We start from the raw sequence: 60,948 nt of genomic DNA on the forward strand, positions 1-60,948 counted from the left end.
GCTTTACTGGCTCCTTCAGGGAATCTCCAAGTGTTGGAATGCCCAAGGCTATTTTAAAGCTGCTTCTTCGTCTATTCTCTCAGGGGGACTAATACTCCAGTCAGCCCCTTCTCTTCACAGGTAGACGAAAAGAGGACTCTGGTTCCATTCCCATCTCTACCCCCAAGTCTTCCTGACCAGGCAGCCCCAGCCACTCAGCACTCAAGTTGGAAATTTGGTAGCCATCCTACATCTCTCCATTTCTCTCACATCTTATAAGTCTGTTAGTGCATTTGTTATTAGGTCTCAAAATATTTCTCAAATATGTCTGAAAAGTGATACTTTCACAGTCGTGTCCGACTCTTTGCAACCCATGGACTGTAGCCCAACAGGCTCCTCTGTCCATGGGATTTCCTAGGGCAAGAATACAGGAGTGGGTAGCCATTCCCTTCTCTAGGGGATCTTCTCGACCCAAGGATTGAACCCAGGTCTCCTGCATCGCAGGCAGATTCTTCACTGTCTGAACCACCAGGGAAGCCCCTTCTCTTCATTTCCACTGTCATCAGTATCTCTCACCAGTATGACTGTAACAGTCTCCTAAACACCCGCAGTTCCTACTCTTACCCACTGTCCCACCCCAGCCCCTTCTCCTCATAGCAGCCAGAATGAATTTTAAAAATTAGATCAGGTTGCAGTTTTTTGAGCAACTTTTTTGAGGTATAGTTAACATACAATTACATGTACAATTGGATATGATTGGAATATCCAATTTGATAAGTTTTGACATATTGCATACACCTGTGAAATTATCAGTAATTTTTATAACCTTGAGTTGGGCAGAGTTCTCAGATATGTTACAAATAGTGCTAACAGTAAAAGACAAAACAACAAACTAGACGATTAAAATTTAACACTTTTGCTATCTAAAAGAAACCACTAGGAAAATGAAAAGATGGCCACCATTGGGAGAAAATATTTGTAAAATATATCCTACAGAGGACTTGTATCTAGAATATAGTTTTTAAAAACCTATTTATAATAGATCTAGAATACATTAAGAAAGAATAGACCCAGAATACATGAAGAATTTGTATCAGAATATATTTAAAAATACAAATGGATAAAGAAGTTGTGGTACCTATACACAATGGAATATTAACTCAGCTGTAAAAAGGAACGCATTTGAGTCAGTTCTGATGAGGTGGATGAACCTAGAACCTATTGTACAGAGTGAAGTGAGTCAGAAAGAGAAAGACAAATATCGTATGCTAGCACACACATACGGAATCTAGAAAAATGATTCTGAAGAATTTATTTACAGGACATCAGTGGAGAAACAGACATAGAGAATAGACTTATGGACATGGGGAGAGGGGAGGAGATGGTGAGATGTATGAAGAGAGTAACATGGAAACTTACATTACCATATATAAAATAGAGAGCCAATGGGAATTTGCTGTATGTCTCAGGAAACTCAAACAGGGGCTCTGTATCAACCTAGAGGGGTGGGATGGGGAGGGAAATGGTAGGGAGGTTCAAAAGGGAGAGGATATATGTATACCTATGGCTGATTCATGTTGAAGTTTGACAGAAAACAACAAAATTCTGTAATGCAATTATCCTTCAATAAAAAAATAAATTAAAAAAAAAACAGAAAGAAAAAAAATATACAGCTCAGTAAGAAGGCACACAAAAAAAATTTATTTTTAAATGAGAAAGAGTTTTAAACAGACACTTCTCCAGAGAAGATACACAAGCAGCAAATAAGAACATGAAAAGTGCTCCTTGGCTACTCAGTTCAGTTCAGTCGCTCAGTCGTGTCCGACTCTTTGCGACCCCATGAATCGCAGCACGCCAGGCCTCCGTGTCCATCACCAACTCCCGGAGTTCACTCAGACTCAGGTCTACCAAGTCAGTGATGCCATCCAGCCATCTCATCTGCTGTCGTCCCCTTCTCCTCCTGCCCCAATCCCTCCCAGCATCACTTTCCTCACACCTACCTAAATCCTTACTGTGGCTTACAAGGCCATGTCTGGTCTGCTTTGGCCGCCTCTCCAACCTTAGCTTCATGCCACCCTCTACTCACTCACCATGTTCCATCAAATCAGTCTTCTTATTATTCCAAGGTAACACCAAGCTCTTCCCTGCCTCAAGGCCTCAGCATTGCTTTTCACTCTATCTGGAAAGTTCTTCCACAGGCTCTCTGCATGTTTCCTTTTTTTTTTTTTTTTTCTCATTCTCATTCCCCAGTTCTCAGATTATGCATCTGGGAGGTCTTCCCTGACCATTATATCCAGGGTAGGGCCTGATGGCTACTCTCGCCTATAGAATCCTATGTATTTTCTTCATAAAATATATACATATATCACACCCTTGGGACTTCCCTAGCAGTCCAGTGGTTAAGACTCTGCACTTTCAATGTAGGGGGCGCAGGTTAAATCCCTGGTTGGGGAACTAAGACCTCACATGCTCCATGGTGTGGCCAAAGATTTCTTTTTAAAATTTTAAACACACACACACATATATCACTCCGTCATTGTTTTATTTACTGTCAGTTCCCTAAGAGCAGGAATCTTGTCTGTCTTGTTCACTACTATATCCCCTGCACCCAGCATAACAGTGGGCACCAGAAAGGTGCTCAATTACTATTTGTTGAATAAGTAGATTTATTGGTCAGTAAGGCTGCACATCAAGCAGGCAGTGAGTCTTCTGTGAGCTGGCCAGTCAGTCTGAGTTTCTCAGTCAGCCTGAGGTAAGTCAGGCTTTGAGTGGGCTGGTTGCTCTGTGGGGCAGGGCTGTGTGACTGATGAGTCCCCTGTAAGGTCAGCATTCTGGGGGACACAAAGAAATGAAAAGCTAAGGCTCACTGCCAAGAAGCTTCTGGCCACCTGTCTACTTGGAGGCTCACAGTTCCCCACCACCCAGCCGGGAGGGAAAGTGAGGATGGTACAGGGTGACCAGGGAGAAGGCTACAGAGCATGACCCAACCTCTGGCAGCTGCTCCTCAACAACTGCTGCAGGGCTTCCAAACGCCATAAAAGCCTTACCTGGCGACCGCCGTGCTTAGCAAGAGCCTGTTCAGGAGACACAGAGAGAGTTTTGTGGCTTCTTCCCCACTCCACCTCCCCTGAATTGGGCCCTCTGCTCATGGAAACTCCCCCAGTGGACCTGGCTGTCTGGCCCCAAGAGACAGGCAGTGGTGCGTGCCGCCAAAGCCCGCTGTCCACAGGGGCAGGACATGGGCCTGTGCTTCCAGAGGCCACTCCCTGCAACTGAACCCAACCTAAGTGCCTCTCTCCCCAGCTCTCTGGTTGAAGAAGGGGCCTTGCACGGAAGCAAGGGACTGCACAGTGAATCCCAAGTTTCCCAGGAACACCCCCAGCTGTGAGATCATGGATGTGGCTGGAGTCCCGTCACAGACTAGCATGTGTAGGAGGGTATCAGAACTGCCTGCATGAGAAGCAGCTGTTCGCAATAACTGGACAGCCGCGCTGAGACCGCTGGCGCTCACTGGGCCTCCAACCTACTCACTGACAAACTGCATGACCAGGAGTCCCTCCTCGGGTGACATCACCCTCCTCGCACACCGGTGAGGGAAATGAGCTCAGGGTGGCCATCAGAGGCGGTCTGTTTACTTACAGAGACCCTGGCCGTCAGCAGCTCTTTGACCAGACATTCCCTGTCCTAGCCAGCATGAAGCAGAAATTTCCTTAAACACATTATTTTGGGCTCAACCCACTTGCGCCCTTGTTTTCTTTCTTTTTTTTTTTTTTTTAAGAGGAAAATTTCCAGTTCTGGCTCCAAATAGAGCAGCAGCCCAGTGATGATGGGGGGATATCAAAATAACTCCCAGAGGGACTTTTGCAGTTTAAGCTGCTCCCACCTGTCCAGTCACCTCTGGAGCTAAGAGATCATCAAACCAGTTCTCCATCACCCGTGTGTGTGTGTGTGTGGAGAGGTGGGTCAGAGGGGTGCCCAGGATGGCCTCAAGGGCAGACCCTCTCCTTGAGGGCCTCCCTCAGCACGTCAGCTACCCTGAGCTCATACTCAGCGCATTTCTCAATTCAGAATCCCTGGCTAAGCCCTAGACCCCTCCCTCATTCCCTCCAGGTCAGGGATATTTCCGGAGAGTCCAAGAGCTGCCAGTTTTCACAAGCTCCAGGGGATTCCCAAGATGGTCACTCCCACCAGCCCTGGCTGAGAGACGCTGTCACCTGCCCTCTCCCAACCCCCTCCGTGTCATTCCTGCTGGAACTTAGCCATTCTGGAAGACTTGGGGGAACAGGCGCTATGGAGGTCTCCTCAGCCTCCTCAGTGCTCCAGGATCCTAAGGCCATGTGCGCAGGAGCAGAGTGCTGCCCTCCCAGGAGTATCAATCATGGAAGACAGGTGCCCTCCGCCTAGCTGGGGCTGCCCACTACTGGAGCTGGTGTCAGACAGGCCCAGGCATGTCGGGCAGCCTGAGGCCTTACCCGACCCAGCTCCTCCCTGTGGCCTGACCCTACTTAGCTCAGCGTCCCGGAGCACCAGAGATGGGCTCAGGGCAGGATTGGGTCAGAAAAGGGCGTTGGATCTGTGTTCCATAGTGCTTTTCATAAAACTAAAGAAAATGTCAAAGGTCCAAATCAGAGAATGGAGTGGAGGGACAGGCTCACACACATTTGAGTTGGCAGCTTCTCAGAAGGCATTTAAGGGCCAGACTGTCTCATCCAACTGTGCCCCCTCAAGCAACATAGCGCCTGAGCTCCCCAAACATGAGGTTCCAATTATCTCAATTAGACATGTCTACTAACCCAGAATTTATAAGGTAAGAAAGCTGGAAAGACCCTATATGAGGACAGAAGCTAATGTTTATTGAACATCTACTGTGAGCCTGGTATGACGCTCCACCCTTTATGCATGTTTATCTTATTCAATCACCATCACCACCCTGCGGGAGAGTAACCATACAGGAGGCACAGCACATATGGCAAAGCTGGCATTCAAACCTGGTTCTATATGAACCCAGGCAGTCTACAACTAAGCATTCCCAATTTGAACTTCTAGAAAGTAATTAACTCCGGAAATCAATCTCACTCCTTCCGTAAACCAAGTAAGGCTTGTAAATTAAAGACGTGGTAATCCAACGTCGACACTCCAACAGATGAGGAAACTGAGGCCAGATCACAGAGCAGGTCCAAGCTGAGCACAGGATAGTGACTCGGACTCAGGCCAGTGTTCCTCCCGCCACCCCAGCCTGTCTGACAGTCCTAAGTCCTCACTAAGTCAGGGGAGGGAAGAGTGGGAGAAAAGCTGTGGGTTCTGCCCTCTAGAAGACACAACAAAGATGAACAGGAAAACACATCCACGGCCATGCACACACAAGCACACAGGACTGTTCTATGAGAAAACAAGCAGGAAGGGTCCTTACTCCAGGTCTACCTTTTAGATGGCCACACTCTGGCTCTATTCTGACCCCTACCATCCCACACAGTGAGAAGTCCCTGGGGTCAAGAGGATGGGCCCACCAGGCACCCAAGCCCCACTCCTAGACTCAAACCAGGTATGTGAGACTGCATTAGTTCCGGTTCAGAGCCATATGGCAGACTTTGGCAGTGGTGTGGGCACCCCTAGGTGCAAAGGACATGGAGTCTGGACACATGGAGTCTGGACACATGTGAAGAATTACGCATGCATGTGAGCTACAGGATGAAGCCAGGCTGGGGAAGGAGAGGCTGGGGCCACTCGCTCTGTGTTGCTGAGTTTCAGCACAAAACTCAGGAGTTGGGAATTCCAAATCAAACCCAGCCCTCCAGTTATTAGGAGCCTTTTATTTAGCTGCTTGCTGTTTTGACTTAGAACACTGAAATATTTAGACATGAATGTAAGGCTTCATTTTTACACTTCCCCGGGGTCTTTCAAATGTTAGGACGTGAGCTAGACATCTCTCTAAATCCCCTGTGCCAGCATAGGGCCAGTCACAATGCAAGCACTTGGAAGATGTCTGTTAGTAAATGAGCAAATCACTTTATGAATGAAGACTGAGTGAATGAATGCTTCTGCACAAATGTAAACAGACAAGCATCTGCGCTTTCAGAGACTCACCAACATATCAGTGACAAATATATGCCCTTGCTCTCAAAGACACATATGCCTCAACTTAATACGTCAACAAAGACAAGCGCATGTTTTTACCAAACTAACCTAAATGCTAACATGTGTACTCCCACCAGTATAGACCTACTCATCTATGCAAAGACACAGAGGCCCACACTTTCCCTCGAAGATACCCCTACGCACGCGCTTACACAGAGATGTGGATGTATACACATGCACACAGACACAGAAGCACACAATTTCCCCGAGGAATCCAAGTCCAACTGGAAATGCAGCTGCCTACACACACAAACGTGGAACAGTCACATAGATCCACACTGATACAGGCAGCCAGACAAAGACAAAAGAATAGCCCAAGACAGACTGAAAGTTAGACAGCCGTCCACAGAGACCCCCGGGCTACCCTGGGCTCCCACACTGTCTGCGGCCAGAGGGGGCTCCTAGAGGAATTCTTTCTGCAGACAGGCTGAGGTATTCTCTCTCCTCCCCCGCAGTCCCAGGCCAGAGCCCTAGGGCAGAAAAGCAGATGGTGTGTCCTGGCTGGGGCAGCCCCTTCCCAAGTAATCTGCCCTCTGGCCCTGGCTGCCTCCTATACCCTGGCCAAGCCTCGACTGGGCACTGGATCCTGGACGTGGCAGAGCCCCACTCAGGTCCTGCTGCCCCAGCTCCACTCCCAACAGGATGATTTAGGAGGGGCGGGTGAATAGTGCTTTTCCAGAGACTGCTTCCTCAGGAAATGGCTCGGCCGCAAGCCTGATCTCCAAAACAGGCGTAGGATGAAAACACCTCTGCTCCTCTCCAAAAACATGGGCTGCCCCTCTCACCCAGAGCCCCTCACGTCATTCTAGCCACAACATCCCAAGGTAATGGACAGCAAAAAAAATAAAAAAACCCTGGGGTCTTGCCTTGCTTCTGCACTGACTCACGATGCCCGCACCTCTGTAAAACAAGCCTTAGGGGTGTGATGCCTTCAGATCTACCTAGAATGATGTAGGAGCTTCAAATTCCCCAGGCAGCTTTCTGGGCACGGGTGAAGGGGCTCCAAACCTAGGGACAGTGACCTTGTCTTGACCTTGTCTGAAGTCACAAGAGTCATTAGTACAAATAAAAAGCTTGTGCCAGGAGTGGCTGAGGTGCCTGGCAGGGGGGCGAAATGGGGACTCAGGCACAGGAATGTGCTGTGCAGTCTGAACACAGATGGTCACCTCCCCTCTCCCTTCCAGCTACTCACCAGGCCCCCCAGGCCTCTGCTGGAGGTGGACACCGGGCTGCAGCCCCACCCGGCCAAACAGGCTGGGAGACAGGAATGCTGTTCAGCACAGCTGCCTGGACAGGGGAGACTGTTTATTCTCTGAAGTCGGGAACATCTCAGACAATCAGGGGGATTTGGCCGCTGGCAGCCCCTGGATGCAAGGTTTAGAAGAAGTCAATTGAATCAGAGTAGGCTGATGGCCCAATCTCTGAGCAGGCAGTTGGGGTGGAAAGGAGAGGCCATCCCTCCGTGCCCCACATGCAGTGCCATGTGCCCCTCAGAGCTCACCTACTGGGTCTGCAATGACGGGGCTGGAAAGGTGAATGAAGCTGAGCCCAAAGCTCTCATTATAGTGTGGGTGTCAGGGGAGACTTCCCCTGTGCCTGTTTCCAGTATCCAGGTGCACTGTGCTTATGAGACATGGCAGAGCTAACAGTCTTTGCCTGGGAAGTGAGCTCCCTTGGCACACCTTGAGCCTGGTGCTGCCCACTCCAGCCTCCTACCCCATCAGCCCAGATCCCTTTTGCTCAGGCAGCTCCTCTAGCTGCAGCCTCACATTTACCTGTCTTATTATTTCAGCTCTAGAGTCAGCTTTGGCTCTGCCTCTTTCGGGCTTTTTCACCTTGGGCAGTCACCTCTCCAAGCCTCTTTCTTCTCCTGTAAAGGCAATAGTATCTGCCTTGAAAGGACATTGTGAAGATCAAATAATTCTTTTGATATGCCCATCATGCAGGAGGCACTTAATAAATGGTTGTGCCTTTCTCCCTCATTCCTTCTATCGCTACAGAGTCAACCTTTGGTTTTCTGGAGGGCCAAGATGCGCCAGTATAATTTATAACCCCGAGCCCTGGTCTCATCCCCCCTCCGCTGCTCGCAGACCTCAGAGTACTCTGGGGTTCCCTAGGCCAGAAGACTTTCTGGAAGAGTGCAAGGTGACCCAAGGAAACATCCTGATGCTAAGGCTGCAGAAAACCCCAGAATATGGTGTTTTGTGTGTGTGTGTTGCCCAATTCTCATTTTGCACTGGTTTGAGTGCCTTGTGGGTATAGTCCAGGGGTGAGGACCGTCAAAATTCAACAATTCAGACTCATATATCTGAAAATCACATCTTTCTATATTCAATAAAAGGTTTACACCAAAAATAACGGAGCACTGGAGATGACAATGGGTATAAGTTATGGACTCCGTCCTTGTATTCCCCACAAGGCCCAACTGAAACTCTGTTAAATAAAGAGGAATTCATTGGTCACTTGAGCTACCATGGCTTCCCTCCTAGCTCGGTTGGTAAAGAATCTGCCTGCAGTGCAGGAGACCCAGGTTTGATTCCTGGGTTGGGAAGATCCCCTGGAGAAGGAAATCGCCACCCACTCCAGTATTCTTGCCTGGAGAATCCCATGGAGAGAGGAGCGTGGTAGGCTACAGTCCACGGGGTCACAGAGTCAGACACGACTTAGGGACTAAACCACCACATTGGTCACTTGTGAAAAATCCAGCTCCAGGTATAACTGCATTCAGTACTCAAACAACAACACTGTGACCCTGTTCCTCTTCCCCTCTTGGCTTTGCTTTCCGGCTGTGTTGGCATCAGCCTGAAGCCTCCCAAGGCAGCAAGATGGCGGCAGAAGGACTACAAGCCTCTTTCCTAGCAGCTCGAGAAAAACAATCTCCTTGGGGCGTCTGATTGGGTCACATGCCCATGTCTGAACCAATCACTGACGCAGAGGTGCGGGGCTGAAACTCACTGACTGGCTTGGGCCTCAGCCACTGCTCCACCCCCTTGAGTGTGTGGATGGGAGGGGCCTTCAGCTTTACCAATATCCAGGGAGAGTGGAAATTGATTCCCTAGGGGGAAGCTGGGTTCGGTACCAGGAGAGTGATATGGACCTCAGGGGACAAGAACAAATATTAAACCAAAGAAATAAGTGGGTCAGAAACTAAGATGATAAATGCTTTTCAAGCATACGTAAACCCTCAAATTATTATTGATATAGTTTTAAATCCCTACAGACCTCTGATAGGCGATGTGTTACGGACCTCTTTGGGATAGCCTGGACATGCTTGAGAACAGTAAGAACTACACCTTTAAACGGTATGCAGTCTATACTTGCCAGAATTTGGACCAGCCTTGTCTCCTCCTGCCCCACCAGCAGGCAGTTTGACTGAAGTGACCAGTGTTGCCAGGGCAGAAGGGCCTGTCACCACCGCAGGCTGATTTCACTGGGCCAAAGGGGTTTAGGTTATCAAGTACGTCTGACTCCAGTGGCCTCAGCCCTCTCCTCCTACCCCTTCACATGGTCAAAACTCCACTCACCCTTGAACTTCCAGGGATTTCTCTCTCACCACTTCCCCACCCCTTCTAAACTCTTACTAAAACCTGTTCTTAGGAAAGGCTTCCTCTTCGGTCACTTACACTTGTGTATGAATAAACATCAAATCAATAATTTAATCTCTCTTAGGACCATTTGCATTTTGAGTCTGAGCCTTTAAAAATGAAACTTTTAAAAGACTCTGTCCTCCCCACCCCAATCTACTCCCAAAAGGTATTCTTGGTGACAAAGAATGAGACTCTGAAATCAACTGAAAAATGTCCATAAAATTTTCTGAAACCCTCATCCATCTGTACTGGCTTACCAATGAATTTTTTCTTGTCTGACCTCAGTCATCTTTGCTGACATTACCCTCTACTATGGCAAAGAAATTTCATACATCCTTTCATCCATTTATTCAATCAACAAGCTTTTCTTAAGCTTCCACAATATCTTAGATACTTGGATTTACACAGATGACCTGGGCCCTGCCCTCAAAGAGCTTGCAGTTAAATTTTAGTGCAGGAAACATCACTTTCACCACCAGATTTTTAATACAAGCAAAGCCTAGCCCAGTGGTTGGTATACAGTAGGCATTCAATAAATGCTTCTTCCCCTTCTCAGGGCTGTGCTATGTGGGCACTGCAGTGGAATACTGGAAATTTTCTAAAAACTCTTTCCAAGTGGATAAGAGTGCCAACAGGAGTGGGTGGAGTGGTGGTTTCTATCTTACTTCAGAATATTATGATTTATTTTGGATGTTCCAAATGTCAGGTTGGAGATTCATGCGAAGGAGAGGGGCTTATTCTAACCAGATCAGGGGTAGAGGCAGCCCAGGACACTGTCTCCATGGTGCACAGCCCCAGACAGTTTGAAAATAAACAAAAACCCATCCAGAGGTGAGAGACTGACAAAATCAAAAACAAACAAAGGCCAAGAGATGGAAAACTCTAGAGGTGGGGCAGGGTGGAGAGGAGGGGAGGGGAGGGCTGTGGAAGGGGATTAGGAAGAAGTTTGGTCCTGGTTTTTTCTAGGGAGCTGAACCCAGCCCCACCCCACCCACCCCCTACCAAGAATCACCATGGCAAATGGCAATGAGGAGGTTGAGTCGGGCTGATTCCAAGTCAGGACAAACTTCCAGGGCTTAGCAGCAGGAATGGGCTCAGACGGATAAGTTCTAAAGAAAAAGATCTGAATTGGGCTTTTAAAATCACAACCTCCCACCCACTACTGGTTTTGCTGGCAATCAGTGTTTAACGAAATAGAAAAAGGAATGGGCCACATCCCTCCTCCACATCTCTCATACATACACATGTACACTTATCCAAAAGCCCAGAGTAAAATCCTTCCTTTTGTGGTGGAAAGTGACAGCTCATGGGATCCTTGGCACTTCTCAGAAGCAGGGACCTAACCTGTGAAAAGTCTACTTGCCACCTCCCTTAACTGCCCCCTTCACCCCACCCTTGGCAGTGGCATTAGTGACAGAAGGCTGATGAGGTTGCTTTGACAAGACCAAGGCAGCTGGGCCTCTGATAAGAGGCAGCTCCAAATGAACCACCATCTGGTCTCATCTGCCATCAGCTGCCCAGTGGAGCTCTTGGCCGAGGGGCTTTGTTGGCAAGAAGACTGGTGCTTCCTCCTCTATGAAAGTGTCTGCAGCATGGGCACCCGAACTCTCAACGCCCAGAAGCCAATTTTGCCCTTTCCTAAGCTTGTTGGCCTACAGGGTCTGCCTTAGATGTGGAGTTGGTGCTAAACAGAATTGAGACTAGGGTTTGTTTCCTTCCTGCCTCTTTATCCCCAGGTACCCAGGGATCTCACACTATCCCCCAGGGCCCCACACTATCCCGTGACCCTCGTCCAGAGTTGGCTCATCCACTAGGCACAGTAGGCACCAGGCCTAGAATCCACATCACAAAAAGGATTCAATTCCTTTAAAAGCAGAAGAGGGACTTCCTTGATAGTCCAGTGGCTAAGACTCTGCATTCCCAATGCAGGGGTCCTGGGTTCAATCCCTGGTCAGGGAACTAGATCCCACATGCAGCAACTAAGACCCAGTACAGCCAAATTAAAGAAAAAGTAGAAGGGGGGAAAAATGAGCTTTTAAATGGAAGGAAACATTTTGGTACATAATAGTAATATATTCATCTTTATACCAACACAGTCCTAAAGTATAGTTTTAGATTTTTTTAGGTACAGGGGCCCATGAAGGCAAAAGTGCCCAGGGCTCATGAAAGTCATAAAGCAGCCCTGTCCTATCCTAGTCTTCCCTCATGTCCATTCCAACCCTCCAGGCTCCAGCGGTTTCCTTCCCTCATATAGAAACATCTCTGTCCCTGGAGCCCATTGGCTTGGAAGCTCCTGGAGGTCAGGACCATTCTTCAACCATCCTCCCCATCATAAGCCCAGTGCCTGTCCCACAGTCACATCAGGTATTGTACAACCTCTTTTTTTTTTTGGAAGGTGGGAAAGAACAGAAACCTCAGAAAAAGGGGGGCTGGTTTTTAAATAAATATTGTCTGATGACCCCTGGAAACTGCTCATGTCAGGTCTGTATAGTCGGGCTTTTCACATCCCCTGTGCTGCTATGCTATGCTATGCTATGCTAAGTCACTTCAGTCGTGTCCGACTCTGTGCGACCCCATGGACAGCAGCCCACCAGGCTCCCCTGTCCCTGGGATTCTCCAGGCAAGAACACTGGAGTGGGTTGCCATTTCCTTCTCCAGTGCATGAAAGTGAAAAGTGAAAGTGAAGTCGCTCAGTTGTGTCCAACTCCCAGCAACCCCATGGACTGCAGCCTACCAGGCTCCTCCGTCCATGGGATTTTCCAGGCAAGAGTACTGGAGTGGGGTGCCATTGCCCTCTCCGCCCCTGTGCTGCACTCTACTGAAACTGCTCTGGCCAAGTTCACCAATGATCTCCAACTCAGTAAATCCAATAAATACTTCTCAGGTATAATCCCAATTGTTTGGCAGCATTTGACACTGCTCACCAAGACTTCCTTTTCACTTCTGTGACACTTCAGTGTTCCAATGTCCCTGGACATTAGTGCTCTACTTTGCATGCTCCTCCTTATAATCTCCTCTGCTGGGCCACTGAAAACAAATAACAGTAATAATATCAGCTACTTGCTCTACTGTAACTGTTAAATTCTTTTAATCCTCAAAATAATCCTAAATCTATTCTCCAACTACCAGCTAAAGTAATTTTTCTGCAAACCAAATCTGATCATGTCATTTCCTTGCTTAAAATCTAATGGCTTTCCCCAGCCCACAGCTTTTAAGGTCTTTCATGATCTGGCCCCTGCCTATCTCTCCAGCCCCACTTCTCACCATAGCCTCTCCCTTTATGACCCTCTCCTGCTTTTAGCTTCTCCAGAAAAAACTCCATGTCTCTGTATGTGTTATTCACACTGCCTGAAACACTTTTCCTCCACCTCTTAGCCTAACACTGATGGCTCTTTCAGGATTCAGTGACCATCCCCTTTCCTGGGAGCCCAGGGGGGGTGTATAGCATGGCGTTTATGAGACTGACACTGAAGCCAGGTTCCACCCTCAGCTCTGCCACTTCCTAGCCATGTAACTTTGGGCAAGCTATTCAACATTCTGGGACTTTATGTTCTTGTCTGTTGTGAGGGTTAAAGAAATCAGTACACGAAAGGTACCTTGTAGGCTCAGGGTGACCCCAGACCATGTTAAGATACCTTGCCAACTGTTTTCCAGAACTTCTTTATAATATCCTATAATGCCAACTTCACTCCTGAGAATGTCTGTTGGTCCATCTACCTCGCTAGACTGTCAGTTCCGTAAGGGCAGGGGCAGTTGGACCTGATGCTGCTCCTATTTCTAGTGCCTGGTACACAGTAGGTGCTCACATTTGCTAAATCAATGACTATAAATGTAATGCCTATGGATATCCTAGAGATACATACTCTCCAGAAAATGGCCACCCCGAACATGGAAGCAAAGAGAGGATGGAATTTTTCACAATGAATACACAGCAGCCTCGCATTAAGGCTGAAAAGCAGGCACAAAGGCAACTTGGAAATTAGGAAAATATCTTTATTATTTCTGAAATGTTCCAATATTCAATGTAGAAACCATGATAGTGGCTTTTTCACAACTTCACAAATTATAGAAAAATGACTTTCCATCTTCTGTACAGAAATCTCCCCCCAAAATCAGGGCTCCATGATGGCTGACACTGGGCAGGAAGGAGGGGCAGAGAATATAGCAGGTAGAACCAGTGCTCTCAGAGCAGCCTGAGGCTTTTTCTGAGCATTTAAAGCTCAGGCTGAGTCCCAGAGACCTGTGGGCCCCGGGAGGGAGGGAGGCGTGGCACCACACACCTGTGGCACCCTGAGGCCAGCCACTGCTTCAAAGGCCGGCCACCCCCAGAGGGCCTGCAGTGCGGCACTTGTGGCTGATGGGCCACGGTCAAGGCAGCTTCGTGAGAACGAGGGCAGGAGGCAAGCCTGCAGCTCAGATCTTTTTTCTCTAAAGCACGGCCAGGAAAGGCCGTGGGCACTGGCCAAATGGTGCTCTAGGTTTAGAAATTTCCCCTCTTAACTCACAAAAACAAATTGTCAAATAGTTATTTTTAAAAAAAATCAGAAAACAAACATTTGGTTCCATTTAGGCTGTAATCAGCAATTGGTAATTTTTAGAAAAAGACGACTTGAGTTGCTCATCGTTTTTATCAGGTCTCTGACTCCTTCCTTTCTCATCCGAGGTTGGGTGGAGGGGTTACTGCTGTAGCAGAGGACTGTTTGTTGATGTGAGAAAACTGTGAAAAGTGTTTTGCACTCGCATACAAAGGCTGATGGAACTCAAAATGATCCCACTGAGTTTTATGAGAAACAGGACTGTTCCTCTTGGGTGTCTCAAGTCAAAACAAGGCAACTGCCTAGTGATTTATAGTCCCCACTACACACTTTCTGCCTTCCAAGAAGGCGTTAGAGAAGGGCCGATGTCCACCAGAAGCAGTTGTAAACACCCCACAGACAGCCTGGACACTTTGTTTTCAAATGCAGCAGGACTTTCTCCTTTGGCCCTGGCAAAAAAGCCAACTCCCTAAGACTGTTAGGAAGGAACAGATAGGAAATCTCCCCCAAAAGCTAAGAGGGGCCAGTGCCCTCTGTTGACCAGAGTGGCGGAGAACATCGTCAAAGGCAATTGATACATTTATGGCATATGAAAATTGTCCTGTGGTCCCCAAGTGGCCCCCAGGCTCGGCCTGGCTGGATGGGGGGCACAGGAGTTACAGAACGAGTTATCATAAGGCACGTGATCGAGGCGGCCCCCACACCAGGCCCAGAAAGATTATCTCTTCGCACGATTCCAAAAGTGTTGGAAAGCTGAGGAGTTGATGACACTCACTGTGAGCAGCAGCAGCAGATACAGGGTGATCATGACCATAAACCAATGGCTGGAGACCCAGGAGAGCTGGCTGGAAGCCCTGCTTCAGCAGCGAGGGTGGGGTGGGGGAATGTTGGAACAAAGAGAAAAATATTTTTTTAAGGGTATGCAACAACTTCTGGCTCAGAGAAGATGAAATGATGAATTTCGTCCTCTGAGTGAGCCATGAAATGAAGCTTCATGTGTGCTCCTTTGCTCAAAAAATCTGGAGCTGTTTGCCCTGGCACTGACATGCCTTTCACCAGAACAATTTCTAAATGTACAAAGACAGCTATGCAATGAGCTCATCCTGATCTCCTTTTATAGCTCCTCTTGTACCTTTTATAACCAGTCTTTTCTTAAGCAAGACTATGGTATCTAGATAGATGACCTCGCTAAGGCAGATGACCAGATGGCGGCAGGTGGCAGGGTATTTAGCACAAGGCTTTTCACTTTCAGACATGCACAGATATCACTCTGAGCAGGGGAAATCCTCTCTGACCCACTGGGAGATGATCTAAGCCATCCAAATGTGCAGTACAGAGACACTGCAGGAAGGAGTGGGAAAGGAATGGAATTTTCAAGTAGAAAAAGCCAGATGATTTTAAACCACAGGATACTATCCCCCAAACTTAGGAACCCTGTACATATTTCCCAGATTTAAGGGGAGATGATTTTACTAGTTTATTGAATCCTGAAGCCACTGGTATAGACAAGCAGGAGTTGGGAGTATTAACAATAACCCTTTCCCTGTCTAACCTGCTTACCTGTTGCTCATCCCCATGAGAAACTCTACCAACAATGCAACAAAATCTCAAAGTGACCCTCAACTCCAGAGAGCCCTGCCAAACCCCCAAATACACACTGCTGGAACAGCGTGAGGGATCACCACTCTCAGATTCTTATGGGCTAGGATGGCCTCATCTGCTATTGAATTCAACACTCTAATTTTAGAGATAAACATGAAGCATCTCAGGTCCAAAAAGGAGCAGGTGGTGGTTTGAGAGTCACTGTGGGAAGTGACTGAGCCGGACAGCACAGAATCAGAATTCCAGCTCAATCCTGGCCCCACCCTACCTCTCAGTTCAGCCCAGTCAGTGGATTTCAGCCTTGTGATCAGAGCCTAGGTGGCTAAGGGGCTTCATGGTTCGGCTTAATTCAGTCCCTCAAGTCATTTGTGTTAACAAAGCCATTCCTCACTAGAATATACAGTCCCCTAGGGCCAGGACCACATTTTATTCAACATATTCCTCACTCCTTACCCCTTACATGAAGCAGAATGCTTTAGGTATTTTACACGTAGCTGAGGTTTAGGCTGAGGGAGAGGGGCCGCTGACAACCAGGAGCCCACGCCTATGAACGCAGCCCTTGGCTGTCCTGGATTTCGTGCAGCAACCGTCCTTCTCACCTGTTGGGCTGCTTCTGCGAGTACACCAGCAGGTACTTCACGCGCAAGAGCTGGTTATTAGTGACCACAAAGTACTTTGGAGGGACGTCGCCCCCTTCACTGTGCTTGATTCTCGCTCTCCTGCGATCTATCTCCTTGGAATCTGAATAAGGAGAAAAAGCACAACTTTACAGGGGGAAATACAATAACAGAAGCAGACTATGAGTAGAGACGAGTCAAGCCTCCTGGTCCTGAGGGTGGAGAGGCCCCGGCAGACAGAGGAATGGCCTGTGTATGTACAGGAAGCAGGACTGAAAAACAGGAGAGTCTGACAGACAGACCACCAGGAAGAGAGAAAAGGGAATAGGAAAACAAAAAAAGATACAAGAGGGTAAAAAAGAAGAAGACTGAGTGGGGAAAGCAGAGGGAAGCAGCAGATTGCTGGCCACAACAAAAAAAATCATCTGGGGCTAGCAACAGGACTTGACCTGAAACAAGCCTTTTAACAGGCATTTTAAATTAACCATTCTGGATTCGAGCTTCCTAGAACAGTCATCTTCCACCCTTTGTACCATGACTTGTTTAAAAAAAACAAAAAACCTTTCCTTTTAGTAACATGAAAAAGAACCAAAAAAACAACAACCAAAAAAGCCCACGACAGGCCGAAGCTTCGTGACAGCAGACATTACAAGGTCTTGTCCTGATGTTTAATGTCACGGTGTGCAGACTTCCTAAGAATTATACAAGCGAATATTCGTGCTGTCTGGTTTGGGAGAGTGGCGTCAGACCTGGGACCGTTCCTCAGGATTCCAGTTGTTTTACATTAGGGGCCAGGAACAGTGTTCTCAATTCACCTTCTCTCAGTGGAACCAACAGGCCAGCTCTGGAGTCTAGAATGACAGTTCTGTGACTTCTCTGCCTTTCAGGACGAAACAGCAGGGGCCAGAGCTTTAAGGGACAGATCAGGAAAGCGGACTGAGGGGCCCACTGGTCATCAGCTCACTGGGGAGCCCAGGATTTACCCCCATGGCCTCAGCTGCCCCTCACATCCTCCTGGGGCTCCAGCACACACCAGAGCGGCCTGGAGGAACAGGGTGAGATGCATCATTAGCTTCAGTTTAGCAAATGTTTACTGAATGTCAAGTACGTACCAGGCTCCCTGCTGACACTAGGTGCCCAAGAGTGAATGAGACCCAGTTTCTGCCTTCAAGGAGCCTGTGCTCTGGCCTTGCATGTTCATTTTCCTCTTCTCTACCCCAGCTTTCCCTGAGCACTTGGACCCACCATGACTGCCCCCTCCTCTGAGCTATCCCGTGGACGTAATCAGCACCCTCAGCTGGCACTACTGACCTACTGCCCTGTAGCAGATGATATCCTTTTCACCTTGTGTTCAGTCCTTAAGAAAACAGCTCACTCCCTGATAGCAGGCTCTATCCTACACTGCTCTGCACCCAGGCCATCCCTTGCCATGCAATGGGTATTCCACCCAACAGCTGGGCCAAAGGCAAAAGCCTGACACCTAGAGGCCTGGAGCCCAGGGCAGGGCCAAGTGCTTACTCACCCTTCTTCTTCGTTTGGCACTTGACGTCTGGATGGTCAATGACCTCACACACAGCCACGCAGCTAAGGATGGGGCCGAGGAGACTGTGCTGCCACCCGTGGCCATGGGGGCTGTAAATGAGGGCCAGGCTCAGGTCACTGGTGAGGTAGGTCCCTTCCCCAAACAAGGATGTCTGGAAAAGTGGAGATCAGCAGAAAACAAACAGGGCTGGGTGAGTGCCGAGCGGGCGCAGCAAAACAAAACAGGTCTTTCTTCAGTAGAGTTGTTAACACAAAGCCTTCCAGCCTCTCCTTCCCCCAGCAAAAGACATAAGATCAAACAATCCCATGACACCATCACAGGGATATTACAAAACACATTCCTATCTGACCACAGTTTAACTGATGGTGGACGTGGCTGACTAACCTGGCAAGCTAGTAGTTCTAGTGCTTAAGGCTGAGTAAGAAAAACACAGGGGTTAAGAGCCCAAACGGATCCACGTTTGAACCCTGCCTACCCCTCTAACGAGATAGCAAGTAATATAAATTCCCTGGGCCTCAGTTTCTACACTACCAAGTGGTGATGATAATCTCTTCTTCACAAGGTCATAGGCAAGGGTTCAATGAGACGATGCATGTAAAGCGCCACACAGAATACCTGGCACGAGAGAGGGGCGGGTATTCCACCACAGGCTCCTGTGTCTCAGGCAATCAGTGATTCCTGCCACAAGGCTGGACTAAGCATGGTGACACTGACAGGCTTGCAGAAGCAAAGCCATGCCCCTGTGTGCAGGGAGAGGGCCGTCACACATCAGTGACTAGGGGCAGTGATCCGAGTCATTACTTGGAAAAGAATCTCTCAGACCAGACACTGGAAGCAAACAAGGCAGAACTATATGAGAAGCAGGGTTAAGTTTTGTGTTGGTGCAGACCAAGAAAAGGTCCAAAATTCTAGGAGGCAGATCGCTGGTGGTAGGTGCTAACTTGCTGTCCTCCACAAGGAAGCATGCCACGTAAAAGAGAAGGCTCTCAGGTGAAATACCTGCACGCTGAGGCCACAGCAGGCCTAGCAAACACATCCTTTGCTCATGTAGACATCAATAATCAATCACGATGCCAACTTAAAAATATCAATCATGGCACTCATACATACTGATTCAGACTCCTCAACACAACATTCCAAGTAACTGCTACCAGTGCATGGAATTTGACGTAAGCTGTCATTCAAATTCCATCTCTGGGCCTCAGTGTCAGTGTCTTAAGATGACTGAACGGCCTTACGCAGCTCAGTGAACATCCTCTACTTGAAAACTGAGAAACATCCCATTCAGTGGCACCAAGCTTCCACAATCTCAACCAATGAAGCGAAGCTTAGGGGAAACAAAACAAGCCTTCGCGTGGCCATTTTACAATGTCCCCATTATCTCAAAAGCTAGCACAGACCTCCAAGGAGGCAGTGTCTCTGATCTGACCCTGCAGCCACTTCTGCTTATGCCTCCCGTGTATACACAATTCCCTAGACTCAAGAACCACACACAGGGGAGCGCAACAGCAGGAAACTTGGGAGTATCTCTACCAAGGAGACACTCTTCGAGCTTCAGCTGGCAAGCAGGCTCCCTCAAGCAAGCCCCTCACTGAAAACCCAAACAGAGGCGGCCAGAAGAACATCCACTTCACGAAAGGGCTCTGATGAGATGCTTCTAAGCAGCAAACCCCTCAGCAAACCCCTCAACCAACCAAAGGCTTGGTTACAAGACTGGAATCAGCAGGCAACTTCTTCAGACATGCTCTAGTGTGAAGTGTAGGGCCCCTGGATTCCAGTAGCCTGGCCATAATAATAAGCTGAGAGCCAGAGTAAACAAGCCCGTCCTCCTCAACAAAACTCAACTGCGATAACCAGCTGCAGCAGTGTTGGAAAAGTCTCTCCTGCCTCGGAGCTGCGTCAGCTACAAATGAGCCCACGGCTCCTGGAGCCAGCCCCCAGACAAGGCCAATGCCGGCACAACTGAGGGAGAAGCTGCAGCCCTCCAACCACCCCCGCCAGTCCCTCTCCTTCAGCCTCTAAAAGAAGCCACTGCTTCCTTAGTGGGTAAGTACAGGACAGCCCTTTGCATATGTGAAGTGTTTCAGTCCTGTCAGGACACCAGAAGGTGGGGAACGGCATCCTACTTTACAGATGAGGACCCCGAGGCTCTGAGAGGTTAAGTAAATTTGCCCATTTAAAAAAAGGGAAGAAAGGGACTTCCCTCATGGTACAGTGGTTAGAGTCTGCCTGCCAATGAAGGGGACACATGTTTGATCCCTGGGCTGGGAAGATTCCACATGGCGTGGGGCAATCAAGCCTGCACACCCCAATGAAGAGTGGGCCCCGCCTGCCCCAGCTAGAGAAAGCCCATGTGCAGCAACGATGACCCAGCACAGGCCCCCCCCCCCGAAAAAAGAGGTGCGGGGGAGCTCAAGGAGGGAGCTCCTCTCAATTTCCTCAATGACTGACTCTCGGAGGGTCCCTGAGGCAAGTACTTCTCAAACTTCAACATGCATATGAATCACCTGGGAGTCTACTAAATTGTGATTTCTCATATGATGGGGTCTGGATGGGCCTGAGATTCCATGTGTTCAACAAGCTCCCAGTGATGTGGTCCAGGGATCATGCTGGGAAGACCAGGCTGGCCATACAGTAGCATCACCTGGGGGGCTCTGGAAGCACACTGATGCCCAGGCCCCACCCCCAGAGATTCTGACTTAATTGGCTGGGGACATAGCCAGGCATCCAGACTCTTAATAGCTCCTCCAAGCGATTCATTTTAAATGCGCAGCCAAGACTGAGAACCATCTTTAAAGCGACACTTCTCAAACTTTCATCAGTAGAGGAATCCCCTGGAGACCTTGTTAAAATGCAGGTTCTGACTCAGGTCTGGTGGGCCAAGGATTCTGCATTTCACAGGCTCCTAGGTGAGGCTGCTGGTCAACAGACCACACTTTGAGGGGCAAGACCTTGGTGAACCACCCACCCCCACGCTCACCAGCTCTGGCCACCCCCGTCAGTGCCCCTGACGTCAGCAGCCTCGGGCCCCACCTTGTTCAGGTGGCAGTGCAGGCCATTGTGGATGATGGAATGGAAGTTCTCTAGGCGGCTCCCATGGAAGGCGTAGATGAGGTCGCGTTCTCCTTTGGTCTCGTAAAATTTGGCATTGGCTGGGTCGGAGTACTCGATTTCAAACAGGAAGTCCGGCACAGGGACAGGCGAGTGAGGGGTACCAGTCAGCTTTTGGATCTTTTCAAACTTGAAAACATGCAGGAAGTCGGAGTTTTATTTGGGAAGCTGGTAAAATGGCCTCCTAAAGCCTTGGGCTTAGCTCCTATGGGCTCTGCTCATGAGAACAACTGGTTTCACAGGAATAAAAACATCAGTTTATAAACAAGTTCAGAGCCTACAGCTCAAGACTGCTTTCCTCTAATGGTGTTTTCCCCTACAGTCAGTTAACTAAGAAGCATGAATTGTACCTTCTAACTAAAGATCACATCTAATTTTCATTACACTTTCACATTTATTTCCTGCATTCCATCTTTACAATACTATCAGGAGCTAGAAAGGTGTGATAAATTACAAAACTGGCCACAGATTTTTCCTCCCATCCCTGTCCATTCACCTTTCTGCAACGTGACTTTGCAGGTGGAATTCCACCAAGATTTCATAGGGAGATGGAATCAATTTCTCCACCCCTTAAATCTTCACTTCTCTTGGCTAATGGGACCTTGGTAAGCATACGGCAGAGACTTGAAAAGAGCTTCCCTTTCCCTTGTCTGCTGCTGGGAACCCTTCACAAGCCCTGCAAACCCTCTACAGGATGACAGCTTTGTAGAAGCAGGCACCAGCCACAGCAGCCTTCAGCTGGGATAGCTGAAGCCCCATACGCTTAAGTGAGGTTACCCTAGGACAGCCCCGCGTGAGCCAGCTCTGCTCAGGAGAACCACCCGACCAACCCAGAGAATCGTGAGAAGCAGTCTGTGTTGTTGCAAGCCAGTAGATTTTGGGGATGGTTTGTGATGCAGCAGAGGTCAACTGATATGCAAGGATGAACTCCTTCCTAAGGAGTAATAATGCTCTTCAGGGCAGAGACCGCATCATTTCTGTAATTTTCCAACAGTACATCCCAGACCAAAGTCAGTCTGTAGTAAAGTTTTCTCTGGGTTATGATTAAATGACAAAAATAAGGGCAATTTCACAGATATATTTACACTGATGTAAGGTTGCCATGAGCCCTTCTTTAAAAGAACTATCCTTTTAGCCGGAGGTCAGGGCCATCCTCCCTTTTTCATATTAAAATATCCTTTTGTAAAATGATATGCGGTAGACTAATGTCCTTACTTGGGCATGATAAATAAAAAGTTGATAATCCTGGATCCCAACACTTCATATTTTAATGGAATTTAACTGCTCTATAATCAAACATCAAGAAGCAATTGCTTATCTACTTTGCCTATAATACCCAACAGCCAGTAAACGCCTGATGAGGAAGGAGTAAATCTAAATTTAACAGATGACGAAAGTGAAACCCAAAGAACATAACCCAGGAGTTAGCAGCCCAGCCTGGACCTGAACACAGGTATCCTGACTTCCACTCCAGGATGTTGATGTTTTCTTACCACCCAACGTGGGTGGGGGATGTCCCTAGACACCAGAAACAGATACCAAATTCTAGGCCACGTAAGGAGGATTTTTGTCTTTAGCAGGAACTTATAAAATCAAATGCTTTTAAATTAAAAATTATTAAGTGAAGAATGGTATAGACAAACCCCTGTTACCACTTAGAGGTAAGAACACCAGATCAGCGATCTGTCAGTCTACACTTTGACCCTTGTCATCCCAGCCTGTCCCTGTAAGATCCTAGCCAGGCAAGGGAAGCCAAATTACAGAGTGTCTGCCCTGTGCCAGAAACTATACTTGGGGTGACACATTCTGCCATACCTCCCTTCTGAATTGTAAAATTCTCATTTTACAAATAGGGCACAGAAGACTAAATAATACGGGATCTGAACCCAGCCTGAGGATATCCACCACTTCAGTCTGCCTCGTTGCTTCCTGAGAGCGGGAATCTTTTAAGCTGTGGTCAAGGATCCCCCCCCCCTTGTTAGAAATGTCTGGGGTGCTTGTGATAGCCAACATTTTCTGAGCCCTTAGCATGTGTCCTTAGGCATTATTCTAAGTGAGAAAATTCATTTAATTCCCAGAGCCAGTTCACTGATAGAAGTATACTATTATTATTCCCATTTTACAGAATGAAAACCCAGGTACCGAAATGCACCCAGTAACCTGCTCAGTGTCGCACAGCTAGTAAGGAGGGAGAACACAGCTTTGCCCTGCCAATATGCAAACTCCTGGGCCCCATTCTAGACACAGAATCAGAATCTCTGGGGATAGGGTCCAGGAATCTACATTTTCAACAAGCTGCCCAGGTCACACTGGTGCACAAAGAAGTCCCACAGCTCTCCAGGCCCAGGAATCTGTGATCCTATACACCAAAGTCTCACCTCTGACTTCCCTGCACTGTGGATTGTCAGGACCTTTGACGATAAAATCCAGCTCATCAGGTCCCAGGCCCATGGGTCTTTTTCTCCTGAGGACTGGAGAAGTTCTTTCAGGTTAGGTAACTTGCTGGCATCTGCAAGCTGAAGAGGAAAACTTCTGTTAGCAAGGATCCTGGGGAAAAATGATAGTAACCAGGTGCCCTCTAGTGGTAAGGCAGGCAACTTGCACTTCTTTCATGGTCCAAGAAATTTCTTAAGAGGGCAAAATGCCTTTCCAAATACTGCCCAACCCCTAACACTCTGAACACTGGAAGGTTATATGTAACTCAACTGGTACAAAACCTAACCTGAAGGGCTTCCCTAGTGGCTCAGTGATAAAGAATTCACCTGCCAATGTAGGAGATTTGGGTTCGATCCTTGGTCCGGAAGATACCAATGCCACTGAGCAACTAAGCCACAACCACCAAGCCTGTGCTCTAGAGCGGGGACCTGCAAATACTGCCTCACACAGCCTGGAGCCCGTGCTCCACGACAAGAAAAGTCACAGTAACGAGGAGCTCGAGCACCGCAACTAGAGAAAAGCCCATGCAGCACAGCCAAGAATAAAGAGATAAATAAAATTTTTAAAAAACTTAACCTGAGCAGATGTGAAGTTCATTTCATCGAATTATCTCATTTTGTGTTACTATTAACACAATGTCTTTTTCTGCAGGACTTTCAATACCGGATTATGGGATGCACCCTGCTGGAGATGTTACCAAATACACAGTATATACTGTGGGTAAAGGGTTAACAACGCCTTTTCCCTTCAGCATGAGTTAATTTCCTATCCACCTGTTCCCCTGGAGATCAGATAAAAGAAATATAGCAATTACATACATAACTAAGCAACACTGCTTATGGTAACTACAACCCAAATGGTAACTGCAGCTGGACTGGAAGAAACTGTGAGTGGGAAATCCATGGTTGGGGTTTCCCTGAGTGTGGTGACGTTTTGTGAGGACCCTGGTAGTTATGTTTATGATATTGTTACTAGAGGGGCCAGCCTCCGTGGAGCATGGGGCTTCATTAGACCAGAGCAGTTCCTGCAGTCACTCCATGTGAATCTCATCTCCTTAACACCTGAGTTGTCACACTTGAGGGCAAAGACCAGCTCCTGGACCTCTGTGTGGACCACAACAAGGACTTCTGCAGAAATGGAATGCCTGTTGTGAGTTGTGATCCATCCCAGAGCCTTCTGATATAAGCTAGTACCTGGTGTGTGAGGTGGACAATATTGCCTCTGTAAAATCAGGCAGAATCTGAATTTCACAACAGATTCAGTGCCAGGATTTCTGATAAGCGACTGGGGAACCTAGACTAGCAGAGAGGTATCTGTAGCTTTTGCTCAGAAATTAGAACTGACTAGAAGCCAAATCTCTCCAGAATGGGATTTAAAACACCACTGCAGACTGGTGCCACCTGTGAACATACTCCCTCCAAGCTTTGCTCACTCAGTCCCCTGAAATGCCCCTTCCCTCAACTCTACCAACCCAGGCAACCCCTCTCCTCCAAACCCCTAAAGCACTCAGCCCCAGTACTGTCTCTCCAAATTAGCCAGGACTCCCAAGACCAAGGACTGTCCTGTGTTTTCCAAGTTCTGTTTCCCTGGATGTAGAGGAAAGAAAAGATGGATCTCAGGTTCAATCCCTACTCCTTAGACCTGGCTCCGCCACTAGACCTGGCTGAGCCTCGATCTCCTCTCTAACATGCGAACCCCACTATCTCTCTCCACGTGGGTTGTCAGGAAGATCAAAGAAGGTAACAGAATCTCAGCGCCTGGTCTATACAGTGTATGTCCATTTCTTTTCTTCTAATTTGTATTTCTCCCTGGACAACACATACCTTTCCTAGGGATGTAGTTGGTACTTCATGAATACCAGCAGTTCTTTCCTCTGTTTCTAGCTCGTTCACAGTTGCAAACCTTGGGGGGTTTATTCCCTAACCCTGTAACATTTCAGAGTTGTTTTATTCCCATCTCTGTTTCTAAAGATGCAATCAACAGACTCAGGTTTCTGATAAAACTAAATCTGTATGCTTTGTGGGCCATCAGTGCGGATCCAATTTAAAAACAGGGATGTGTAGATGCTCCACAAGAATTGATGCTACACAGTAGGGAAGCAGAAAGAGAAATAATCATGACTTACAACTATTCACTGTCATAACAAAGAGGGGTACAAACTACAAAGGGGAACAAGAGAGACTCCTGTTGGGTAGGTGCTGGGAGAAGAGGGAGCGGTCAGAAAAGGCTTTGAAGGGGAGTGCTGTGTGACGGGCCTGACAGGCAAAGGCGCAAGCAGCACGGCAGTGCCGCCTGTAGTCAGGGGCATCGAGGGCAATAAGGGAAGTTAACCGCAAGCTCTTTTCCCGGGTGGCTCAGGTCCAAATCTGGGCCCACCCCTTACTAGTTGTATGACCTGGGGGAGTTAACTTCCTGTGTTTCAGTTTCCTCAAACATATAATTGGAATGAAATTAGCCACTTCTGAAGCTTCTGCCGAAGGTTAACCAAGTTAAACTAGTACTGTGCTTAGAGCAGTAAGAAGGCAGTAAGTTAGTGGGGCTGCCGAGAGTGTTGTCATCATTAACTGCAATGATGACAATTAATGATGTTCAGTGTGGCTACAGCTTAAGAGTGTGGCGGAAGCGTCACCAGGAGGAACAGGAGTGAGAAGATGACTTGAGATCAGCCTGTGAAGGACGCTGTACCCTCCTTGGGGACTCTTGACTTTTGCTCTGTAGGCAACATGGAGCCACTGAGGGTACCTGAAGATGCATTCCAAATGATACACCCTCAGGTACACCGTGGTCTCCACCGGCACGCTTTCCTACTCCTGGTCCACACCTGTTATGCCAGAGTCTTACCTCCCATTGGAATGACCATACCCATCGCTGCTCTCAGATCCCACCTGCGAGCCGCAGCCTTCGCCAACAGTCCAGCTCGAGTCATGGAGGCCTCACAAGAGACTGTCAGCTAGGCCAGGCCCCTTTCAGGGGTTCAGTCTGTGGACGTGGGAGAGACCCTCTCAACTCTGAGCTAGGCCCAGGCTTTTCCCACAGCTGCCTGCCCACACAGGGGAGCACTGCTGTCGCATTATTCCCATTTGCAACAACACAGACGGACTTGGAGGGCATTGTGCTAAGCGAAATAAGTCTGACAGAGAAAGACAAATGCTGTATGATACCACCTATATGTGGAATCAAAAAATAAAACTAGTAAATATAACAAAACAGACAAATACAGATATAGAGAACTAGTGGTTATCAGTGGGAGGAGCAAAGGGACGACGGGTAGGAAGGGGGTAGGGGGTTTCGAAGCACAAACTACTCTGTGAAAATAGACAAGCTGCAAGGACATACTCTGCAGTGAAGGAAAGAGTTAATATTTTATATTAACCACAAAGGGAGTATAACCTTTAACAATTATGAATCCCAGTGTTATGCACCTGAAACTTAATACTGTAAATCAAGAATACTTCAATAAAAGAAATTTTTTAATTTTAAAAGATATATATGTACATACATACAAACACACATAAAAATGAGGAAACTGAGGCTTGGAGAGTTCAAGTACCTTGCCTAGGGTCACACAGCTGTTCAGTGGCAAAGCAGAGACATGAAGTTCATTCTCCATGACGCTTTCCTACCAAATCAATGGAGAAATTTAGTAGTGGACTATTTTAGCCCAAAAGAGCAATTCTGCTGCTGCTGCTGCTGCTAAGTCGCTTCAGTCGTGTCCGACTCTGTGCGACCCCATAGACGGCAGCCCACCAGGCTCCCCTGTCCCTGGGATTCTCCAGGCAAGAACAGTGGAGTGGGTTGCCATTTCCTTCTCCAATGCATGAAAGTGAAAAGTGAAAGTGAAGTTGCTCAGTCGTGTCTTACTCCTAGCGACCCCATGGACTGCAGCCCACCAGGCTCCTCCGTCCATGGGATTCTCCAGGCAAGAGTACTGGAGTGGGGTGCCATTGCCTTCTCCGAGAGCAATTCTAGAACTTTAAGAGGCTGCTTAGGAAGCCCTAGGTATGTTTCCTGAATAACACAGCCAAGACAGCTAGCTACTGTCTACGCCTAAGCCCTGTCAAAGGGCTTAAGAAGAAAGATGCATGTCATGTGTGGTATGGGGGGGTGGGGTCGGGGGGGTGGGGTCAGGAAGACAAACTCTCCATCTAGACAAGAGTAAGGAACCACAGTTGGTGACATTAGAAGGCATTTATCAACAACTGGATTGAAGGGAAAGTGTTCAGGAGGAGGGCAGGCATTTATGGGGGCTGAGGGGAAGGCAGACGGAAGGGTTTTCAAAGCAAGTAGGGTGGGAGTGGAACCTTGAGTGAGGGTGTAAAATTCTGAGAGGAAGAGAATTCCCAGTGGGAAAGAGCATGGCAAAGAGGCAGAGAAGGGAACAGTGCCTCTCCCAAAAGATGGTCCAGGGCTCAAACGCCCTAAGGCCAGGCAGGTGATGAAAAAGAGAAAGAGGTTGTCTAGGAAAGAGCAGTGAGGACTGTGTTGCACTGGAGGCCTACCAAAGGGCCCAGCCACTGACCTCCAGCTGCTGTCTGCCTAAGGGCCACCTCTACCCAGGCTGTGGAGCCTCAGACATTTTTTTTTGCTTGTAAAAGAACAGATGAAAAACAAAACCTGTCATCCCACAGGCCATCTTTTTGCAGCCTCTGCTCTAAGGAATAAGGAAGGATTCAGTTGGAGAAGTGGCTGAAAGAGCCTGGGCAAGTCCTGAACATTGGACACTGCTAAGTGGTCAAAGGGGTCTGAGAAAGGAAGAGGTGGTCTGGGTGACTGAGAAGCCAAGAGCAGGGGACAAACAGAAAAGAGAGTGGACCAATGACCTTAGGAGGAGACAACTCAGTCTCCTTGCTTTGGTCAGGGTTGGGACGGGGGAGGGAGGGAGGGAGTTGGGAGGGGCACAGGACAGCTCGGCGGACACCTGGCAACACCCCAGATCAAACTCTCCTGGGACATGGCCCAAGACACTGTGTTTACAGAAGTTGCCACAGTTGATTCTTATCACCAGGAAAAGCAGGGATACTCAGGCTTAGATGTTAAGCAATGTTGTCCTAGAAAGGCCGGCAGCAGGAAAGAACACCTGAAAAAAAAAAAAAAAAAACAACCTTGTCTAAGAAGATGCCTGAGGCCATGATTACTAGCTGTGGGTGGAGGTGCTGGAAGGAAATGAACCAAAGGTACAGCCAAGGTCACCAGCCTCAGGGACCTGACAACAGAATGACACCTGGAAAAATGGGGTGGCCCACTGCCGTGAAGGCAGGAAAGATAAGACAGCACAGCTGCATACAGGTTCACCTTGCAAAAACCTAAGGTATAAAAACCTCCAGATGTTCAAGCTGGATTTAGAAAAGGCAAAGGAACCAGAGATCAAATTGCCAACGTCCATTGGATCATAGAAAAAGAAAGACAGTTCCAGAAAAACATCTACTTATGCTTTATTGACTACACCAAAGCCTTTGCCTGTGTGGATCACAACAAACTGGAAAATTCTTAAAGACACAGGAGTAACAGACAACCTTACCTGCCACATGAGAAATCTGTATGCAGGTAAGAAGCAACAGTTAGAACTGGACATGGAACTAGAGACTGTTTCCAAATCGGGAAAGTTCAGTTCAGTCACTCAGTCATCTCCATCTCTTTGCGACCCCAGGGACTGCAGCATGCCAGGCTTCCTTGTCCATTACCAACTCCCGGAGCTTGCTTCAACTCATGTCCATCGATGCCTCCAACCATCTCATCCTCTCTCATCCCCTTCTCCTGCCTTCAATCTTTCCCAGCATCAGGGTCTTTTCTAATGAGTGACTTCTTCGCATCAGGTGGCCAAAGTATTGGAGTTTCAGCTGTAGCATCAGTCCTTCCAATGAGTATTCAGCACTGATCTCCTTTAGGATGGACTGGTTGGATCTCCTTGCAGTCCAAGAGACTCAAGAGTCTTCTCCAACATCACAGTTCAAAAGCATCAATTCTTCAGCACTCAGCTTTCTTTATAGTCTAACTCTCACATCCATACATGACTACTGGAAAAAACATAGCTTTGACTAGATGGACCTTTGCTGGCAAAGTAATGTCTTTGCTTTTTAATATGCTCTCTAGGTTGGTCATAGCCTTTCTTCCAAAGGGCAAGCATCTTTTAATTTCATGGCTGCAGTCACCATCTGCAGTGATTTTGGAGCCCCCCAAAATAAAGTCTGTCATGGTTTCCGTTGTTTCCCCAACTATTTGCCATGAAATGATGGGACCGAATGCCATGACCTTAATTTTCTGAACACTGAATTTTAAGCCAACTTTTTCACTCTCCTCTTTCATTTTCATCAAGAGGCTCTTTAGTTCTTCACTTTCTGCCATAAGGGTGGTGTCATCTGTGTATCTGAGGTTATTGATATTTCTCCTGGCAATCTTGATTCCAGCTTGTGCTTCATCCAGCCTGGCATTTCACATGATGTACTCAGCATGTTTAAGTTAAATAAGCAGGGTGACAGCATACAGCTTTGATGTATTCCTTTTCTTATTTGGAACCAGTCTCTTGTTCCAAGTCCAGTTCTAACTCCTGCTTCTTGACCTACATACAGATTTCTCAGGAGGCAGGTAAGGTGGTCTGGTATTCCCATCTCTTAAAGAAATTTCCAGTTTGTTGTGATGCACACAGTCAAAGGCTTTGGCGTAGTTAATAAAACAGAAGTTTTTCTGGAACTCTCTTGCTTTTTCAATGATCCAACAGATGTTGGCAATCTGATCTCTGGTTTCTCTGCTTTTTCTAAATGCAGCTTGAACATCCGGAAGTTCACAGTTCATGTACTGTTGAAGCCAGGCTTGAGAATTTTGAGCATTACTTTGCTCACGTGTGAGATGAGTGCAATTGTGCAGTAGTTTGAACATTCTTTGGCATTGCCTTTCTTTGGGAATAGAATGAAAACTGGCCTTTTCCAGTCCCATGGCCACTGCTGAGTTTTCCAAACTTGCTGGCATATTGAGTGCAGCACTTTCACAGCATCATCTTTCAGGATGTGAAACAGCTCAAGTGGAATTCCATCACCTCCACTAGCTTTGTTCATAGTGATGCTTCCTAGGGCCCACTTGACTTCTCGTTCCAGGATGTCTGGCTCTAGGTGAGTGATCACACCATCATGAATATCTGGGTCATGAAGATCTTTTTTGTGCAGTTCTTCTAAGTATTCTCGCCACCTCTTCTTAATATCTTCTGTTTCTGTTAGGTCCATACCATTTCTGTCCTTAATTGTGTCCATCTTTGCATGAAATGGTCCCTTGGTATCTCTAATTTTCTTGAAGAGATCTCTGGTCTTTCCCATCCTATTGTTTTCCTCTATTTCTTTGCATTGATCGCTGAGGAAGGCTTTCTTATCTCTCCTTGCTAGTCTTTGGGACTCTGCATTCAAATGAGTATATCTTTCCTTTTCTCCTTTGCCTTTACCTTCTCTTCTTTTCTCAGCTATTTGTAAGGCCGCCTAAGACAACCATTTTGCCTTTTTTGCATTTCTTTTTCTTGGGGATGGTCTTGATCACTGCCTCCTGTACAATGTCATGAACCTCCATCCATAGTTCTCCAGGCAGAGACTATCAGATCTAATCTCTGGTATCTGTTTGTCATATCCACTGTATAATCATAAGGGATTTGATTCAGGTCATGCCTAAATGGTTTAGGCATGCCTAGTGGTTTTCCTTACTTTCTTCAATTTAAGTCTGAGTTTTGCAATAAGGAGTTCATGATCTGAGTCACAGTCAGCTCCTGGTCTTGCTTTTGCTGACTGTATAGAGCTTCTCCACCTTTAACTGCAAAGAATATAATCAAACTGATTTCAGCATTGACCATCTGGTGATGTCCACGTGTAGAATCTTCTCTTGTGTTGTTGGAAAAGGATGTTTGTTCTCTTGGCAAAACTGTTAGCCTTTGCCCTGCTTAATTTTGTACTCCAAGGTCAAATTTGCCTGTTACTCCAGGTAGCTCTTGAGTTCCTACTTTTGCATTCCGGTCTCCTGTAATGAAAAGGACATCTTTTTGGGGCGTGAGTTCTAGAAGGTCTTGTCAGTCTTCATCGAAACATTCAACTTCACCTTCTTCAGCATTACTGGTTGGGGCATAGACTTGGATTGCTGTGATATTGAATGGTTTGCCTTGGAAACGAACACAGATCATTCTGTCATTTCTGAGATTGCCCCCAAGTACTGCATTTCGGACTCTTTAGTTGACTGTGAGAGCTACTCCATTTCTTCTAAGGGATTCTTGCCCACAGTAGTAGATATAATGGTCATCTGAGTTAAATTCACCCATTCCAGTCCATTTTAGTTCGCTGATTCCTAAAATGTCGATGTTCACTCTTGCCATCTCCTGTTTGACCACTTCCAATTTGCCTTGATTCATGGACCTGACATTCCAGGTTTCTATGCAATATTGCTCTTTACAGCATCGAACCTTGCTTCTATCACCAGTCACATCCACAACTGGGCACTGTTTTTGCTCTGGCTCCATCCCTTCATTCTTTCTGGAGTTATTTCTCCACTCTTCTCCAGTAACATATTGGGCACCTACTGACCTGGGGAGTTCGTCTTTCAGTGTCCTATCTTTTTGCCTTTTCATACCATTCATGGGGTTCTCAAGGCAAGAATACTGAAGTGGTTTGACATTCCCTTCTCTAGTTGGGAAAGGAGTACATCAAGGTTGTACATTGTTACCCTGCTTATTTAACTTATATGTAGAGTACATCGTGCGAAATGCCAGGCTGGATGAAGCTCGAGCTGGAATCAAAATTGTCAGGAGAAATGTCAATAACCTCAGATATACAGATTGACACCACCCTTATGGCAGAAAGCGAAGAACTAAAGAGTCTCTTGATAAAAGTGAAAGAGGAGAGTGAAAAAGCTGGCTTAAAACTCAACATTCAAAAAACAGAGATCATGGCATTCAGTCCCATCATTTCATGGCAAATAGTTGGGGAAACAATGGAAACCATTACAGACTTTATTTTGGGGGGCTCCAAAATCACTGCAGATGGTGACTGCAGCCATGAAATTAAAAGATGCTTGCTCCTTGGAAGAAAAGCTATGACCAACATAGCATATTAAAACGCAGAGACATTACTTCGCCAACAAAGGTCCATGTAGTCAAAGCTATGTTTTTTTCTAGTAGTCATGTATGGATGTGAGAGTTAGACCATAAAGAAAGCTGAGCACTGAAGAATTGATGTTTTTGAACTGTGGTGTTGGAGAAGACTCTTGAGAGTCACTTGGACTGCAAGGAGATCCAACCAGTCCATCCTAAAGGAGATCAGTCCTGAATATTCACTGGAAGGACTGATTCTGAAGCTGAAACTCCAATACTTTGGCCACCTGATGCGAAGAAGTCACTCATTAGAAAAGACCCTGATGCTGGGAAAGATTGAAGGCAGGAGAAGGGAATGAGAGAGGATGAGATGGTTGGATGGCATCACTGACTGGATGGACAAGAGTTTTAGCAAGCTTCGGGAGTTGATAATGGACAGGGAACCCTGGCATGCTGCAGGCCTGGGGTCAAAAAGAGTCAGACACGACTGAGTGACGAAATGAACTGAACTGAAGTTATGAAAATCCAGATTGACTAAAACAGATTAGGGTTGAGAGTCTACAAGAGTCCTCTTCATAAAAAGAGTCATCACAGGGACCCTTTAAAACGGTGGTTTTCTACCCTAACCCCACACCAGCATCACCTGGAAGCTGGAGAGTTGTCTGCCTCCACCTCATATACTGATGAGCGGATGGTGACAGAGATGGTAACAGAATCTACATCATTGAGTTATTAGGAGGATTAAATGCATTACACACAGTCTTCCTGAAAACAGAAATAAAAAAATAATCTGAGATATTGAGAGGTTTACATTGAGATACCAAGTATGTACCTAAAGGACACTTATTGACCACACTGAATCTGTTTGCTACCATTTCCTCCACTACTCAGCATATGAGTGCCCATGAAATGATCAAATCAATTGCTAGAAAAAAATTTAAACTACATATTCTCTACAAATAAACAAAAAACATAATGCCTAGGTTCCACCTCAAACCAATTAAATCAGAATATCTACGCGGTGAGACCCAGATGTCAGTAGTTTCTGAAGCTTCTCAGGTAATTCCAATTCAAGCCAAGGTTGAGGCCCTATAAGGGGGAATGATCTTCCCAGAAAATGTTAATATTCAATTTCCAATCTGGAAATAAGCAACAAAAATCTTCCTTAGAAAGGTCTGTTAGCTGATGAGCCACAATTTCAGCTTTTGGAATTTACTTCAAGAAAATAACTAGAGATATAAGCAATGATTAATGTAATAGAAGGAGCTTAGTTTGCTGACCAGGGATCAAACCCGTGCCCTTGGCAACAAAAGCATGGTGTCCTAACCACTGGACCCCAGGGGAATTCCCGTCACAGCATTATTTATAAGAGCAAATTTGTTAAAATTGTGTAGGAACCCAGACGAAGGACTCCTACCTGCTAGGAAGTGGAGGCACAGAATAACAGGAGGTTCCAGCTGTATCTGAAAGGATGAAGCAGAGTTTGCATGGACAGAGAGGGGGTGGCCTGGAGAGGGCAGGCATGCCCTGGGGCAGGGAAGAAGCTTATTCACATTTTAATCCAGACATTGAGGAGTCAGTTTGTCTAGACATTATAAACCAGACCTGAACCAACAGTCACTGGAGAAGTTTGGGCCCCCGAATAGGAGATGGGAACAGTGTAGACTAGCTGCAGTGCTTCTCAGGCTTTACTAGGCACACAAACCCCCAGTGAAAGTCACTCAGTCGTGTCTGTTTGTGACCCCATGGACTATACAGTCCATGGAATTCTCCAGGCCAGAATACTGAAGTGGGTAGCCTTTCCCTTCTCCAGGGAATCTTCCCAATCTTCGACCAGGGATCGAACCCAGGTCTCCCACATTGCAGGCGGATTCTTTACCAGCTGAGCCACAAGAGAAGCCCACAAACACCCAGAAACACCCATGGATCTCCTTAAAATGCATATTTTGATTGGGTAGGTCTGGGGTGCAGCCCAACAAGCTGCATTTCTAACAAGCTCCGAAGTGATGCTGATTCTGCAGGCCTTCAACCACACTTTGGGTGGTAAGGGGCTGAAATTAATACAAAAGAGCCATCCCCGCCCACCTCCCACCCCCAGCAAGGGTCTGCAGGCTAATGGAGAACCAGGGCATGGTGTTTTCTAGGGGGAAAAACAGAACAAAAAACCTTACAGGTGTGACGCCAGAGACAAGATTCTGTGTCCGTGATTCAGGAATGTGAACTGTACAACCTGAAGTCTGAGGGGGCTGATGGTCAAGGCTATTGGACATTCCAAGAATGCTACAGATTCTCTGACCTGAAAAGAGCTTAGTCAACTCTTTTCCCAAGAAACAGAATGAAAACCCTCAGCCTGGGCAATCGGCACATACCCAGTGCGATTCCTCAAACATCTGGTAAGCACCTCCCAGGCCAGGCACTGGGAATACAAAGATCTAGTACAAAATCAAAAAGCTGACACTGACAGAAATGTTCTCAAAACAAGGCACTTGAGAGATGATTTGGAATTTGGGGGGCTATGAAATAATCAAACCCAGGTCTCCTATACTGCAGGCAGATTCTCTACCATCTGAGCCATCAGGGAAGCCCATGAAAGAACAGGCCAGAGCCATGCTAAGCCTCAGAGTGTGGCTCAGCAGGGGGCAGTCTCAGGAAGACAACTGTCAAGGAAGTAATTTAAGCCAGAGCTCTAATTTTTGGAAACTGCAACAAGTGTGTTACAGGTGTTAGGACACCTCATAGTGTAGAGAAAATTAATATTAAATGGCTGAAAATGATACACTGTTTCACACTACTTCCAAGTGCTTTTAGCCAAACAAATTAAAATGGGAGATGTTTTTCCAGCAGCTGTGACACAGGAGCTCAGTCGCTCTGAGGCACATAGGATCTTCCCTGATCAGGGATGGAAAATGGGAGACTTTTAAAAGCTACAAACCTTCCTTCTCCAAGTAACCACAAAATGATCCAGAAGGCCGAGTCCAGATCTGACTCCCTTTTAAAGGTTAACCTTTGAGTCAGAGAGATTCAGGTCCAGATGCCAAGTTCTCTGCACCTTTTCTTTAACTCATGTAACATGTGGCAAAACGAAACCTAAAGTGTGTTTATCTAAGAACATGCGCATGCCCCCAGAGGTCGTGCCAGGCCCTGCCTGGTGAGAGGTTTCTCCTCAGAAAGAGCTTCTGAAAGAGCTTCTGAAAGCTCTTTCTGCCTAAAAGAAAACCAAGAATCTGCATGGCCTGGGCTAACTTCCCTCACTCTGGGGCCCAATAAGGAATGGTAACAGGTTGGGATGGTAAGAATCTGCGTTTTTTCAGTGGCCCCTGAGAGAAAGAGTGTACTGTCTAAAAATGGCCCCCAAATGAGCCCCATGCACAAGACAGTCTATCCCTACAGAGGCGGCGGCTATTTGGGGCTACCCAAATTGTCAATGCTCTCCTAAGGAATTACCAGTATGGGAGGAAGCATACGCCTCAAATTGAGTGCACTAGTAGCTATGGAGAGGGATGTGGGACAGGGTGAGCTCCATCAGGGGCGCTTATACTTTATCACTTGGATTTTTTATAACAAGAATATAATCAAACATTACTTGTATAAGTAAAATGAATTTTTTAAAAAGCATGAACAAATCAATGCGTGAGCAACTCCAAAGATCCCTCTGCGTTTATCCCATATCCATCAAAGTAACCTGATTCTGTTCTAGCAGAAAGAGAACATGCTGAGCATTCTAGTCCATTTGGATGTTTCTTGGAAAAAAATAATAAAGCATATTGTGGGGCATCACCTCTGGTGAGTTTGGTCCCTCTGACCCCCAGTTTTTTCTCTCTCTACTCCTGAACAGATCCCCCTGTGACCCTGCCACCACAAGGGTCTTATACATCCTGGATGTCACTACTGCCCTCCCAGACCAAGGATAAAATCTACACATCTGGGCAGATCATGCCCAGCCCTGCTTGCCCTGATCTTTTCCTGTTCCCCACAAAAGTCACACGGAAGCACAGACTTGTCCTTCTTGGTGAGATCCTGGTATTCTGCCCATCCTGCTACTCCTCCTGGAATACCTCTTTCCTTCTCTGAGCAACTCCAAATCCTCCATGTCCCTGGGGACTCAGCATGGCGTTGTAACTGTTAGTGCTCTCTGATTCCAGCCCACTGCCAAGGTGTAGAGTCCTGCTCTGGGCTTCTGCGTTGTATACAGGGCTTACCCCATAGGATAACTGATCAGACTGTTAACCTCTCCTTTATTCTTTTAATTTTGTATCCTTAGCACCTGGCCCACAGCAGGAACTCAGTATATATCCACTGACAAAACTGAAGAAAGGTTCATTCCCCAACACTCTGATAGCACAAATGCACACAATTAAATATTTGAATTTGCAGAACAAACAGTGGGGGACGTCAGTCTGCTTGCCTCTTTCTCCAACCTCCCATTCCCTGTACCCTGAAACCCCTATGCACTGTGGTCTAGATCTGAAGCCCCCTCCACACAACCCTAGCCTAAGCTGCAGTGGACAAGGCAGGGGCCAGGAAGCTGGGCCGTTGTCCCTTGACCATCTGGGAGTGAAAACAAAAAGGGTCACCCAATACTGACCACCTCATCAGAGATAATTTTAAACATCTGTTGATTCTAATCATGATCAACATTCTGTAAAAATGGCTTGTAATATTAAGAGATTTTCTAATGTTGAACTAATTTCACATTTCTGGTAAAAACCCAACCTATTAATAAGTAATTATTCTTTTTAAATATTGCTAATTTTAGGATCCTAATAGATGATTTCTATATTTATACTCTTCAGTGACATTGGCCTATAATTTCCTTGTATCATTCTTATTAGATTTAGTATCAAGATTACACTATCCTATTTTTCTACTCTGGAAGAATTTGTGCAAGACTGCAATTACTTAGTTCCTCAGTGATTGGCAGAACTCACCAATGAAACCGGGGTAGGCCTGGAGTTTTTTCTGAGAGAAAACCTCCGAGCACAAACTCAATGTCTTTAAAGCCTATAGGCTTTTGATTTTGTATTTCTCACAGAAGCAAGTTTGGCAAGTTCGATTTTTCTAGGTAATTCCAAATATTTGGATTACAAAGATAACTAATATCTGGAAGGCTGACCCTGAGGTGAACTCTGCAAGAAATTAAGTGCCTCCTGAATCATCAGAGAAATAACAGCTTACATGTGCACTGGACATATGTTACAATTTATAAAAGTACTGGCCATATATTAGGTCATCTGAAGATGAGGTCCCGGTGGCTTTGATGACTTATGATGTCTCATTATTTGCAAAGGGATAGATAACTTCCTATTTAGCAGAATCAGCTGATTCACTAGGAAATGCTGTGGAAGCCTATGAAACTTGAATTCCTCACTTCATCTCTTGGGAGTGTCAATATCTAGGGTGTTGGGAGTGTTCTGAGCTCCTGGAAACAAACCTTCCCCAAGACCAGGCTGGGGGTGTTAAGTGCGGGGCTGGCACCTTCACGAAACACGGATTCCACACACAACGCGGCCCGGACGCAGTGTCGGGGACGACGGGGCACACTCACCAGGGCCTCGAAGTCCTTGCAGTCGTGGCGGGCATAGGACGCGGGGAAGGGCCGCAGCACTGAGTCGCGCTTGTAGCTCCGCAGGGCCGAGGCGAAGAAGCTGCAGCGCAGGTCGGCGGCCAGCACGTCACGGCCTGCCGCCTCCCTGACGGCCGCCCACCCCGCGGGCTGCATCCCGGGGCGCCGCGCGTTGTCCGGGGAGACGCGCCGAGGTGCGAGGGCGGGGGGTTGGGGGATAGGTAGGGCCAAGCCTGCGGTCAGCGCGGGGCTGGGCCCGCGGACAATGGGCTGGAGGGGGCCGGGGTCTCTCGGCCGGGGACGAGCTAGGCGGAGAGAGGAGATGACAGGGTGAGAACGTGCTGACGAGTGTCTTCTGCGGGGGGCCGAGCCACTCGCCGCCCAGGGAGACGGACGGGTGAGGAGAGGGACCCGGCCGGGACCGCGGGCCAGCGCGAGGGGTGGGCCGAGGGATAATGGGGCCGGCCGGACGGGGATCCCGGACCTGGGGGAGGGGCTATGACATGGGTGAGACGACAGCGTCCCGACACGTGTCCTCTGAAGCGGCCTAGGGTGGGGGCACCCCCGGAGGGGACCGCGGCCCGATCCCGCTCCCTACGCCGGGAGAAGCTGCGGCGCGGCCCGGGCCTTCCTGTCCCGCCTTCGACCGGCGCCGCCGCAAGCCCCGGCGTTCGCCTGGCTGCCCTCGGCGTTGCCTGCGTTCCGCCAGCTGTAGGTGTCCGTTTGCCGCGCGGCGCCCCTCAGAAGGACTCCAGCGCCCCCCTGAACGCAGGGGCCTATCTGTCTTCCCAGCCGAGCCTCGGGCGCGGCCTGGCGCTCCGCCCCGCCCAGCGAGGGCCCGCCCCTTCCCGCGTCCGCCTCCGCCCACTCCCAAGTGCTGGGAGCGTCCGCGCGCCCTTGCTCGCGTGGTCCCCGGCTAACCTGTGTGCGGCCCGGGCGGCGTCGCCCACGCTGCTGCGGCCATCCTCGCTGAAGCCCCGAGTAGAAACTGACCCAGGCGCACTTTTGACCCACCGCGGGCTCAGCCTGCTGGTCTCACCTGGAGAATTGCTACTACCTCCTGCCTCCCTCTGGAATCAAATCCCTCCAAAACGGGCTGACGCAGAAAAAGTCATTTAACACCCAGAGCAACTGGGTTTCAGAGGGCTACCATGATTGCCCAAGGTTCCACAGCCAGCTGCGTGAATCCGAGATTCTAAAAACCAAAAGACCTTTCCTCTGCTTTTCAGAATTCACTGCACTGCAAAAGTCTCTGGCTTCTCAGACAAGACCTTTGAGAGCCTCCAAGAAAGGGAGCCCCCCTGGAGACAAGTAATAGGGACGGGCAGAGGGCAGATTGACCCGGTTCTGCAGGAGGGAAGGGACAGACCCTCATCCCCTCTGCCAACTCACAACTCCATTAAGATAACCCCCACATTTTGGCCTCATGGTCACATGGAAATCTAAGCACACGTGATGGCTAATTCCTACACCAAGAAGCCCCTCAACACCCTCCCCACACCTCCGCACTCAAGCATCCTCCAAGGGAGGAACTTCCCAAACCTTCTCCATCCAGACTGAGTAGCACCCTGAGCTCAGAGGAGAGGTCCTTGCTCTCATTTATGTATGACTTTGGGAGAAAGAGCAAGACTAGACCACCAGCCATCGCATGGTTTCCCAGGCTCACACTCACTTCCAATCAGTGCTGGCTGTTCCCAGGAGTCCGCATCAAACCACATCAAACCTCTGGATGCTGTGAGACCTGTACTGCTCCAGAAGCATCAAAAAGTGTCTGAGAGCCTTATGGTCTCAGAAAAAACTCTTCAGTCAGTTCAGTTGCTCAGTCATGTCCGACTCTTTACGACCCCATGGACTACAGCACACCAGGCTTCCCTGACCATCACCAACTCCCGGAGTTTGCTCAAACTCATGTCCATCCAGTTGGTGATGCCATCCAACCATCTCATCCTCTGTCATCCCCTTCTCCTCCTGCCTTCAATCTTTCCCAGCATCAGGGTCTTTTCAAATGAGTTAGTTTTTCAAATCAGGTGGCCAAAGTACTGGAGTTTCAGCTTCAGCATCAGTCCTTCAAATGAATATTCAGGACTGATATCCTTTAGGATTGACTGGTTGGATCTCCTTGCAGTCCAAGGGACTCTCAACAGTCTTCTCCAATACCACAGTTCAAGAGCATCAATTCTTCAGTGCTTCCTTTCTTTATGGTCCAACTCTCACATCCATACATGACCACTGGAAAAACCATAGCTTTGACTAGATGGATCTTTGTCGGCAAAGTAATGTCTCTGCTTTTTAATATGCTGTCTAGGTTGGTCCTAGCTTTTCTTCCAAGAAACAAGCGTCTTTTATTTTCATGACTGCAGTCACCATCTGCAGTGATTTTGGAGCTCCCCCAAAAATAAATTCCTTCACAGTTTCCATTGTTTCCCCATCTATTTGCCATGAAGTGATGGGACTGGATGCCGTGATCTTACTTTTCTGAATGTTGAGTTTAAGCCAACTTTTTCACTCTCCTCTTTCACTTTCATCAAGAGGCTCTTTGCTAAGTCACTTCAGTTGTGTCCAACTCTGTGTGACCCCGTAGACAGCAGCCCACAGGCTCCCCCGTCCCTGGGATTCTCCAGGCAAGAACACTGGAGTGGGTTGCCATTTCCTTCTCCAATGCATGAAAGTGAAAAGTGAAAGTGAAGTCCCTCAGTCATGTCTGACTCTTCACGACCTCATGGACTGCAGCCTACCAGGCTCCTCCATCCATGGGATTTTCCAGGCAAGAGTACTGGAGTGGGTTGCCATTGCCTTCTCCAGTGGTTTTCCCTACTTTCTTCAATTTGAGTCTGAATTTTGCAATAAGGAGTTTATGATCTGAGCCACAGTCAGCTCCCAGTCTTGTTTTTGCTAACTGTATAGAGCTTCTCCACCTTTGTCTATGCACCTATGCAAAGAATATAATCAAACTGATTATATTATATCAAACTGATTATATTAATCAAACTGATTATCTTGTGTTGTTAGAAAAGGATGTTTGCTATGAACAGTTCGTTCTCTTGGCAAAACTCTGTTAGCCTTTGCCCTGCTTCATTTTGTACTCCAAGGCCAAATTTGCCTGTTACTCCAGGTATCTCTTGACTTCCTACTTTTGCATGCCAGTCTCCTATGATGAAAAGGACATCTTTTTTTTGGGGGGGGGGGTGAGTTCTAGAAGGTCTTATAGGTCTTCATAGAATCATTCAACTTCAGCTTCTTCAGCATTACTGGTTTGGGCATAGACTTGAATTACTGTCATATTGAATGGTTTGCCTTGAAATGAACACAGATCATTCTGTCATTTTTGAGATTGCACCCAAGTACTGCATTTTGGACTCTTTTGTTGACCATGATGGCTACTCCATTTCTTCTAAGGGATTCCTGCCCACGGTAGTAGATATAATGGTCATCTGAGTTCAATTCGCCCATTCCAGTCCATTTTAGTTCAGTGATTCCTAATATGTCGATATTCACCCTTGGCATCTATTGTTTGACCACTTCCAATTTACCTTGATTCATGGACCTAACATTCCAGGTTTCTATGCAATATTGCTCTTTACAGCATTGGACTTTACTTCCATCACCAGTCACATCCACAACTGGGTGTTGTTTTTGCTTTGGCTCCATCTCTTCATTCTTTCTGGAGTTATTTCTCCATTGTTCTCTAGTAGCACACTGGGCACCTACTGACCTGGGGAGTTCGTCTTTCAGTGTCCTATCTTTTTGCCTTTTCATACTGTTCATTGGTTCTCAAGGCAAGAATACTGAAGTGGTTTGCCATTCCCTTCTCCAGTGGACCATGTTTTGTCGGAACTCTCCACAATGACCCATCCATCTTTGGTGGCCCTACACGGCATGGCTCATAGTTTCATTGAGTTAGACAAGGCTGTGGGCCATGTGATTAGTTTGATTAGTTTTCTGTGATTGTGGTTTTCATTCCAAAAAGACCCTTAGTGTCCTGAAAATCCTAAGAGCCACACGGGACTCAGGAACTCTAACATGGCTGCCAAAGGTCAGACCCAGAAAGGCAGAGCCTATGGCAGGGAGGTGGGGGATCTGGGAACTACTGCTCTTATCCACTGTGGACCCTTAGACAAGGCCACCTTACTGGCCTCAAGGAGTGTTTGTTGGATGAATACCTGAAATTTCCTTTTTGTTGAGTATGCTGTCTCACACATGAAATGAGAGTCACACTGTTAATACCCATGTTCAAGGGGGTGTGGAAAGGTCTCTGAGGATGCCACTCTAGAGGCTGGGAGCTCTTAAGAGCAAGCTGGGTTATCTAGTTCCATATCACTGTGGTTCTTTTTATTTTTTTTTTAAAGCAGCTTTATTGAAATATAATCCACAGCCCACACAGTTCACATTTAAAGTGTAAAACAAGAGTTTTTAGTACATTTGCAGATATGTGCAACCATCACTGTCGTGAATTTAAAAACATTATCACCACATCAAAAAGAAATCCTATATACTTAGGCTATCACCACCCTATGCTCTCAAGTACGCCAGCCCTAAGCAACCATTGATCTGCTTTCTGTCTCTTTAGGCTTGCCCATTCTGGCCATTTCACATAATGGAGTCACATACCATGTGGTGTTTTGTGACTTGTTCTTTCCCTTCGAGTATGATGTTTCAAAGTCCGTCCGTGTTGTAGCATGCATCGATACTTCATTCCTTTCTAGGGCTGAATATTATTCCATTATCTGCATATACCACCTTCTGTCTATCCATTCATTACTGAGCAGTCGTTTGGATTGCCTCTCCCGTTTGGCTATTATGATTAAGTGATGAGGCATTATTCTCTTGCTGTTTTTAAGATTCCCTGCTTGTCTTTGGCTTTGGGCATTTTTATTCAATACTGTGCTGTGTCTGTGGACCTCACTGAATTGTATTTTATTTGGAATCCATTCGATTCCTGGATGTGTAAATGGTTATTTTTATAATCTGGGACGTTTTTAGCTGTTATTTCTTCAAATGTTTTTTCTCTTCCTTTCTCGTGTCTCTTCTTCTGGTACTGCCATTACACATGTGTTGATGTGTTTATGGTGTCCCGCATTTCTCTGAGGCTCTGGTAACTTGTCTTCAGTGTTTTCCTCTCTGTTCTTGGAATATGTAATCTCTCTCAGTCTATCTTCAAATTTGCTGGTTCTTTCTTCTGTCAATTTACATCTACCACTGAGCCCTCTTGTGAAATTTTCGTTTCAATTATCATACTTTTCAACTCCAGCATTTCCATTTGTTTCTTTTTGAATAATTTCTCTTTTATTTCTATCAATAAAGTAGTCTCTATTTGATGTAACATTATTCTCATTCCTTCCTTTCTTTCTTCAATCACTTCCTTTAGCTCCTTGAACATATTTATAAAGGTTACTTTGAAGGCTTTGCCTGTTAAACCCAACATCTGGTTGCTTTCACAGGCAGTTTTTGTTGACTGTTTATCCCCCAGTGTATGAGTCACACTTTCCTATTTCTTTGCATGTCTCATAATTTTCTGTTGCAATCTCAAGGCCAGGTTATCACCTGTGCTTCTGACCAACTAGCTGTAAATCGGAGGCTTCCATGTCCCTGTCCTTGGATTTGATTAATTTGCTGCAGTGGTTCACAGAATTCAGAAAAGTTAACTTCCTAGAGTATAAAAATATAGAATCACAGGAGGAGCCAAATGAAAGTGATGACAGGGCAAATATGTGGGAAGGGGCTTTCTCCATGCTCTTTCGGGTGGGGGGTTACCATTCCCCCAGCATCACTACGTGTTCAGCAACCCCAGAGCTCTCTGAACCCCATCCTTTTTGGACTTTTATGGAGGCCTCATTACTTAGGCATGGTTGATCCAATCATTGACCACTGGTGATTGATTCAACCCCTATCCCCATCCCCTCTCTAGAGCTGATTAATGTCATCATATCAACAGTGATACATTATGTTGATGTATGTACCTTTGAAATGAAATTATGAAAATGGAAATATACCTATGTAGACGTCCTCTCAGAAACATATTACCCTAGTCTGATCATGAGAAAGGGTTTCCCTGGTAGCTCAGTCAGTCAAGAATCCACCTGCAATGCAGGAGACACAAGTTCAGTCCCTGGGTCAGGAAGATCCCCTGGAGAAGGAAATGACAACCCATTCTGGTATCCTTGCCTGGGAAATCCCATGGACATAGGAGCCTGGTGGCCTATAGTCCATGGGGTTGCAAGAGTCAAACATGACTTAGCAACTAAACCACCACCACCACCAATCATGAGAAAACATCAGACAAATCCCAATGGGGGAGGAGGGCCTTCGTTGGTGGTCCAGTGGTTAAGGGTCCACACTCCGATGTAGAGGCCATCGGTTTGATCCCTGGTCAGGAAACTAAAACAGCTGTGGGGCAACTAAGACCATGCGCTTCAACTAGAGAAGCCCCACGCACTGCAAGGAACAGCCTGCACAACCCCAACAAAGACCCAGTACAGCCACACACGAAAAACACCAATACAAGGAGAGTCTATGCAATATCAGTATACCTCAAAACTCAAAGGCATCAGAACAAGGAAAGTCTACGAAACTCAGAGGCCAGAGGAACCTAAGGAGACACAACTACTAAATAAAATGTAGTATCCTGGGTAGGATCCTTGAACACAAAAAGGGCATTAGATAAAAACCAAGGAAACCTGAATAAACTATGGACTACTGATTCATCAATTATAATAAATGTACCATATTGATAACGTTAGTGATTGGGATGACTGGGTGTGGGGTATTCAGAAACTCTGCATTATCTTCACAATTTTTCTTAAAAATTTTAAAATGTTTGAAACTATTCTTACAAAATTGTCTACTTAAAAATCCATTGTTGCTAAATTGAGTTTAGGTTATACATGCAGAGTTAATTTATGATACAAAATCTATGAGTATAATTTTCCATATTTATATATTAAAAGGGAAACTTACGATTAACTCAATATCCACCTACACTGCAAGAAGAAAAAAAATGCAATATACTAGGAGTACAATGCTATTAGCTTAATTAAAACAATTCCACCAAATAATTTTTGAGTTCCAGTAAAAACTGAAGATGCAGGATCATTTTTCTCTTTATATATGTGCATACTAAGTCACTTCAGTCGTGTCCAACTCTTTGCAACCCTATGGACTGTAGCCCACCAGGCTTCTCTGTCAATGGGATTCTCCAGGCAAGAATACTGGAGTGGGTTGCTATGCCCTCCTCCAGGGGATCTTCTGGACCCTGGAATCAAGCTGGCATCTCTTATGTCTCTTGTATTGGCAGGCGGGTTCTTTATCACTGGCGCCACCTCGGAAGCCCTTTTTAATATATATTTTATTTATTTATTTATTTTTGGCTGCCCTGGGTCTTCCTTGCAGTGGGCTGCTCATTGCATTGGCTTCTCTTGTTGCAGATCAGGTGCTCTAGACACACTGGCTCAGTAACTGTGGTGCATGGGCTTAACCCATGCAAGAGCAATAAATAAAATTCAACTAATACTATAATGTCAACAACAAATTCTAATTTAAAAAATCTATACTAGCCCCCCAAACTACAAAGTATTTAGGGTAAAGTAAATCTAACCAAAAAAATCTTTGTTGTAAATTTATAAAACTGTAGGAGGGACTTCCCTGATGCCTTAGTTGATAAAAATCTGCCTGCCAGTGCCTGGGGCCTGGGTTCAGTCCCTGCTGCAGGAAGATTGCACATGCCTTGGAGCAACTAAGCTTGAGCTCCAGAGCCTGTGAGCTGCAACCATTGAGCAGATGTGCCACAGCTAATGAAGCCGGCGCACCTAGAGCCTGTGCTCCGAAACCACAGCCTGTGCTCCCACTGCAGTGGGAAGGCCAGACACCACAATGAAGAGTAGCCCCTGCTTTCCACAACTAGTGAAAGCCTGCGCAAAAGCAACAACGCAGCCCAAAAAAGGCGTTTTTTTTAATAAAATATTTAATTTAAAAAGCTAGATGAAAAGACATAAAAATAGACGTCAATGATGGGGAAGATTCACAATGCTCATGAATATGATACACGGTGTTATATGATATCTGAATATAATTGAAAAGGTAATAAAATGGGGACTTCCCTGGTGGTCCAGTGGTTAAGACTTTGGCATTCCAATGCAGGGGGTTGTAGGTTTGATTCTTGATCAAGGAACTAAAATCCCACATGTCTTGAGGTCAAAAAAACAAAAAATATAAAACAGAAGAAATATTGTAATAAATTCAATAAAGACTTTAAAAATTATCCACATCAAAATAAAGAAAAATTTTTAAAAAGGTACCTTGCTGCCTCCCTCCCAGTTTAAGAAGAAAGATAGGGCCAACACCTTTGAAACTCTCTGAGGTCCTTTCCCCAGTCACACTCCTCACTCCCTACTGTAAGTAACCACTATTCTGGACTTCATATTAACAATTACTTTGCTATCTATCCTCAAGGACCGCCCCCACCTCAACTATCAGAAAATTATTTTATTTAAAAGATACCAAAAAAAAAGATATCAAAGTCCCAGTGTGCGAACAGATAAACTCAGAATGTCTCTAGTAGACCAACCCGGAGTTTAGATCATAGGCAGCCAAGCCATGGCGTCGGCCCTTAAAGTTGGCCCCAGAGCCGGGTTTGAATATGGTACTTTCCAAGGGGGAAGGGCGATCACTCAGGCTCATTTGCATACCCACAATGCACTGCAAAGTTTAATAGTTTTCGAGTTTAATAAAAAAATTTTACTTAGTTGAATTTTCTAAATGTGAAAATATTATTTTCAGAATTCCTTGAGTAAATTTCCTCAGGTAGTGACCTTGGGAATAAATAGTCACCATCAGTGTACTAGGAGTTGTAGTTACTGGAAACGAATTACGGGCAGCAACAGGTATACTCTGGTTTCTCTTCAAAACGTATAAATCTTTCGCCTTTTACTAAAGATTTCCGTGGAGAGAAACAATTTTGAGTTTTAAACCAATTTTTTGTAAGCCTTGCTTAATGCGAGGCTGTTTGTTGTTGTCTAAAAGAAAGAACTAGTATTTTTCGTAGAGTTAATAGACTACCGCCTTGTCATATATCTGTTAATAACACATTAGTTATATGGTAGCAGTAGGTAAGCATATACAGTACGGCTTTCTGATTTTGTCGTTTGCTTTTAAAGGTTTCTTGAGGTGTTAACTGATTAAGTCAGTAAAAATAAATTGATGAAACAACTTTGACTAACACAGCTTATTAGAACCAAGTAGGTTTTTCCAATATGTTTCCGAAATGTTATCATAATACATTAATTCTGGAGGTGCTTCTACAATGTTATTCACATGTGCTTTAAATGCTGTGAAAGTGAAGCCACACCGTCATGTCCGACTTTTTGTGACCCCGTAGACTGTAGTTTACTAGACTCCTTTGTCCATAGGATTTTCCAGGTAATAGTACTGGAGTTGGGTTGCCATTGCTTTCTCCAGGGGAATCTTCCCGAACCCCAGGGTTCTCCCGCATTGAAAACAGACGCTTTACTCTCTGAGCCACCAGGGAAATCAAATCCTGTAGAGAGAAGGGGACAACGTAGAGAACAAAATGGTTCTAGAGAACACGTTGAGAACATCACCAACTCAATGGACAAGTGTTTGAGCAAGCTCCCAGACATGGTGAAATACAAGGAAGCCTGGTGTGCTGTAGCCTATGGGGTCGCAGAGTCAGACATGAGTGAGTGAGCCGCCAGGAATTGAACCTGGGGCCTCAGCAGTAAAGCACAGCGTCCGAACTTTTCGATTGCCAGGCAGTTTCCAAAGTTAATCTTATTTAAGAGTACTTTCATAAAACTATTTTTCTTTGAGCCACTATTTTGGAGTTACAGCCCTGTTATCGATTATTTTCTTTGCTTAGTGTGATTCTTTAGCATTTGATGTTAGTTATTTTGGGGTAAATTTGTAATTTTTCTGCACCTAAAGTATCTTTCCCTGCTGGCGCAGAGAATAGAGAGTCCGCCTGCAATGCGGGAGACCCATCCCTGGGTCGGGAAGATCCCCTAGAGAAGGAAATGACAACCCCCTCCAGTATTCTTGCCTGGAGGATCCCCATGGACAGAGAAGCCTGGCGGGCTACAGTCCATGGGGTCGCGAAGAGTCGGACGCGACTGAGCCACTTCACGTTTACGTTTTCAAAGCTTCTTCCCAGGTGGCGCTAGTGGTAAAGAACCCGCCTGCCAACGAGGGAGACAAGAGAGGCGGGTTGCCTCCCTAGGTCAGGAAGAGCCCCTGGAGGAGGAAATGGCAACCCACTCCAGTATTCTTGCCTGGATAATCCCATGAACAGAAAAGACTGGCGGGCTACAGTCCATGCGGTCGCCGGACAGCACGCAGGTACTTGTGGCAGAATCGAGCACTAAAAGGGGAAGCAAGCGCCCCCTTGTGGCCAACAGAGGCTGCAGCAGAAAGGAGAAAGGGACAAGAGCTGAGACCTAGAGGCCCAATTTACCTTGCACAGGAGCGTGCTTCTCCACTGCAGAATCTGGAAGGATTAGGTGTTGCTCTAAGTCTCATACCTGCCACTTGTAGCGGTAGCCTCTGGGATCCTGCCACAACAAAAAGGAACTAGAGAACAATCCATAAGAACAGGTAAGGCTGATTTAACATTAATCTCTTAATGTAGACCCTCACTGGAAGAGATTAGAGCAAAAGCATTCTATAATAATTCCACAAATGCAGAAAAAGAATAAATTCAAATACCCATTCATTATACATTTAGGTGTGATGTTGCAGAGAAGACGCTTAGAGTCCCTTGGACTGCAAGGAGATCAAACCAGTCCATCCTAAAGGAAATCGATCCTGAATATTCATTGGAAATCAATCCTGAATATTCATTGGAAACTGAAGCTCCAATACTTTGGCCACCTGATACGAAGAGCTGACTCATTAGAAAAGACCCTGATGCTGGGAAAAATTGAAGGAGGAAGTAGAAGGGGCTGACAGAGGATGAAATGATTGCATGGCATCACCAACTTGATGGACATAACTTTGAGCAAGCTCCAGGAGATGGTGAAGATCAGGGAAGCTTGGCATACTGCCTGTCCATGGGGTTGTAAAGAGTCAAACATGACTGAGCAACTGAACAACAATATAGATAAAATTTAACATCTGCCTAAGCGACTTAACAACAATATAGGTAAAATTTAACATCTGCCTAACCTAAGGAAGAATTTTAGCAACCAAAAACCTGGAGCAAACACCACATGTAACAGAAAGTGTTATTAATGTTCCCTTTAGAGTCAGGAAGAAGACAAGAACAAATCACAATTTCAATAAAAAAAATTCCAATAAAGGTTTTTATGTTTTATATTTTTTAGTATGCCTTTTATCAATGCCTGATGATCTGACGTGGAGCTGATGTAATAATAATAGAAATAAAGTGCACAATAAGTGTAATGCACTTGAATCATCATGAAACCATCCCCCCACTCCCAACCATGGAAAAAGTGTCTTCTATGAGACTGTCCCCGGTGCCAAACAGGTTGGGGATTGCCACCTTACATTGCATACTAGTATGAATTGTTGCCAGAAATGGAAATTCCAGGCACACTATAAACAAATTGTTCCAGCCCTTCAAACCCCATATTTATAATCAGAGGTGTGTCCATGCTGTGGAGTCAGAAGTCCTGGAAACATCAATGGAGCTTGGAATGGCTAAAAAACAAGTTAACCCTCCTTGTAGTTCTCTAGCAAGTGAAAGCTGCCCAGGACCCTTTCAGAATGAAGGAGAGACCAGAGGTCCCCCCCAATCTAGGAGCAGAGAAACACTTTTCCTGTCCCCTCAGTGACTGAGCCCCTGGCCAGGCCCTGTGAGGTGTAACTATCGTCATAGGGTGAGAACGCTGCACCTCCGTGGGTCTTTAACTCCCCATCACACTGTGAAATATGGAAGAACACAAAGGAATCTCAAAACAAATGAATGAATGAATGGTGTGAACGAATCTCAGAAACAGGCTAAGTGAAGGAAGCCGGTCACGAAAAGCCAGGGAGTTGTTATGTTTTCACTGGTGTGAAATGTCTAGAATAGGCACTTTAGAGACAGTATTTGGCAGAGGCTGGGGGATGGGAGAGCTGGGGAATAACTGCTAATGGGAACTATTCCTTTCTGGGGTTGATGAAAATGTTCTAAAACTAGATTGTGGGGACTTTGCTGGCAGTTCAGTGGTTAGGACTCCCTGCCTCCACTATAGGAGGTGCAGGTTTCACCCCTGGTTAGGGAGCCAAGATCCCATATGGTTCACAGGCCTGCCAAAACAAAACAAAAACACTATTGTGTGCATGCGTGTCAAGTCACTTCAGTGGTATCCGACTCTTTCTAACCCTATAGACCGTAGCCTGCTAGGCTCCTCTGTCCATGGGATTCCCCTGGCAAGAATACTGGAGTGGGTTGCCATTTGCTTTTCCAGGGGATCTTCCCGACCCAGGGATTGAACCTGAGTCTCTCAAGCCTCCGGCATTGGCAGGCAGGTTCTTTACCACTAGCGCCACCCGATTGTGGAGATGATCGCACCATTCTGAATATGCTAAAAGCCACTTGCTAAGTCACTTCAGTCGTGTCTGACTCTGTGCGACCCCATAGACGGCAGCCCACCAGGCTCCCCCGTCCCTGGGATTCTCCAGACAAGAACACTGGAGTGGGTTGCCATTTCCTTCTCCAATGCATGAAAGGGAAAAGTGAAAGTGAAGTCGCTCAGTTGTGCCCGACTCTTAACGACCCCATGGACTGCAGCCTTCCAGGCTCCTCCGTCCATGGGATTTTCCAGGCAAGAGTACTGGAGTGGGGTGCCATTTATTTACTTGTACACTTTAGATGGGTGAACTGTGTGGTAAGTGGATTATATCCCCCAAAAGCTGTTTTCGACTAATTTAAACCAAATATAATGTCAAATATATTGTGAGCAGAAAAACTAGCAAACCAAACATGACAACTGAGAGGTATCAAAGTTGGGAAGTGGAATATTGACACGGCCTCCAGAAAAGAATCAAAGAACTGCAATTTCCTTTCCCAAGACTTTCAGTTACCACAATCGTTAAGGAGTCTCTGTAGACTGTCGGAGCCCGTTCCTGAGCACTGCAGAGGAGAGTACAGCTCATGGGGGTTTTTTTGGTTTGTTTTCTAAATAAGATGAGACTCGAGGTCTGAAGCTGAAATAACAAGATTTCATCGCCACAAGTAGCATCAGATCAGGAGGCAGGAAATCTGAAACCCAGCGCGGCAAGCGCCATTTTTTTTTTTTTTTGCCTGCGCATTTTGAGGGATCTTAGTTCCCCTACCCTGGGTTGGGAAGATCCCCTGGAGAAGGAAATGGCAACCCACTTCAGTATTCTTGCCTGGAGAATTCCATGGACCGAGGAGCCTGGTAGGCTACAGTCCATGGGGTCGCAAAGAGACACGACTGAGCGACTTCACTCAGTTCCCATACCAGGAAAGGAACCAGCAGGGAGTGAAAGCTAGAGCCCAAACCACTGGACCCCCTGGGAATATCCAAAGCTCCAATTTTAAACAGGACACGGCTATGAATTTTTCTCAAACGGCAGAATATTCCAGAGTGTACATCTTGGACGTGCATGGTACAAACAGACAAAACACCTGTGTGCCCACCACGCAGTTCAAGAAAAAGGAAATTGCCAAACTTTGAAAACCGTCAATCCACCGAAGGGAGGAACCACGGTCATGAATTTGGTGCCAGTCACTTGCTATTTTTTTTTTTCTTTTTCAATTTAACAGCAAAGTCTGTAACAGAAATCAAACTCAGACATACACAAAACATCTGAAACCCGGGTCTCCGCTGGGTGCGGCGTGTCCATGCCAGCCAGCCCGCCCGCCGCTTCGCCCCCTAGTGCTGACACAGGGGCGGTGCGTGGAGACAGCTTTCCCGAGCGGAGAGGCCGCCCACTTGCCTTATTTGCATACCCTCCCAGCGCTACACACCGTACACGTTTAAAATTATAAAACTTCAAATTTTCTTTTACCTATGTTTTCTGAAATTAGACCCTTGTTTACAGAGTAATCTAGAAATTTTTGTTCAGGCACTGGCTCTCGGTGTTAGCTAGTCACTCTCACTGTTCTAGGAGTTTCTGTTACTGGAGCTGTGAATTACTAGGGGGTAGGTTATACTCTGGTTTCTCTTCAGATCGTATAAATCTTTCGCCTTTTACTAAAGATTTCCGTGGAGAGGAACAACTCTGAGTCTAAAACCAATTTTTTGAGGCTTTGCTTCGGCAAAGCTACTTATCTTGGTTAAAAATAAGATCTAATTCATTTAACTAGCAAGTACAACTGAAGAGTTGGGGAAAGCTTGTTTAAGTGCTAAAAAGTTGGAGTAAGTTTGTTAAGCTGTGTGTTAACTGTTGGTTTTGAAAAATTATTGTATAATCCTTAATGATTGAATTGAAGATCTATGCGCCTTACTTTTACTCAGTTTCTGAGTGAGTCAGTTTTTTGCTCTCAGGGGGTTCTAAGTGTTGGCAATTCAGTTTCAGCGCTGGTGTTTCCAATGAAAATTCAGGACTGATTTTAAGATGGGATTGGTTAGTTTCTCTTATTGTCTTTTTCCAACACTATAGTTAATAAAGCATCAATTTTTCAGTGCTAAGTCTTCTTATTTGTATAGTTCAGTTTCACGTCTGTACCTGACTACCAGGAAAAGCATATATTTGACGAGATGGACCTTTGTTGGCAAGGTTAGTGTCTCAGCTTTGTACTATGTTGTCTAGATTGGTTATATCTTTTCTTTCAAGGAGCGAGCCTTTTAATTTCATAGCTGCAGTTACCATCTGCAGTGATTATGGAGCCCCCGCCAAAACTTCTTGGACTGCTTCCCCGTATATTTGCTTTGCAGTGATGGGACCAGATGCCATGATCTTAGTTTTCTGAATGTTGAGCTTTAAGCCAACTTTTTCACTCTCCTCTTTCACTTTCAACAAGAGGCTCTTTAGTTCTTCACTTTCTGCCATAAGTGTGGTGTCATCTGCATATCTGATGTTATTGATATTTCTGCCAGCAATCTTGATTCCAGCTTGTGCTTCATCCAGTCCAGCATTTCTCATGATATACTCTGCATATAAGTTAAATAAGCAGGGTGATAATATACAGCCTTGACCTACTCCTTTCCGAATTGGAACCAGTCTGTTGCTCCCTGTCTAACTGTTGCTTCTTGACCTGCATACAGATTTCTCAGGAGGCAGGTAAGGTGGTCTGGTAGTCCCGTCTCTTGAAGAATTTTTCCACAGTTTGTTGTGATCCACACAGTCAAAGGCTTTGACATAGTCAATAATGCAGAAGTAGATGTTTGTCTGGAACTCTCTTGCTTTTTCAATGATCCAACGGATGTTGGCAATTTGATCTCTGGTTCTTCTGCCTTTTTTAATCACAAGTGATTAATGTGATAGCGTATGTTTGTTTTCTTTATTTACATGGCTTAATCTTCCTTGATGAGCAGTTATGTGTGAAGTTGATGGGGGTTTTGATTATTTTAGGGGCTGGTTAGTTAGATAATTTCGGGAAAAAACGTGGTTATTGTTTTTTCTTTTGTATTAAGTTTGAAGTCCAGGGTGTATTTTATGATTGAAATGTTTTAATTGGGACTTTTGTTTTTAAAACGCTCAACCAGATTGTAACTAAAAAAAAAACCAGCTCAAAGTATAATAGACTGTAGATCTTATTCTCCCTTCATGGCTTTAGGGCTGGATTGTCTGTTTTACTTATTACAGGTTTGGTTATTAGAATAATGTTTTTCTTGTTGAGACTGTGTAAGGCTTTCTTTCCCTAAGAATGAAATGGAGTCACAGATTTCTTAGGGCAGACAGGTATAATAATTTGTCTCCAAAGCGAGTGTACCCATTTATACTTCCGCCAATGGCCTATGTATTTTCCCATCGTTTCTCAGCCTTACTGGCCCTTGGTATATTCAGGTTTTAAATTTCGCCCATCTGGTAATCATAAAGTAGTTATATCTTAGTTTTAATGTACATTTCTTTAATTACTAATGAGGTTGAACATCTTTTTAAAGACGTTTTGGCCATTCATGGTATCTCTTCCATGAAATGCATGTACTTGTCTTTTGCTGCAATGTCATTTTCTAAGTGGTTGTAGTTTTTGATACAGACTCTAGAGACTTTATTTTTTAAGTAAGACTTTGGTTTTTATTTATTTATGGCTGCACTGGGTCTTCATTGCCACTCAGGCTTTCCCTAGTTGCTGCGAGCAGGGGGCTACTCTCCTGTTGCAGCTTCTGATTGCGGTGGCTTCTCTTGTTGCGGAGCACTGACTTCAGGCACGCTGGCTTCAGATGTTGTGAATTGCAGGCTCTAGAGCACAGACTCAGTAGTTGTGGCACACAAACTTAGTTGCCCCATGGCAGGTGGGATCTTCCCAGACCAGGGATGGAACCTGAGCCCCTGCACTGGCAGGCGCATTCTTAACCACTGGGTCACCAGGGACGTCCTCCAGAGTCTAAATACATACTCTTTGCTGGTTATGTGGTGCAATTTCCTTCTCCCAGTTTAAGGCTTCCCTGTCCAATTTTTTTAGTCTCTTCTGGTGAACTGGTCTAAATTTTAATATTGTCAGATTGATCTTATTAAAAAAAGTTGTATTCTGAATTTTTCCTTTGTGTGTGTGTTTAATAATTCATTGCCTCAAGTTATTAAATTCTATATATCTTTATATTTTTATTATATATATAATTATATATAATAATATATTATATATATTTTTATATATAATTATTATATATATATTATATATAATATATATATATAATTTTTTTCTCTTTTCTTTTTGGCCATACTGCACAGTATGCAGAACTTCCTCTGTGTGCTGTGCTTAGTTGCTCAGTCATGTCCGGAGCCTTGTGACCCCATGGACTATAGCCCGCCAGACTCCTCTGCCCATAGAGATTCTCCAGGCAAGAATACTGGAGTGGTTTGCCGTGCCCTCCTCCAGGGGATCATCCCAACCCAGGGACTGAACCCAGGCCTACCACAGTGCAGGCAGATTCTTTACCATCTGAGCCACCAGGGCAGTACAGAACTTCCTCTACCAGGAATTAAACCTGTGCCCCCTGCAGTGGAGGTGGGGAGTCAACCGCTGGACCACCAAGGAAGTCCTGTATCTTTTAAAGTTATGCTTTTCATAATGTTATATTAAGTTATGAAATATATTAAGTATATTAGTATAATATATATACTATATATATAGTATATATAATACACTATGTATATTATATATACTATAATATATATACTATATATATAGAAAAATATATATAAGTATAAATATGAAATATATTAAGTATATTAAGTTATATCATAACATATATTTAAGTTCTTGATTCTTCTGGAACTGAATTTTTGTGCAGTAAGTCCTCTACATATGAACCTTCACATTGTGAACTTTCAAAGAGGCAAATGTGTGTTCACATGTCCAGTCACATACGTTAGCTCACGTGTCTGGCGTACATTGTCATGTGTGTGCATCCTCTACAAATGGTTGTGCTTTTGTGTACCTTACTGAGTAGTGCTATGTAGAGTACAGTAGTACAGTAGCTTTATTTCAAGCCCAGGATGTCCGGAAGCAAATGTAACAGCAGTGGTGATGTAGCCGAAACTAGCATACTTTTCATGGTACTATACTGTGAGATTAAAAATGTTTTCTTTATTTTTTGTTTTGTTATGTATTATTCATGTGAAAAATGTTATAAATCTATATGGTGCTGCTGCTGCTAAGTCACTTCAGTTGTACAGTACTATATAGCCAACTGTGTTATTGGGTACCTAGGCTAACTTTGCTGGACTTATGAACAAACTGGACTTAAACAACTGTGCTCTCAGAATGGAACTCATTTGTATGTAAGGGACTTATATGGTGTGAAGTGCGGGTCACTTTTATTTCCGACAATCACCCAGCACTGTTTATTTATTGCTGTCTCCCCACTGATCTGCAGTGACAGCTCTGACAGACATCAGCTTTCCTTGCAAGAGTGGGAATGTTTCTGTGCTCACTGTTTTTTTTTTCAAACCACTCTACTGCGGTGTGATTGACCTACAAAAAGCTGCACATGTTTAAGGTGTACAATGTGATGAGTTTGGAGTTAAGTACAGACCCGTGACGATCCGTGATATTAATATATTATAAGAATAGATTTGAGTTTTTTTGCTGTAGCGTTAGTTGTATTTGAAGTAGCGTATTGGAGAAGGAAATGGTAACCCACTCCAGTGTTCTTGCCTGGAGAATCCCAGGGACGGGGGAGCCTGGTAGGCTGCAGGCCATGGAGTCACACAGAATCGGACACGACTGAGTGACTTCACTTTCACTTTTCACTTTCATGCATTGGAGAAGGAAATGGCAACCCACCCCAGTGCTCTTGCCTGGAGAATCCCAGGGACGGGGGAGCCTGGTGGGCTGCCGTCTATGGGGTCGCACAGAGTCGGACACGACTGAAGCGACTTAGCAGCAGCAGCAGCGGCACAGACCCATGAAATCGTTACCACAATCAATGTCATAAACACTCTGGGCTCTCCATTCTGTTCTGTGGGTCCAACTTATCTATCCCTGAGCTAATATCACACATCTTAATTCCTGTGGATTTATAATAAGACTTCAAAGTGGTAGGCTTAATCTCTCTCTTTGGTTTTCTTTTCAGGAGTAACTTGGCTATCCTTTGTTCTTCCAAAAATGTTTAGAATAGCCTTCTGATTTCTATGAAAATTCCTACTGGGGATTTCCCTGGTGGTCCTGTGGTTAAGACTTCTGCCAATGCAAGGAAGGGATGCAGGTTTCTATAAGATCCCACATACCTCGTGGCAAAAAAAAAAAAAAAAAAGTGTAAAACAGAAGCTGTATTATAACAAATTCAATAAAGACAAAAAATGATCCACATTAAAAAAAAAAAAGAAAATCCTATGGGATCTGAATTTATTTATTTAATATTTATTTAATTAAATAAGTTATTTACTTTTGGCCATACTGCGTGGCATGTGAGATCTTAGTTCCCCAACCGGGGATCAAACCCCAGCCCTTTGCAGTGAAAGCATGGAGTCCTAACCACTGGACTACCAAGGAGTTTTCATAATTTGAATTTACTATCTAACTACACAATTTTTAAAACTCCTTTTCTGATATTTTTTTCTCTTTTATTATTGAACTGTTAGCATATACAACGTTGATCTTATGTAATATGAAGTAGAAATGATAGTGGACCTCTTTTTCTTACGCCTGATCTTAAAAGAAATGCTTTTAAATATTTCTCCATTGAATATGATGTTTAAGTATTAGATAACTTTTATCGAGTACTTGCTTATACTCTCTGTTTACTTAAGTTTTGCTGCATCTATTAGGATGATCATGTGCTTTTTTTCTTTTAAATTATTAATGTGGTGAGTGACATTGATTTCCAAATGTTAAGCCAATTTTGCATTTCTGGGATAAATTTGTCTTAGGCTGCTATGACAAAATACTATAAACCGGGTAACAGCGGAGACTTCTTTCTCACAGCTCCGGAGGTTGTGAGTCTGGAGTCAGGATGCCAGCACGGGGCTGGTTCTGGTAAGGGCCGTCCTCCAGGTTGCAGACTGTTGACTTCTTGTATCCTCACAGGGCAGAAAAGAGAGCCAGCTAGCACTCTGGCCTCCTCTTATTTATAAGGGCACTAATCCCATCCGTGAGGGCTCTACCCTCATGGCCTAATTACTCTCAAAGTCCCTGTCTCCTAATTCATCACACTGGGTTTAGGGTTTCAACATATGAATTTGGTGGGAGGGGACACAGACTTTCAGCCCACTGGAAAACCCAACTTGGTTATATTATTAATTTATTTTAATTTTTATTGCTTTACAATGTTGTATTAGTTTCTACCCTACAGTAAAGGGAATCACTATACGTGTGTGTATATATATATTTTTGTTGTTCAGTTGCTCAGTCATGTCTGACTCTTTGTGACCCCATGGACTGCAGCCCACCAGGCTCCCCCGTCCCTGGGATTCTCCAGGCAAGAACACTGGAGTGGGTTGCCATTTCCTTCTCCAATGCGTGAAAGTGAAAGAGAAGTCGCTCAGTCATGTCCAACTCTTCTCGACCCCATGGACTGCAGCCTACCAGCCTCCTCCGTCCGTGGGATTTTCCAGGCAAGATTACTGGAGTGGGGTGCCATTGCCTTCTCTGCAAGGCTTCCCTGTCCTTCACCAATTCCTGGAGCTTGCTCAAACTCATGACCATTAAATTGGTGATGCTATCCAACCATCTCATCCTCTATCGTTCCCTTCTCCTCCCACCTTCAATTTTTCCCAGCATCAAGGTCTTTTCTAAAGGGTCAGCTCTTTGCATCAGGGCCAAAGTATTGGAGCTTCAGCTTCAGCGTCAGTCCTTCCAGTGAATATTCAAGGTTGATTTCCTTTAGGATTGACTGGTTTGATTGCCTTGCAGTCCAGGGGCCTCTCAAAGAGTCTTCTCTAGCAACACAGTTCAAAAGCTGTGATGTGTGTATATATATATCACACTGTGTTGCTGGAGAAGACGCTTGAGAATCCCCTGGACTGCTAACACCACTCTTTTGTTTGTATTTCCTTCTTGTTTAGGACACCATTTAGCATCAAGACTGGAGTTCCCTGTGCTATGCAGTCAGGTTCCCATTAGTTATCTATTATTTATTTTTTTAAATTGAGATATAGTTGATTTATAAAATTATATTAGTTTCAGGAGTATAAGATAGTGATTCACATTTTATAGATTATACTGTATTTAAAGTTACAATAAAATATTGGCTAACAGCAATCAGAGCAGAAAAAGAAATAAAAGGAATCCAAATTGGAAAAGAAGAAGTAAAACTCTCACTATTTGCAGATGACATGATCCTCTACATAGAAAACCCTAAAGACTCCACCAGAAAATTACTAGAACTAATCAATGATTATAGTAAAGTTGCAGGATATAAAATCAACACACAGAAATCCCTTGCATTCCTATACACTAATAATGAGAAAACAGAAAGAGAAATTAAGGAAACAATTCCATTCACCATTGCAACGAAAAGAATAAAATACTTAGGAATATATCTACCTAAAGAAACTAAAGACCTATATATAGAAAACTATAAAACACTGGTGAAAGAAGTCAAAGAGGACACTAATAGATGGAGAAATATACCATGTTCATGGATTGGAAGAATCAATATAGTGAAAATGAGTATACTACCCAAAGCAATCTAGAGATTCAATGCAATCCCTATCAAGCTACCAACAGTATTCTTCACAGAGCTAGAACAAATAATTTCACAATTTGTATGGAAATACAAAAAACCTCGAATAGCCAAAGCGATCTTGAGAAAGAAAAATGGAACTGGAGGAATCAACCTACCTGACTTCAGGCTCTACTACAAAGCCACAGTTATCAAGACAGTATGGTACTGGCACAAAGACAGAAATATAGATCAATGGAACAAAATAGAAAGCCCAGAGATAAATCCACGCACATATGGACACCTTATCTTTGACAAAGGAGGCAAGAATATACAATGGATTAAAGACAATCTCTTTAACAAGTGGTGCTGGGAAATCTGGTCAACCACTTGTAAAAGAATGAAACTAGAACACTTTCTAACACCATATACAAAAATAAACTCAAAATGGATTAAAGATCTCAACGTAAGACCAGAAACTATAAAACTCCTAGAGGAGAACATAGGCAAAACACTCTCTGACATACATCACAGCAGGATCCTCTATGATCCACCTCCCAGAATATTGGAAATAAAAGTAAAAATAAACAAATGGAACCTAATTAAACTTAAAAGCTTCTGCACATCAAAGGAAACTATTAGCAAGGTGAAAAGACAGCCTTCAGAATGGGAGAAAATAATAGCAAATGAAGCAACCGACAAACAACTAATCTCAAAAATATACAAGCAACTCCTACAGCTCAACTCCAGAAAAATAAATGACCCAATCAAAAAATGGGCCAAAGATCTAAATAGACATTTCTCCAAAGAAGACATACAGATGGCTAACAAACACATGAAAAGATGCTCAACATCACTCATTATCAGAGAAATGCAAATCAAAACCACTATGAGGTACCATTTCACACCAGTCAGAATGGCTGCAATCCAAAAGTCTACAAATAATAAATGCTGGAGAGGGTGTGGAGAAAAGGGAACCCTCTTACACTGTTGGTGGGAATGCAAACTAGTATAGCCACTATGGAGAACAGTGTGGAGATTCCTTAAAAAACTGGAAATAGAACTGCCTTATGACCCAGCAATCCCACTGCTGGGCATACACACTGAGGAAACCAGAAGGGAAAGAGACACGTGTACCCCAATGTTCATCGCAGCACTGTTTATAATAGCCAGGACATGGAAGCAACCTAGATGTCCATCAGCAGATGAATGGATAAGAAAGCTGTGGTACATATACACAATGGAGTATTACTCAGCCATTAAAAAGAATACATTTGAATCAGTTCTAATGAGGTGGATGAAACTGGAGCCTATTATACAGAGTGAAGTAAGCCAGAAGGAAAAACACCAATACAGTATACTAACGCATATATATGGAATTTAGAAAGATGGTAACGATAACCCTGTATACGAGACAGCAAAAGAGACACTGATGTATGGAACAGTCTTATGGACTCTGTGGGAGAGGGAGACGGTGGGAAGATTTGGGAGAATGGCATTGAAACATGTGAAACGTCATGTATGAAACGAGATGCCAGTCTAGGTTCAATGCACGATGCTGGATGCTTGGGGCTCGTGCACTGGGACGACCCAGAGGGAG

At 45.5% G+C, this 60,948-nt stretch overlaps 1 protein-coding gene, 1 long non-coding RNA gene and 3 other non-coding genes across 6 annotated transcripts; 4 read left to right on the top strand and 1 right to left on the bottom strand.

Moving 5' to 3' along the window:
• The first annotated feature begins 11,587 nt into the window (after nt 1-11,587).
• On the top strand, nt 11,588-11,660 carry TRNAG-CCC (transfer RNA glycine (anticodon CCC)). The gene has a single exon. It is a non-coding gene; the product is annotated as a tRNA-Gly (tRNA).
• Nucleotides 11,661-13,673: 2,013 nt separating this feature from the next.
• PARP16 (poly(ADP-ribose) polymerase family member 16) lies at nt 13,674-38,980 on the bottom strand. Of its 2 annotated transcripts, none has more exons than XM_024997348.2 (6): nt 38,143-38,980; nt 23,488-23,625; nt 21,032-21,238; nt 17,978-18,149; nt 16,438-16,579; nt 13,674-15,093 (listed from the first exon to the last, which is right to left on the bottom strand). In XM_024997348.2, exons 1-6 carry the CDS (start codon nt 38,314-38,316, stop codon nt 14,955-14,957), a joined length of 972 nt encoding a protein of 323 aa, XP_024853116.1. In that variant the 5' UTR covers nt 38,317-38,980; the 3' UTR covers nt 13,674-14,954. The 2 variants fall into 2 exon arrangements, with proteins under 2 accessions (XP_024853116.1, NP_001076848.1); NM_001083379.1 differs by having other exon boundaries at nt 13,681-15,090; nt 38,143-38,945.
• On the top strand, nt 38,471-52,538 carry LOC132346328 (uncharacterized). The gene is made up of 2 exons (XR_009496119.1): nt 38,471-38,557; nt 48,893-52,538. It is a non-coding gene; the product is annotated as an uncharacterized lncRNA (long non-coding RNA).
• LOC112448638 (U5 spliceosomal RNA) lies at nt 47,039-47,156 on the top strand. The gene has a single exon (XR_003037014.1). It is a non-coding gene; the product is annotated as a U5 spliceosomal RNA (small nuclear RNA).
• Nucleotides 52,288-52,403, top strand: LOC112448637 (U5 spliceosomal RNA). Its single transcript, XR_003037013.1, has one exon. It is a non-coding gene; the product is annotated as a U5 spliceosomal RNA (small nuclear RNA).
• Nucleotides 52,539-60,948: the final 8,410 nt, after the last annotated feature.

This window comes from Bos taurus, chromosome 10, assembly GCF_002263795.3.
Source record: "Bos taurus isolate L1 Dominette 01449 registration number 42190680 breed Hereford chromosome 10, ARS-UCD2.0, whole genome shotgun sequence".
NCBI classification, from domain to species: Eukaryota; Metazoa; Chordata; class Mammalia; order Artiodactyla; family Bovidae; genus Bos; species Bos taurus.

Bases quoted from the DNA above. Each gene is read 5' to 3' on its own strand.
- PARP16 (XM_024997348.2), bottom strand. From the start codon at position 38,316: ATGCAGCCCGCGGGGTGGGCGGCCGTCAGGGAGGCGGCAGGCCGTGAC. The intron at 23,626-38,142 runs GTGAGTGTGCCC...TTTCCTCTTCAG, and splicing joins GCAAGGACTTCGAGGCCCTG to CTTGCAGATGCCAGCAAGTT. The intron at 21,239-23,487 runs GTGAGACTTTGG...CATGTTTTCAAG, and splicing joins ACAGTGCAGGGAAGTCAGAG to TTTGAAAAGATCCAAAAGCT.